The 71,782-nt window shown below is 43.5% G+C and overlaps 4 protein-coding genes across 6 annotated transcripts in view; 1 reads left to right on the top strand and 3 right to left on the bottom strand.

The window, feature by feature from the left end:
* The window catches only part of LOC139066185 (E3 SUMO-protein ligase ZBED1-like), a 23,499-nt gene extending 12,252 nt beyond the window's left edge, over window positions 1-11,247 (top strand). The window contains exons 2-3 of one of the 2 annotated variants that reach the window (XR_011519140.1): window positions 1-10,819; window positions 10,908-11,247. The exon at window positions 1-10,819 is cut by the window's left edge and continues 1,279 nt beyond it. Coding sequence is in view for 1 of the 2 variants with exons in the window: in XM_070548371.1 (XP_070404472.1) it covers window positions 6,641-7,150 (510 nt within the window). In the remaining variant the exon portion in view is untranslated. The other variant, XM_070548371.1, reaches the window with a different exon arrangement.
* Window positions 11,248-23,006: 11,759 nt separating this feature from the next.
* On the bottom strand, window positions 23,007-32,766 carry LOC139066189 (spectrin alpha chain, non-erythrocytic 1-like). 2 transcript variants are annotated; one of them, XM_070548378.1, is made up of 7 exons: window positions 31,209-32,766; window positions 30,921-31,138; window positions 30,405-30,497; window positions 30,190-30,294; window positions 30,085-30,117; window positions 29,969-30,004; window positions 23,007-29,760 (listed from the first exon to the last, which is right to left on the bottom strand). In XM_070548378.1, exons 3-7 carry the CDS (start codon window positions 30,468-30,470, stop codon window positions 29,683-29,685), a joined length of 318 nt encoding a protein of 105 aa, XP_070404479.1. In that variant the 5' UTR covers window positions 30,471-30,497; window positions 30,921-31,138; window positions 31,209-32,766; the 3' UTR covers window positions 23,007-29,682. The 2 variants fall into 2 exon arrangements, with proteins under 2 accessions (XP_070404479.1, XP_070404478.1); XM_070548377.1 differs by having other exon boundaries at window positions 29,969-30,117.
* Window positions 32,767-32,903: 137 nt separating this feature from the next.
* LOC139066150 (zinc finger protein 568-like) lies at window positions 32,904-69,742 on the bottom strand. The gene is made up of 4 exons (XM_070548202.1): window positions 69,472-69,742; window positions 69,216-69,328; window positions 55,106-55,600; window positions 32,904-35,523 (listed from the first exon to the last, which is right to left on the bottom strand). The coding sequence occupies exons 2-4, from the start codon at window positions 69,223-69,225 to the stop codon at window positions 33,836-33,838; spliced, it is 2,193 nt and encodes a 730-aa protein (XP_070404303.1). The 5' UTR covers window positions 69,226-69,328; window positions 69,472-69,742; the 3' UTR covers window positions 32,904-33,835.
* LOC139066187 (E3 SUMO-protein ligase ZBED1-like) lies at window positions 45,759-46,540 on the bottom strand. Its single transcript, XM_070548375.1, has 2 exons — window positions 46,199-46,540; window positions 45,759-45,915 (listed from the first exon to the last, which is right to left on the bottom strand). Exons 1-2 carry the CDS (start codon window positions 46,538-46,540, stop codon window positions 45,823-45,825), a joined length of 435 nt encoding a protein of 144 aa, XP_070404476.1. The 3' UTR covers window positions 45,759-45,822.
* Window positions 69,743-71,782: the final 2,040 nt, after the last annotated feature.

Genomic DNA, 71,782 nt, shown 5'->3' with positions numbered 1-71,782 from the left:
AGAATACACCTCATTAACACACAACACTATGTTGGAGCAGGTGGAGGGAGACCAGGGGGTCTTAGCACACCTCTGTTGTTGCTTGGCTGCCTGGGGCTGGAGACTAGGAGGGAGATCTGGCCGTCTGGTTGGGGTCTGGGGTGGTGGGTTGCTGTGCTCGGCGGTGGGCGGGGGAGCCTGCTCATCAGCACCCCAGCAGAAAGGGTCAAACTCTGGTAACCGGTGGTGGTTGTACCCCATGTGCAGCATTACCGGGACCAGAGTGAATAGGGTGTGTATGGGGAGCATGAATGGTTGTCCGGCGTGTATTTTTGTAAGTCTTTGGTTGTATGTGCATGTGTGAGCATGAGGGAGGGAGTGTGTGACTGTGTTTGTGTATGACTGTATATGTCAGGTGGGGCCTTTGACTCCTCCCTTCTCCTGGGACCTCCTTTGATGATATAGATCTTCCTCTCCCCTCCCCCCTGTCACACCTGGTGTGGGTGTGATGCCTTGGTCTGCCTGAGTGTTCGTGGCTCCCGGGTCAGGGAGTTTAAGATTTTTGGCATCTGCCTGATCAATCCCGGTGGCGGCCTGGGGGGGTCTGGGTCCCTGGGCTCTGCTGGGTCCCCGGCGGGGGTGGTCGCCCCTGGGTCCCGGGTCGCTGGGTCCCGGACTCGGCCGGCTAGGGGGTGGGAGGCTGCGGGCAGGCCTGAGGACTTGCCGCTGATATCTCCCGGGGCTCTGCCGGCTGCTGGTTGTGGCCCCCCGGGGCGATCCTCTGTGCCTCTCGAGGGGGGCGGGGGCCTTTCTGGTTGCGGGCTCCTTGGGGTTCCTGTGTTCTGGGGCAGCGCCTGGATCTCTGGGACTTGGAGCTCCCCCCCGTCTCCTGCGCGTCTTTGGGGGGCGGATCTGTGGTCCCTCACACTCTCTATTGGACGCTCCTATAGATAAACCTTACATAAACAAGCGCGTGTACACACACAGGTGCTCACATGGTGCTCTCATAAGTATGGGCTTGGGCACGTTCAACACATGTCTTAAGACTATGGTGGGCACTCAATGCACTGTGGTATATTATCGTGTGACTGTTTAGTTAAACAATGATTGATTATATATTTCTTCATCAAGTTGACGCAGTGATAGCTTGATTTTGTTATATTGGTGTTGTGTCCCATTTTTTGTTATGTTTTGCTTTTTTCTCGTCTCATTTTGCAGGTCTAGAAGCAGACTCTTGTTCATTATTGTTTATTTTTGTTGAATCCCCCCCCCCACCTAACCCCCTCTCTCCCCACCTTTTCTCTTTTCCTTTCTCTTTCACCTCTGTCTCCGTGTCTGGTCGAAATTACAAAGCATTCAAAAACAATAACAATAAAGTTTTAAATATCAGGTGCGACATTAAAAGCAGACTCTTTGATGCTCCACCTGAGACATTAAAAGCAGATGCTCTGATGCTCCACCTGAGAGTAAAACTGTAAGGCTTGTTACCAGCATTCAGACATCAATTCTGCTTGCTTCACAGCCAGACAGGACACGTTAATAAAAAAAGAAAAAAAAAAAAAAAAAAAAAAGATAAGAGATTTAGCCGAATGTCAACTTTAAATAATCACATGAGTGTCCACTAGGGTTGTCACGGTAACCGGTATAGCGGTAAACCCCGGTAAAAAAGTTGACAATAAAAATAACCGTCCAGTTTTTAAAAAACTAAATTATCTCGGTGGGTTTACTGTGGCCGCGGTTTCGGCGCGGTGATCCTTACCAGCCACCGTCGCTTCAGCTGAAGTTCCCGCGGCGCGCACACGTACTTTTTTAGTTTGCAACGGCACCAAAACTTTGAAGCTGAAATAATGGCCGAAGGAGGAGACGGCAGCGCCCAGGACATCCATCAGCCCTCAAAGAAGACTAAATCGGAAGTATGGGCATATTTTGGATTTCTGAAAAATGCTGAGGGACAGTTAATAGAAGACTGCTATCCCGTTTGCAGAACCTGCAGGAAAAAAATGTCTGCAAAAGGCAGCAACACTTCGAATCTAATGGCACATCTGCGTGACCATCACCCATGTCTATACAGCCAGTGCAAGGTAAGTTAACATTAGCATTTTAGCTTAAATGCATGACGTGAGAACTTTTGGTTGAGGGAGAATGCAACGAGTCACTATATACTGCAGCCGCAGCGTCCTCTGCCAGCATTTAAACCGTGTCACGGACACCCTGTTGCTGGATGAAGCATCTTATTTGTTGATGATGAAGAGAAATATACAATTAGTTCCTTGTCATTGATTTGTTTACTTATTCAATGCCATTTATACTTGAACATTTGGATTTGATTACATAGTGTAGTAGTTATTTTAGTAATTTGTTTAAAGTGGCTATTTATTTTAAATACATATTTTTAAGGTTGACTTGTACAGTGCTCAAGTCAAGTGTGGACTGGAGTTTTAGATTTTCATTTTGATAATGAAGAAAACAAGTATATGAGAAAACAAGTGGTGTTTCTTTGATTTGTTTACATATTGTTTACGTTTTGAATGTTTGGATTTGCATAATTTAAACATGCACTGACTACTGTAACATGTTCCAGAAAAAGAAGCTATTTGTTCCTTTACTTGTGAAAAGTTGCACTTTTGCTAAGGCTTTGTGTTATTTTAGGTTTAATAAACACTGTTAAACCTTTTCAAAACTATTTCAGTTTGTGTAGAACAGGACTATCAATGCTTTCTGAACATATGCAATACCGTTTAAAAAATACCGCGATAATACCGAAAACCGTGATAATTTTGGTCACAATAACCGTGAGGTTAAATTTTCATACCGTGACAACCCTAGTGTCCACACAGAAGCCTTTCACCTGTGATCTCTTTGTAAAAAGATTTAGCCAAAAGACAAATTTAAACGGTGACATAAGAGTCTACAAAGGACATAAGCCTTTTGCTTGTGAGCTCTGTAGACGAAGATTTAGCCAAAAGAAAACTTTAAACGATCATCTAAGCATCCACTAGGGCTGAACGATCTATTGCAGGTTTTATTTTTAATGTTGGTATAATAACTTTTTTGAGCACACAGGAACAGCTAACCTGTAAAGCTGATGATATTTTAATTAAAAAACAAGCTTAAGTGTGATGAAAACAAAAAATTGTAACTAGTTTGAATTGAAGTAAAAAAAATGTAAAGTCAGAAATAAGATTTGTTCCTGCTCTCCTGAGTTACTGAATAATTTTTATGGGGTATTTTTGGTCATGAAAGTTAAGTTTTGCTGCGTTTTTTGCTGACAATATTAAGGTTGGAGGTTTATCCTTTTTTTCTGCATCTTGTAGTTTTACTTTCTCCGCAGGTCTGAAGGCTGTGTGTTACACAGAGCAGAGAGACAGAGATCAAGAGACTAGAACCAAAAGAAATGATCGCATCACACCAATCTTAAAATATTAACATTGGCTTCCAGTAGCTTACAGGATTGATTTCAAAGACCTTTTACTTACCTATAAATAATTAAATGGCCAACACTAGGGTTGTCACGGTGTGAAAATTTAACCTCACGGTTATTGTGACCAAAATTATCACGGTTTTCGGTATTATCGCGGTATTTTTTTTTAAACGTGTTACATTTTCAGACAACTACATAAACCCTGTATATCAGGAAAATATTGTCCTCAGTTTGTGTCCTTCCAGTGAGCCTTTCTGATCTGGGAAAATGTCATCAGGCAGTAATCATTGTTAAATTCATAATTATTCTCGGAGAGAGACTAACTCATATCTGCCCCTGGGAGCCCCATAATGCATAGGGTCATTTCAATATGGGGGTGTCCGCGACACGGTTTATATGCAGGTACCGGCACTGTGGCTGCTTTATATAGCGACTCGTTGCATTCTCCCTCAACCCAAATCCTCGGATCACGCATTTTAGCTAAAACGCTAACGTTAACTTGCCTTGCGTTGACTGTAGATTTGTGGGTGATGGTCACGCAGATGTGTCATGAGATTTGAAGCGTTGCTGCCTTTCACAGACACTTTTTCTGCACGTGCTGCAAACAGGATAGCCGTCTTCTATCAACTGTCCCTCGGCATTCTTCAGATATCCAAAAAATGCCCGTACTTCCCACTTTGTCTTCTTTGAGGGATAATAAATGTCCTGAACGTTGCCGTCTCCTCCTTTGGCCATTATTTCAGCTTTAGCTTCAAGAAAGTTTTGGTTGTAAACAACAAAGCGCGCATGTGCCGCCGGCAACTTCAGCAGATGATACGGTGGCTGGTAAGGGTTACCGCGCCTACACTGCAGCCACGGTAATCCACCGAGATAATGTTTTTAAAAAAAACAAGACGGTTATTATTATTGTCAACTTTTTTACCGGGGTTTACCGCTACACCGGTTACCGTGACAACCTTAGTATATAGCAGAGATGTTTGAAACGTAGCGTCTCTGGAACTGTCTTCCAATAGACATAAAGACCTCTCCCACCATTTCCATTATTAAATCCAGATAAAAAACTAAACTTTTTCATGATGTCTTCCATTAACTTATCCTTGCTTCTGTGCTCTACTAGGTCTTCATCTGTACCGTGTTAAATTTATTCTATATGTATTTTGTGTGTGTACCTATTCTATGCTGTTTTATCTTTGTTCTATATTTTAAAGTAAATAATTTGGTAATGCTTCCTTTTACAGTCCCTTAATTACTAAGTACTTACATTATAATTACATAGTAAGTTAAAGTGTATTATTGTGTAATTAAAGTGAGTAATTGTATAAAAGTATAGTTATTGTGTAAAGCAGTATATAGTGGGAATGATTAAAAAAATAAAAACTAGAATTGAACCTGAGTTACATGGTAATAACCGTTTAAGAACTCAGAAACAATAATGCACTTTATGTAATTACCATATAAGTACTAAGTAATTAGAGGACTGTAAAGAAAGCGCTACCAATAATTTTACTTAATATGCTTTTATTTTTGTGTACTATGTTCTGTGTCAGTACTCTTTGATTTTATTTTACCCAATATGATGTGACATTTTAACTATTTCATTTCATTTGTGATTGTTTTAACTACGTGAAGCACATTGGGCTACTGTTTTGTGTATGAAATGGGCTATATAATAAACTTGACTTGAGAGAGGGTTCACAATCACGTTTTATTACTAAATGAGACACTCAGCTGAAACTGGGGGAAATATATGATGAATCTAAATCACAGGTGATGTCCAGAGTTTTGAAAGCCTGTGTTCATCATGTTATAGGGGGCCACAAAGAGGCCACCCTCACACCCAGTTCTTGGGACCACATTGACTTGGGACTGTTTGTATGTAAATATTGTTGACTGCTTGGCCGCTTGATCAGAACCAGAAACTTATGCGTAACAGACCATCTGGGTGTTCAAGGGGCCAAATGTGGAGGGCCACACACAGGCTACGCTCACACTCAGTTCTTTGGACTGTTTGTATGTAGATGTAGCAGGACTGGTTGGTGTCTCAACCAGTTGATCGCCCAGCCTATCACACATATTAATCAAACCAGCCCACCATAAAAACATACATTTACATATACATATATAAGTGTGTGTGTGTATGGTTGTGCTGTTATGGTGGTGGCTGTAATAACATGCTAGTCGAGAGCACCCTCTAGGGCACATATGTCAGACACAAGGCCCGCGGGCCAGATGCGGCCCGCGGAGCATTTTTATGTGGCCCGCGAGGTAAATATCAAAAATATATTAAAAGATGGCCCGCTGGCCGATTTTACCGCAAAGACTACAACTCCCATGCTGCTTTGCGACGTTAGCGCGGAGCCGACGCGCCCCCTCCTTTGTGTTTTTTCCAGCGCCTGCTGCCGGTGTCTGCAGCTCCGCTGTCTCAAACTAGTTAACAGGTGAGATGTTGTATTTTCATTTAAGATAAAATTATATTTTTATTTTGTTGTTGGCCCGTGAGAAAAGATTTAACCTACAGTAAACGGGAAGTGGAAAGGCTGCAGATAGATGAATAGAATAGAAAATCCCTTTATTGTTCCTCAGTGGGGAAAGCTAGACGTCACAGCAGCGATGACACGTATTACAGGAGAAAAGAAGGAGAATAAAAAAATAAGAAAAATGAATAAACAAGAAAACATAAATCCTGAATAGATTTTAAAAATGCTGATTATACCACAAGTAATGAATACCACTGATGTGTTTTATTTAAGACTGATTGCTTGTGTGTAATTTGGTTATTCCACATTCAGTGTTAATGCAGAAATAAGTTTGTTTCCAAATTTAAAGGTTCAAAATTGCATTTATGTTGATAAAGACAATGTGCAAATTTGCCGTCACTTTTTCAAAAAATATTAAGTTTGGCCCTCGACTCCGTCCCAGAGTTTCATTTCGGCCCCGTGTGAGTTTGAGTTTGACACCCCTGCTCTTGGGGGTTGAGAGGTTGGCGGGGAGAAAAAAATAAAATGGCTTCCAGCTAGTGCTGGGCGATATGACGATTTTAGACCGTTTTACGATCTACACATCTGATGGTCTGTCATTTTTGAGAGACGATTCACAGCTCTGCTGTTGAATTTCTGCCTCTGAATGAAAAGTGAACTTACCTTCAGGCGAATGACACGCCTTTGTTTGACCTTAACCAATCAGAGTGAGTCATGGTAATATATTAGTGCCCCGCTTGTTTTCACCTGTGTGTGAACAAACATGGCATCGGCCGCGGCTGAGAGCGACAACGAGGTTTTCGTTCCGAAGAGAAACGCCTCGTCCATTATATGGAACTGGTTTGGTTTTTCACCAGATGACAAAGAGCAGCGAAACGTCATTTGCAAAGTTTGCAAGGAGAGCGTCAAGGCAAGTGATGGCAACACCACAAACTTATTTAATCACTTGAAAAGAAGGCATCCCAAACAATACAATGAGAGCCAGCTGGCAGCTAAAGCTAAAAAGCCTGCAGCTACAGCGGCAGCGGCTAGCGCTTCTTCCAGGCAGCAAACGCTAACAGAAACACTGACAAAACTCACTCCCTACGACAGAGACAGCAGACGATGGAACAGCGTGACAGATGCAGTGACGTACCATTTGGTAAAAGATTTGTGTCCCGTGCGAACAGTAGAAGGAGTGGGATTTAAGAAAATGATTAAAACATTATCCGCGCTACGAGTTGCCCAGCCGCAAGTATTTTTCGAACACAGCCATTCCACGCATGTACGCTGAATGCAAAGAGAGAGTTGCAGAAAATATTCAGAATGTGCAGTTTTTTGCTACCACAAGCGATCTCTGGTCCAGCCGCACATCAGAGCCGTATTTGAGCTTAACTATCCACTACATGAGCAACTGGGAGCTACATAGTGCAACACTGCAAACAACCTACATTCCAGAAGACCACACAGGAGAGCACATCGCAGCGGGTCTGAGAGAGGCTCTTGAAACGTGGGGCCTTATAGAGGAAAACATGACCTGCATGACAACAGACAGTGGATCTAACATGGTGAAGGCCCTGGACCTGAATGGCTGGACACGACTGCCATGCTTTGGCCACAGATTACATCTCGCAATAGGTGGGTTTATTAGTAAATAATCAGTTTTAAATAATCATCATTATTTACAATATTTTTTTTTTACAATTTTAAAGTGTAAATGTGTAAAAATAAACTCAACATTTGTGTTATAAACTGTTTTCAAATAGTTGCCTGAACACGTTTATTTTTTTAAATTATTTGTTTCAGAAAATGGTTCCAGAGATCCCCGGATTGAAAGAGCAACCTCAGTTTGAAAGAAAGTGGTCAGCACGTTTTCCCTTAGTTGGAAAAAGAAACGAGCTCTCACGGATGCCCAAGCAAGCATGAATCTAACCCAGCAGAAGCTGAAAACAGAATCACCAACTTGATGGGGTTCCAGATTAGCAATGATTGAGAGAATACTTCAGCAGGAAAAGGCCATCTCTCATGTCCTCAAGTCCGACAAGAAAACAAAACATGTGGCTCCCACCTGGCAAGACCTTGATGTCATGGACTCAATTAAGAAAGCCCTAGGACCACTCCGAGACTTCACTGATGCACTTTCTGGGGAGGATTACGTCAGTGTTTCCTATGTGAAGCCTGTCCTGCATCTGCTACATAACAATCTTCTGAAACCAGAGGACGATGACACAGAGCTGACAGCACAGATAAAAACATCCATAGACAACTACCTCACAGAAAAGTACCAGGATCCTGTCACTGATGCTCTGTTAGACATGGCATCTCTTGTCGATCCCAGATTTAAAACCCAGTACATTAACACCACAGAGAAAGAGCAGAGGCTGAGCAGAGCTGTGGCTGAGCTGGAGTCTCTGCTGACTCCTGAATCAGAGCACCCAGTGCCCTCTACCTCCTCCACATCACAAAGCCAAAGCCCTTGGCTTTGCAATTGAAGTTATGCTATTCATGGATAAAAAAATCGTGATAAAATCGAAATCGTGATAAAATATTGGAAAAATCGTGATATTCTATTTTTGCCATATCGCCCAGCCCTACTTCCAGCACAAGTTACACGAGCAGCGTTGTCTCCTTTCTTCAGGACTATTGAGCACCCACGAGAGATAAGACATGGTGTCAGAAGTCGGACGGACTAGCGAGAGGCTTTGTTCTTGCTGACCGGAGGTACTCGCGTTGTTAGTCTTCAAGGGAAGAGCTTGGAGTGCGAAGCGAAAGGGAGCTAATAATTATTTAGTTACACAAGCTAGCTTTAGCACGTAACAATCTACATGATGGGGGAAGAAGCCGAGGATGTGCTCACATCATTAAACATGACAGTAGAGGAGGCGAACAACTATGACATGACGGTTGCCAAGCTGGAGGAACATTTTGTGGTGAGAAGAAACGTTATTTTTGAACGCGCTAAGTTTAACCAAAGACAACAAGAACTGGGAGAGACAGCAGACTGCTTTATTACATCACTGTATGCCCTAGCGGAACACTGTGGTTATGGGACGTTGCACAGTGAAATGATTAGAGACAGACTGGTAGTCGGGATATGGGACAAGCGGCTTTCTGAGTCACTACAGATGGATGCGGATCTCACGTTGGACAAGACGGTCACGAGGATCCGTCAAAGTGAACTGGTGAGGAAACGGCAGGACCTTATGAAAAATAACTTCAAACAGGAAAACCCCTGCAATGTGGATAGCATCAAAGTCGAAAAGAAACCGTTTGCAAAAACATTCCACAAACCAGTGAAGTCGATGAAACAAGGACATGAGGGACACTCAGGACGTGATACACAACGATGCAACTGATGTGGTAAAACACCCTATCATAGTAAACACACATTCCCAGCCAGAGAAGTAATCTTCAATGTATGCAAGAAAAAAGGACACTATGCTCGAGTGTGTAGGTCAGGGGCAGTCAGAGAAATCAGAGCTGCAGGCCTTGATGATAATAGTGAGGGTGAAGTCGCATTTTTAGGCTCGGTAGCTTCAGATCAGTCAGAGGATGCTTGGATCACTTCCATTAAAGTAAACGATCTAGATTGTATGCTTAAAATAGACAGAGGAGCAGATGTCACAGTCCTCCCAGAGACTGTGTTCTATGCGTTAGCACCATCAACATATATACTGGACAATTGGTTTCCATAGACTCCAATAACAAGTTTTTTTGCTAAAATGGGAGGTGGCCACCACCGCCATTTTGACCGTGTCACAGGTTCCGTCCAGCCCAGACAATTCCATAAAAGGGAAGAGAGGAGGAGCTGAGGGTGGGGCTGTAAGGCTGGGATCAACTGACGACACCCGGTCGAACTAGCTAAAAGCTAACTTGAAGCTATCCCTGGCTAACCCAAAGCTAACGCGGAGGTGGGAGCCGAGCTAACGGATGTTGCCACCTAGCTACAACTGGAGCTAACGCTGTGGAACACCCATCGACCGCATGGAGTTCAGGTGGAGGTTTGCGGCGCTTTTTCATGAGAAGTACCTTTCTGTGAATAAAAAATATTAAATCGGCAAGTTTATAAGTTGTTTCCGTAATGAAAATATATTTTGCTTTGAGCAAGTTTTCACTATTTATCACTTACCGTATTTTCAGGACTATTAAGTCGCTCCTGAGTCGCACCAGCCATTAAATGTATAATGAAGAAGAAAAAAACATATATAATTCGTATTTTGGGGGGAATTTTTATTTTTCTTACAAAATCTGAGACAAAGCGTTTCACATTGCAAGACAAGTACCGGTAACAATAACCGAATAATGCGCCGCAGTAGCCATGGTCTCCAGCAAAGGAAGGCGGTGTTTGAAACCCTCCCAGCTGGACAGGGGAACTCATTCTTGGGTAGGAGTCGGCCCGCAGCAGCGCGGTGTAGCCTACGTATTTTGTTATATAAGTTGCTCCGGAGTAGCAGGACCGGCCAGACTATGAAAAAAAGTGTGATTTATAGTCCGGAAAATACGGTAGTTATTAGTGTTTGAGATAAATTACCAGGTTAAATACATTTCATATATTTCCAAAACGTAATACTTGTTTGTATCTTGTACAGCCAAGTAGCCTTTATTCTGGACTCAGTACAATTCACCAAAAGTAAAGAGACATTATACAGACGAAGTAAGCACAAGATAACTTACTGGAAGAAACAGAATTATTATCACGAGAAACAGAACAAGACAACCTGATAACAGTCATGTGAAAATAACAGTTAAAAAGTATGTATGTGTAATAGAAATAAAAATATATTAGAATTAGTGTAACTCACTGTGATCCAAACAATAAATCAGCCATAGCTGATTAGCAATCATTAAATGAGGTCTGGGAGTTTTTAAGTTTCATTCTTTTATTACATTTTTTATCTTAGATCTTTTAAAAGGTCACCATGGCAGCCTGTGTCTCCAACATCAGCTACACAACGCAGCAAGTGTAAGTTCCAAATACCTGTCTTGACCACTTCATGTATGATTTTGTACTTTAAACAGCTAGGCCAAACCTGTTATTTTTTTCTCCATAGCCATTTGGATCATCGGTGACAGCTGAGTGAGGCGTGGTGCCCAGAGAGTTGCAGAGACCCTCAGACAACCTTGGCCTCCCTGACGTCCATGTCTCCTGGTTCGGTTGGGGCGGACTGAGGTGGAAAGACCTTCTCCCCTTCTTTTTCAACTCCATGCATGGAAGAGCAGCTACTGATCAGCAGTGTGAATCTGGTGAACATGAAGGAGGACCTGCACCGGCTTCACCTTCTACTCCCTCATATCACACTGTTGAGAACTGTTCTTCCTTCACAACCCAATGTTCCACTCACTCTGCAGCTCTCTGGGCCCCTTTTATTATTTTAAGTATTTTTTAAACGTCCCGACACTTTGTGTCCTATTATTTTATAAAATGTGACGTAAGAAATAAATGTTTTTGCTCAATTACTGGAATTTCTTTGGTTAAGACAAGAAAAGGAAGAATCATTTATGCCAAGTTGTTTCTACAACAGGCCTGTTTTAAGTCCAACAGTTTCTTAGCAGCCAATAGAAATGTGTTCTTTACTAACTTTACTTGGTTTAAAAATCTTACTAAAATAAACAGAGTGCTGTATTGCAAAACCAAATCATACTTGTTATGTAAATATTAGCTTTGTAGATATTTTTTACAGATAGATATTTGTGTGCTAAAAAAACCATAAACAAATAATTTGTCATTCTTTATTAAAAAACAATAAAATACAGGTATACAGAAAGTGTGGGGAAATTGATAATGTGAAAGTATTGCTCTTTAAATGTAATACTATTTATCTTTAAAAAGAAAAACTCTAAAAATGTCCTGTACAGCAACATGACAGAAGAAAGGTGGTCTGTCTGTCAGAATGTGCTGAACAGATTTGCTCTATCAAGAGGAGCGTTTTGTGTAAGAGTTTATGTTATTGTAATATTGGTTTGGGTTATGTATCTGTGACACGATCCAGGTGGAATGGAAGGTGCCACTAATATTAAAAGGATTAAAATAGGTTCTAAAAAAACAAGGCAAGCAGTGCGACAGCCAAAGCAAATTAAAGAGGGACATTACAAAACCCTGATGATGATGCCAAGGAAAAAAAGCATTCAATCGAGTGTGCGCAGGGCCCCAAGGGACAAGGCGGTCCAGTCTGGCCCTGCTGAGCTCTCGACCAAGGAACCTCCAAGGCCGCCGTCGTCGTCTGGGAACCACAGGATCGCCGCACGGTGGATCCAATCCGCCTCCTCCTCGGCCCGGCCCCTGTGGCACACAACAACTCCGGCAGTAAATAGGTCCCCGGCACCAGACCACTCACAGAGAGAGAGCAACTCTAACACTGCCAGGCACTGATCAATTACTTACGCGCGGGGGCAGAGTAACTCTGCCCGCCTGCCGTGTTGCGCTCTGTGCCCTGGCGTCTCCGGCTGCGGATCTCTCTCCGCTGTTGCTGCTGCTTCTCCAGCCATCTTCTTCACCATCACCTGCTGGGCACTCCTGCTCCTCCACCCCACCATCACCTGCTGGGCACGGCTGCTCCTCCACCCCGCGATCAGCTGTTGGGCACGCCTGCTCCTCCATCCCGCCTTCACCTGCTTGAGCCTGCTACTCCTCCTCCCCGCCTTCAGCTGCTGGAGACTGCTGGTCCTCCACACCGCCATCAGCTGCCTGTGACGCGCCGCTGACGACCAGCCCAGGCCCAGGTCTCACCTCTCCCTGCCCGCCCTGGATCCACCTCCACCCACCCAGGCTTAAGCTTCCCCCTGCCCTCAGCACATCCGGCCGGCCTCTGCCCTGTCCCCTCTCTCACCTGCATCACACACAGGCTCATCAGGCTCCCCCATGCCCACAGCCTTCTCCCACCCACACAGCCTCTCCAACGTCATCCACACCTCCAAGTAACCCACCCTCAGCATCCCCCCCCCCCCCCCCCCCCCCAAACACGCCCACCCTCACCCAGCTGCCACCTGGGACAGACATGTCATGAAATGAGAGATGCCCAGACCTCATCAAAACTAACCTAAACATTTTTGGCCTATACCTTAGAAATCTGGCTAAATGATGAGCCAGACTTTCTGGAAGATGAATTTCCGTCATGGTCCCTGTGTCACCTGACACACAGCAGCTGGGAGCTCTAAACTGGGTGGCTATATGAAAAAAAAAGAAGTAGCACATTTATAAATGTTCAAAAGAGCATAAAATCATGTGTAACAATAATCTGCAAAACAAATTAAAACTACAAGGTGATAATAAAATGTTTACATAGAAGATTATTAAAAATAATTCACCTTTGCTACGGGTAAGGCTTCACGTCAGCCTGAACAAGTGCATTCTTGCAGATTACTAAATCAGTCTGACAGCCAGTGTCTTGGGTAGATTTAGCCTGAAAAAAAATTAGAAGCACATTGTTGTTGGAGTTTATAAAGTCAGATAATATACAAAAGAAACTGTCAGATATAGGCGCTTTATAACATTCCTAGTGTGTGATCGTTATTATAACGTAAAAGTCAGTCACATATGATGTGGAGAGCCTGAAATGCGACCTCCTGAACAGAATTCCTTACGGACCCGGGTCAGGCTGTGCTGGATTTCACGCTCTAATGATGTCTGTCAACTAGTGCTTCGTTAGTTAGAGCAGGAGTGTCAAATATGCGGCCCGCGGGCCGGATGCGGCCCGCAAGCGGGTTAAATTCGGCCCGCGAGATGGTTGTGAAAACTTTATTTTCATACTTTACAATGTAGAGTGAAAATAAACTTATCTTTGTGAGCAAGTTTTCTCTGTAATGAGTATAAATAAAACAAAGCTGCGCTCAAGGCTCACACAAGAACTTGTATCACATCCTGAAGTTGGCCGCCACTCAGGATGTGACTTCTGATATTGATGTGCTGGTGAAAGCTAAAAGATGTAAAGTAAAATGAGTCAAATATATAAGTGCTGCATGGAACTGATCTAGCCATGTGATCTGTAAGCTCTTTGAATCACTAAGGCATTTTTTATTATTTTCAAATTTTCAAGTACACTTCAGGTGTTGTACTTGTACTACACTGTCCTCAGGCTCCAGCCTTGTTTCATATTGATTGTTTTAAAACAAAGAAAACAATCTGAAATTTTTTTATTTATTTACCGGTCCGGCCCACTTGGGACTAGATTTCCCTCAATGTGGCCCCTGAGCTAAAATGAGTTTGACACCCCTGAGTTAGAGTCACTGTTGCAGAATCGACTGACACAAAAACAACCTGAATTTTCTCCGAGCTTGACAGTAATAGTCCTGTGGACCGTTTCGTCGGCCAGGGCTTCGAGATATGTTCCGATTCGCCTCTGATTCTAAACTTACATCCCGTTCCACATTTTGTGAACTTGACAAATTAGCCCGAAGGAAGTGCAGACCTAAGTAAACCACGTCTCTCAAACTTTGCATTTAGGTAGGGAATTGAGCTGCAGTATATCTGCGGTCAGGTCTCTCTACGAGTCCGAGAGCTCCACAAGCGGTCAGCCCCGTCAGAGAGCTCCACGAGCGGTCAGCCCTGTCCAAAGATCAAAGATACTGCTTTGAAATTATTCTCTACCCATGGATATACAAAGTGCTACTACTTCTGCTTCACATTATCCCCTCCACGTGGATATATTAATGATCTGCTGACTGCTGAACTATGTGCTTTCAAAGGAAATCACGATCTGCCTGGGAAATTATACCTTGATCTGTCGACGGGGTCCTTCATTATTATTCAACACCAGGTGGTCTCTGATGGACCACCGTGCCTTTGAAAAGGGGGCATATGTAGCGTGATGAACTGTCCATTTCTGACCTAAAAGACCCTGCTCTATTTGCTCTGCCCAAGCAAAACCATAAGTTTCTGACACAGGCCTATTCCACAAGATATGGGCCAAGGCCACTCATGCTTTGCTCTTATCTAAACTGTTGCTTCTCTGAACAGCACAAGAAATTAGACAGAACTCTTTCCCTTTAAATAATAATAATCAAATAACTTTGTTAGTCCAAATAATGATGTGAAGCAATGTTCAATCAATCTGTGAAATGAAAATATTAATTACTTGATATTATAACCCTTTGATAGAATATAATAAGTAATATAACTTTAAATATTTACACTAGAGACTGATCACACATAATGTTAAGTCACATGACACATTTCCTGTTTCTCATCCAATCAGAGCTTTCGGTCTGACGAGTGGCGTGGCTTTGTGTGTGTTTATACCAAGCCCTTTTGTTGGACGTATTGTTTGTAGCAAAGGCATGTCACATGATTTGTGGAGATGACGTCACGTTATCTGTGCATGCACCTGGAGACTATTTAAGTTAATTTTGGACAATAAACGGGTGTGAGCTCTCTCACCCCAAGCAGGAGAAAGATGGCGTTCTGTGTTTTTACCTCCGGTAATTAAGGTCTACCAGGTACAGCTATCCATCTTGGCGGCAGGTTTCACGCTGGAAAGATGTCAAACGTAACAGGTTACGGGCCCAGTCATACTGGCCAACGATGGTTTAAGCTGATATTCGATGGCAACGAGAGGAACTACGAGCTCTGGGAGACACGTTTCCTTGTACACATGGAGCTACGCGGCCTGGGTGATACCATTGTGAAACCAGAAACCGGAGAAGAGGATGACGGCGCCATTGCTGCTGACGAAGCAAAGAATGGAGAAGTATATGCAGAGCTGGTGCAATGTTTGGACGATAAGAGCCTGTCTTTGATTATGAAAGACGCCAAACGAGACGGACGGAGAGCGCTGGAGATTCTTCGCGAACACTACGCAGGAAAGGACAAACCCCGTGTTGTGAGCCTATATTGTGAACTATCCTCGCTTAAAATGACTGGTGCAGAAACAGTTACTGACTATATAATTAGTGCTGAAGCTATATTCACGTCGTTAAAATGAGCTGAAGAAAATACCAGCGATGGGCTGCAGATAGCCATGGTGGTAAAGGGGCTACCGGACTTGTATAAGCCTTTTATCGTGCATATCACTCAGACAGAGGACGACATGACATTCAGCGAGTTTAAGACGAAACTCAGAAGTTTCGAAAGCACCGAAAAATACGGGAAGAATGACGCGAGGGCAGAGACTAATGTGATGAAAACAACATGGATGACCAGATCTTGGGAAATACAAAGAGGACAACGAGTGACCCTGGCATGTCCAGAAAGTTCCTGAGCAACCGGAGACGAGCGACGGTGGAACGCAACGTATCGAAGACGAGGGCGTGGTGGTCGTGGACGAGGTCGAGACTACATGAGGAAGGCGAAGGAAAGCGATGAGACACAGCCTGCATCTTGTTACTTCAAAATGAGTGTTTGCCCGACGCGGAAGGACAACAAGAAAGGTCTTTTGGTGGACTGCGGAGCTACCACTCACACGATTAACGATGCTTCTAAGTTAAAAAAGTGGACAAGAACTTCAAAGCTGAGAATCATGTGGTCGAACTTGCAGATGGCACTAAGGTGAAAGGGATGGCAAAGATGAGAGGAGACGCTGAGGTCTACTTCCTGGACAGCAAAGGACGACAGGTAAAGAAAAGACTGAAGCATGCGCTTTATATCACCTTCTTTCCCCAGAACATCTTTTCAGTTAAAGCAGCAACAGCAAACGTGGCCGCGGTACATTTTCAGGATGGAGATAACTGGTTGTTAAACAAAAACGGTACCAGATTCAGAATATCCGTATATGGAAGGCTGTATTATTTAGACACTGTAGAAAATGAAAATGGACATGATGACACTGTAGAAAATGAAGACATGTATGGTTGTCATGACATTCGGACCTGGCATAGGATACTGGGTCATTGTAACTTTGATGATGTGGTTAAATAAGAGAAAGTGGTTGACAGTGTTAGGTAATTTTATCAATCCAGGATTACCTTAGGGAAAGTTTAATACACAGGAGGTTACAGTAATAATCAATCAATACCAATACCAATTATAAACAATCAATTTAGACTTTGCAAAGTGGAGAGAAAAATCAATACACACCAAGCATGAATTCAGATCGCTCTCTCATCAGACTTACATCCTCCAACAGAATTTATTGAAGCACAGAGTTGAAAAAAAAAAACACACAAACACACATATCACAGTATTATGTAGACCATCAGGCGGGAAGCTGCTCGGCTCCAGGTACACACTAAATCAACAAAGCAGTTTCCAGACTTTTCTCATGGGAGTTTTACTGATAAAACCGACTCGCTTAGTCTGCCAGAAACAGCTTGAACGTCACGTCCTCCCTGTAAAGGCTACCCGATGTAGAGGCTACATGATGACAAGGCTACAGGATGAATCCTGCATTTATTTATTCTTAAGGAGCACCAGATGTTTTAAGAGTCAAGAAATTAAGCTATAACATCAATATTTATCTAACATTCCTCCCTGTAAATGCTAGGTTCATCCCCTATAATTGACAGTGTAATAGAAACAACAGTAACAATACCATGATTAAGATAAATATGTTTGTAATAGTAGAAATCAAACTATATATAATAATGACAAAGTAAAAAGATAAAAGATAATAAGGTCAACTGAGCTGATAACTAGAACGTCAATCAACAACGGTTACAGAATTTGTAGTTTACACTGTTGAAATCATAATGAAATCAGCTTTATTAGGCAATGTATCCTTTTCCTTCTTCCAGCTCCTCTCTTTGCTGCAGGAGCGTGTACTGTACCAGAGCATGTGTCATTAGCTTGTTTACCATACTCTTCAGGATGGTGTTGCATTCTTGTGGTTTCGAAGTGGGGAAAGATGATGCAGAAGAGTCCTTTGGGGTCGTCGTTGAGAGGGGCGCGGCTTTCGTCGTTGGAGAATGGGCGGAAGACCATAACAGGCTTAAACTCTCGTTCTTCAGCTCTGATGTCCTTGTAAGGACAGCCCCTTCCTCTGTAACCACATATGAGGAGGGGTGCAGCTGAGCCAGGCTGCAAATTCCACACCAGTTGTGTGGCAGCTACAGGTAGAGAGAGCTTCCACACTTCCAGATGTATCTTTCAGGGGTCCCCAGTCCCATGACTGAGGGGACCGCGAGAACATGTTCATTTGTGTTCCATGGGGGGTATAAAGGTCGTCCAGTCATTACAAGGCTTAACAAAGGTGTGTCCAGCATCTTCGTTGATGTTGAGGTGAGCAGCAGTGTGGGGTAGCTGTCATTGTGGGGTTTTGCATTGAATGACGGGGGATCCAGGAACAAACATAGCAGCTGTTATTAAATCCTAGTCTTTTAGCAGTTAGATTTACCATGTGGAGCCAGGTGTTTTGGTGTGCTTCGTGGATTTCTGTGGGAGTAGGTTTCATTTGTGTGATGTGCGAATTCTTCAGAGTCCAGTGGACTGTAGTAAACAGTAGGAGGATGTTGGAGAACTTCATGGTAGTGGAGATGCAAACAACTGCATTAACTGAATTAATAGCCTTCCCCTAATGAGAAGTTTGACTGCTAGGTGTCAGGGATCTTTTACCTGTGTATTCTTCACCGAGCATTGAGACGCAGAGTACTAAAAAATCACTGTCCCTTTGAAGCCGGACTTCCCCCTAACACGTGTCTATTAATTCACTTGTTTCTGCAGTTTGTAATGGGAGAGATGAATCCAGGTGGGTCGTTCAGCAATTTTCACAGCGGTGGGAGTGGCCAGCAGAACTTGGAAAGGTCCTTCCCAATTGGGACTGGTCCAGTTTTTCTTTTGATGACTTTGATGAAGACCCAGTCCCCAGACTTAATGGCAGGTATTGTGCCCTGCAAAACAGGAGAAGAAACCGGCCAGGTATTTGCAGTTTGGGATTCTTTAGACAAAGTAACCATTTTCACACAATCAGCCAAAGTTAATTTGTTAACCAAAGACAGTTTATACGGCCTGCCATAAATGATTTCAAAAAGTGTTAGTTCTAGGTTAGTTTGTGTTATTCTCATGTAGACTTTTACCAAGTCAAGCATTCTGGCCAAGGCTAGGCATTCAGTCCACTCATCACCAGGGGCGGTGTTAGGCCCGGCTACTTGGGCTGAAGCCCCGGATCTTTCATGATAAGCCCCGGATCTAAATCGCGGAAGTAACATGCAGTACCAAAGTCCAACAGAGAGGGCGCAGCTGGCAGTAGTTTGTATACAGCCTGCCTGAGCCTCCACCACTGAAGAAGAAGCCCTTCAGCAGCCGGCTTCTTCTACACTCTCTGCCTGAAACGCATGAGTGAAGATGGACATAAGGGAGTTTTTTTTAGACCAAAAGTACAACGACAGAACCCCAGCTTTGATGAGACTGGTGTTGACTCAGGTTTGTGAGTCTTATTTGAAAATTATTGTTGTGCTGCTGGTTTGCCTAAAGTTAGCTTACTATCAGGTAAAGTTGTTGGAGAAAGAAGGGAATATTTACTATCATCTCACACTAAACACTAACAGGAACAATACTCTGCCCTGAATATGCTTAATACTGTATGTAGCTTCAGATGAATAATTATGTCATTCAAAAAGATGGCTGAGGTAGTTTTTTGTTGGTTGATTGAGACCAGGATTGTATTGCGTTGTGTTATATTCCAGCACCGAAACAAAAACGTGAAAATATATAAACAATAGAATATTTACAAAAGAAATAAACTTAAATCGCAAAGGAGCAGAATGGGGATAAGGGCTCACAATGTCTGCTCACTTCTTCCAAAAGAAATAACAAAGATTAAAAGATTAAAAACAATCCATTTACTACAAGTCTACTTGGGGGAAATAAAAGGAAAACAATTAAATTTGCTACGAAACAACCGAACCATTCAGTAAGGTGAAAGAGAGCCAACAACTATTTGGTTTGAGATTTATGATAGAGCATAAATTTTCACCACCATTAAGCATTTCAGTCAGAACCTCGATACTGTGTCTTCATGAGCTGAGCTGATGTTTACATTCCGAAAGGGAACAGAGAACGACAGCAACTGAACCACGAAGAAATACTCCTGATTATGAAATGCCAGTGTTAACTCTGTCAGCAAGCAATAGTAGCTGCTAAACTAAAAACTTCCGGTAGGAAACCAGACAATTGAGTTATAACTCAGCACGTAGAATAGAACAACGGATCTATCTAAGGAAAAATAAAGTTGTAAGATAAACATTGAATTACAAAACTAATACTTGGAGAAGCCTAGAGGTCTTTGAAGGCTTTTCATGACAAAAGAAAAAGAATGACAAACAATGAATAACACATAGATAAAACCAAAAGATCAAGGTGGCCACCATAAAGAGAATACAATAGGACAACAGGAGGAAACAAAAAAAAAAATATATATATATATATATATATATCTATATATATATATATATATATAATATGAGTTACTTTGACACATCAGCTTTGATCTGCTCATTTCCAGTTATACTTCCAGACAGTTTACGAGTTCTCTCATAGAGACAGACGTCAGAGAGATTCAAGTGATGACAAACATTGATTTGGAAATGCCCAATATGCAGTTTTGAATACAAACAGGTACTGCGACACCAGTTTCATACACCCGGGTGTGTTTGACATCAAATGAACTCCCCTGTCTGGATAAGAAAGATTTGAAAATCAAGAAAACTAATATATATAATATAGAAATTAAACGTAAAAAGGATTTGGAACCAAGCATTGAAAACAAAACAACAATACAGAATTAAATGAAAAAAAAGTCATTAGGTCTGGGATCACGGTTTTAACCAAATATATATTCTTCGTTTTATTTCCAGAATATTTTAGTGCCAGAATTTAAACAATTTTATCCATTGTCATAACCATCCACTATTTTCTATAAAAGCTTCATTAAGCATGAATTACAGAAAAGGGAACGGATAGAACCAGGAGAGGCGTTCATCTCTGTAATCATAGGGGCCAATCTGGTACAAACAGAGTAACTCACGACAAAGATCTCACGCCTCGAGCCAAGAAAAATAATGATAAACCATCCACCTAGATAAGAACGATTCAGAGACAACCTGATGAAGGGAGAACACCGTATGAGGTGCTGCATACATTTGGCTATTCCAGATGGTGATCTCAATCCTTATAATTTCATCCCAAGAGTCATTCCATATGAAGTGTAAAATGAAAATCTCTATTCAAAGTCTAGATAAGGGGACATCAGTCAAATGGGTACATCAAAATCATTGGGACTGGCAGCCCTTTCATTCAATATTGTGCATAAATGAAATAAATGAATCACTATCTTTTGTAACAATTGAGAGTTCGTTAACATGAAATACAGTGGTTGGACATTGAGAAATCAACACTATGAGTCACAAATGCAATAAAGTAATCAACAGCTGTGCTTGACAGCAAAACAAATAAAACACAATTTGGAGAACCTTTTCAAATTATATTTTCATTTTATTTTGTGGCTATAACCCTCAGGCCTCGACTCATTTGATAAGATCTTATTAGCTCAGTAGTAACCGTTTGTTTGGGATAGCTCTCGTTCTGGACTGGCTGTGTCTCTTGGCTGCTGGCTGAACCGGGTGCAAGCAGGCTGGGGATTGATATGCACACGGCTAGGTCGGCATTCTGATATTTGGGAGCCTCTACCCCTATTACAACCCCCCCGGTTCACTCGTCCCGCCCCACCCACGGTCAAGTGGTCGCAAGGGACAGATATTTGAGACGTGGCCCAAACCGCCACAAATCCAACAAGTGGGAGGTTGGGAGCGGCCCCGTGATATCCACTCTGTGTGGAAGCTGTGGCTGCTTCCTCGGGGCTTAAAACTTCCCCTTGTGTAACCTGGACGGTAATACACAGTTCCTACTTATTATTTTTATTAGTTATCTTTGGTGTAACAATCGGTTCTTCTTCAGCCGGGGCTGAAGTGGTGGAGCGAGGTTCTGTGCGCCTTCACAAGGCGGGGGAGGAGATGGAGTGAGGGGTTTTGACTCCCTCTTTCGTTTAACAACTGACGCTGAGCTGCGCATTATTCTATGATGTTGTGTTCACTGGTTTAGTAAAGAAAGCTGGGAGAACACCGGTAAATACCAAAATGAAAATAATTAGAAAGAGGATCAGGCTGCTTGCGAAGGCAAAGATCAAAATGGTCTTTTCAGACAACATTTAAACAAACGGTCAACCACCGCAATAAATCAACATTCTCCTCTTTCTTTCTTTCACACACACACACGGAATCTCAGCCAAACTTCCTCACACACACACAGACTAGGCTCCCACACACACACACACACAGATGAGACAGAGTCCACAACCGGACTTAAACACAATCAACAACTTGACTACAATGAACAAAGCCACAAAACCACGAAAAACTCACAAACCATGAAACAATAAAGGATGAATTTAGAGATGATTTGGGTCTTTTGAGCCAAATGTAGCAGCGATCGTATTTCGTACCTCTGCAGCACCTTAAAATATTTAACAATCAAAGCGACAGTGTGTTTACTGGTGTTTACTGAGAACTTCTGTAAACTTTGCCAACACACGGTGGTCAGCCAGCGTTGTGCAAAGATATTGTGGCAGCTTTAACGCAGCACTTTTTTTTATAGCTATCCGCCTTGACATGGCTGCACATCACGTCTCATTACAGCGCCGTAAGATGGCAGGTTGACATCATCTATTCATGCAATGTGCATCTCGCATACATAGCCGATGAATTTAAAATGAGTTGGCGATGCGCGGGGTCAATACGTTTTGTAATAAATCTCAATGCACTTCAATGCAGACAGCGTTAAAAAGAATCCGTCCAACCCCTCATTGACAGCTGTAAAGGAGTATGTGCTTAAGCCAATCTGTGGGTGGCCGCTTTAACGCAGCACTGTTTTATTTAATCAGTCAGCTCACTCCTCGTGCAGCTTTTTATCATAGGTCTGCAATTTCAGTCTTATTACTGCCCACCTGAGACCGTTGTGGGTCGGAATGAGGATGCGGACTCAGTCCTCATTACAACCTCCCGGGTAGCAATCTACAGCCACCGTCAATCTCTTTCAACGCTATTTCAAGTAGACAGGTGCTACCGCAATCAGCCGGGTCCAGGACAAGACTCAGCCTACAATAGCTGGGCGCAAAATGTCTCGCGCCAGAAAGGCAGACACAGACGTAAACACACTGTCAATCAGCCGTTCATGAAAAAGGGTGCAAAATAAAACAGCTACTTGCCCCCCCCCCCCCCCCCCCCCCCCCGTGCGATGGATTCTCCCCGAATCCGGCGTGCGTGAGCCGTCGGCGGAAGGTCGTCGGCGGAGCTAAGCAGCCAGCCGGGGAAGCAATCCCAGCCCCCCGTGCTTTAGTAGAAAGCGGCGCCTCGTTGGCTCCCCGGAGAGGACCTCCCAGCTTCTGGCTCAGCACGACGGGTTCACGGCACCAAAATGTTAGGTAATTTTATCAATCCAGGATTACCTTAGGGAAAGTTTAATGCACAGTGGGTTATAGTAATGATCATTCAACACCAATCCCAATTATAAACAATCAATTTAGACTTTGCAAAGTGGAGAGAAAAATCAATTCACACCAAGCATGAATTCAGATTGCTCTCTCATCAGACTTACGTCCTCCGACAGAATTTATTGAAGCACAGAGTTGAAAAAAAAACCACACACACATATCACAGTATTACGTAGACCATCAGGCGGGAAGCTGCTCGGCTCCAGGTGCACACTGAATCAACAAAGCAGTTTCCAGACTTTTCTCATGGGAGTTTTACTGATAAAACCGACTCGCTTGGTCTGCCAGAAACAGCTCGAAGGTCATGTCCTCCCTGTAAAGGCTACAAGATGAAGAGGCTACAGGATGAATCCTGCATTTATTTATTCTTAAGGAGCACCAGATGATTTAACAGTCAAGAAATTAAGCTATAATATCAATATTTACCTAACAGATGGCATGACCATGAATGGAAAGCGTGACAAGTCAGATCACACATGTGAAATTTTGCATACAAGGCAAGTTCACACAAACCAGACGCTAAAGCTAACTCCGTGCTAGAAATGGTACAAACTGATTTATGTGGTCCTATTGAACCAGTAGCTAAAGATGGGTACAGATATGCCATAACATTTACAGATGATTTTAGTGGCATGATTTTTCCCTATTTTTTTAAAAGCAAAAAGTGATGCAACAAAGGCTACAGAGCGGTTCAATGCAGACAGCGCCGTATGGAAAGGTAAAATGTTTGAGATCCGATAATGGTACAGAATTTACTGGACAAACTTTTAAATCCTTGCTCGGGAGTAATGGGATAAGGCACGAGACTAGTGCACCCTACTCACCACACCAGAACGGGACTGCAGAGAGAGGTTGGAGAACCTTATTGGAGTTGTCGCGATGTATGTTGTTGGAGAGTAATCTCCCAAAATGTTTGTGGACATATGCTGTACAAACAGCTGCACAAATCCGCAACCGGTGTTATAGTAGGCAATTGCAGCAGACACCCTACTATGCGTTTACTGGAAAGACACCTAATCTGTCCAGCATGAACATTTTTGGTTCAGAATGTTATGTGTACAAACAGGATGAAAAGAAACTGGATTCTAGATGTGAGAAAGGTATTTTCATAGGCTATGATAACTACAGTCCAGCGTATAATGAATACTATCCTAAATTAGAGAAAGTCCTAAAACATAGTCTGGTGAAGTTCTTTACCAGAGACAGTGCAGAAGGTCAGACTCAAACAGATGGTGATATGAGAAATGTCATTGAGATTTTTGAATACACACCCAAGAGGGACATTCAGGAGGAAGTGCAACCTGACGAGGCTGATGAGACAGATGTTGAGGAGGTGACGGAGACAGAACCCACTATATCAGAGGACACTCAAGGAGCTGAAAAGAGGTACCCTACCAGAATAAGGAAAGCACCTGACTATTTGAAAGACTACCAGTGTAAGACTGTATGTAATGATGAATGTGAAGACGTAGATTATTTCTATAGAGTTATTTATGGTGTACCTATAACTTAAATAGAGGCCATGGACTCTAAGAACTCAAGACTATGGGAAAATGCAATGAAAGAGGAAATGACTTCTTTAAAGGAGAATGATACTTTTACTTTGACACCACTCCCAGAAGGTAAACAAGCAGTGGGAAGTTGTTGGGTGTATGCAGTAAAAGAAAACCCAGATGGATCAGAGTGTCACAAAGCAAGATATGCTGCTAAAGGATATAGACAAAAAGATGGAATTGACTTTAAAGAAACTTTCTCACCAACAGCAAGTATGACTTCTGTTCGAGCGTTGATGCAGGAGGCAGTGCAGGAGGATCTTGTGCTACACCAGATGGATGTGGCAACTGCTTACCTCCATGCTCCAATGGACTGTGAAGTATTTATGGAGCAACCAGAGGGTTTTGAGGTGAAATCAAAGTCAGGACATCATCTGGTATGTAAACTAAACAAGTCATTGTATGGTTTAAAACAATCGGGTCGTAACTGGAACATGTTACTGCATGAGTACCTGATGGAAAATGGTTTTATTCATAATGATGCTGATCATTGTGTCTATCACAGAGAATCAGAGAATGGCAAGGTTATAGCTGAAAGTCATGATATTGTACTCAACAAGCTATGTTGAAATCAAGGTTTAAGATGAAGGACATTGGTCTACTTTCTGCATTTCTTGGGCATCGACTTCACACAGGATAAGGGAGAGATTAAAATGTCTCAAAAGAAGCATATAGAAAAAGTGCTGTTGAAGTTTGGAATGTCAGATTGTAAGCCAAGAGCCACCCCATGTGAGCAGCAGTTGCAGTTGAACGATGAGGGTGAGGTTATTGATCCCTCAGGACGCAGGAAAATTATAGGTAGCCTGATCTACATTGACAAGTACTAGACCTGACTTGAGCTGAATTGTGAGTAAACTGTCAGAGTCTAGCGAAACCAAGACAACAGCATTGGACGGCAGCTAAACATCTCTTGAGGTACTTAAAGGGGACTTCTGATCAAGAACTGCATTTTACCAAAAATAACCAGAACTTAAAACTCGAAGGATACAGTGATGCCGATTGGGCAGCTGACAAAGATGACAGAAGAATGGTAAATGGTAAATGGCCTGTATTTGATATAGCGCCTTCTAGAGTCCTGGAACCCCCCAAGGTGCTTTACAACACAATCACTCATTCACCCATTCACACACACATTCACACACTGGTGGGGATGAGCTACAATGTAGCCACAGCTGCACTAAGGGTCCAGTTATATCCTGGAAGAGTAGAAAACAACCTACAGTTGCACTGTCAACATGTGAAGCCGAGTACATGGCATTAGCCGCCACAACACAAGAGAGCATGCACCTTGTACAACTACTGAAAGGGATAGACAGTGGTAACAGACACATACCTACCAGTATATATGGAGACAACCAGGGAGCAATAGCGTTATCCAAAAACCCAGTAACCAGAAACAGAAGTAAACATTTAGATATTAAATATCATTTTGTATGATCTGCACACAATCAGGGAGAGATAAACATTGAGTATTGCTCTACAGAAAACATGGTTGCAGATATATTTACAAAGCCAGTACCAAAAACAAAGTTTGAGAATTTTAAAGAGTACTTGTTTGGATATTAATGCAAACCGGGAACACTAATGTGATGTACTGAAGATACACACAAAAAGAAGAAAAAAAAAGAAAAGAAGAAAAAAGGGAAAACAAGAGAACATAGAGAAGGTTAAGCCTGTTCTTCTATTTTTGTTATTAAGGTTGTGTTGTGTGTATGAATCATTTTCGTTTGGTACAATGGGGAGTCAATGTGCATGTCTTTGAGTGGGAGTGTTGGACGTATTGTTTGTAGCAAAGGCATGTCACATGATTTGTGGAGATGACGTCACGTGATCTCTGCGTGCACCTGGAGACTATTTAAGTTAATTGTGGACAATAAACGGGTGTGAGCTCTCTCAACCCAAGCAGGAGAAAGATGGCCTTCTGTGTTTTCACCTCCAGTAATTAAGGTCTACCAGGTACAGCTATCCAGCCTGGCGTGGCGTGGCTTTGTGTGTGTTTATCAAATTCTGATTCGACCATAAATCAAAACATCTGGATTATAAAACAAACTCCCACGTTCTAGAGTTTTGAGCCAGCCACTCGTCACTTTTTAACAACAAGAACCTTGACAGGCTGGATACCTGTTGCGAGCTACATCTGAACGCGACGTCCTTCAGAATAAGAGCTGAACTCACTGACCCGGCTGGGTCCCTGTTGATGCTGTAAACCACCTGTCGCTTACCTGGAGGCATTCCAAAGACTAGTCTGTCGTACCGAATGCTGTTTCATCGGTTTCAGTACCAAAAGGGGGTCTGAGGACCTGGCATTCTGGATCTACCATGGAGGTCTCCGCAAGGGTATATAGAACGACAAGATAGCGTCTGAATGTGTTTTTGAAACTCCGAATGTAGTTTAGAGCAACCCATTCGCTCCCGCACAGAACTGACGCTTCTCCGAAAATGAGAGTTCTGAAAACAACATTCCACATCACACCACCATCTTGCTTCATTCACTCCTAGATCCATCCATCACACAGTGTTTAGAGTTAGTTAGCCTATTTTAAATTGTTTAGAAATAAATCTTTTTAAACTTTTAAAACTGGTCTCTCTCTCTCCTTTGACTCTTGGTTAATACGAAGTGTTATCTAATCCCTACAATAAAAAGTTCCGATCTTCTGGTTAAAGTAACATTCCAAGATCCATCAGATTGAGATTTCATATTTATATGGAATTTCATATTCTATGGTTCATACGTAAGATGTAACTACTGAATCATTACAGGGTTAAATCTTTGTCCACAGAGGTCACACGCAAAAAGCTTCTGCCAGGTGTGGCCTTTCATATGACGAGTTAAACTGGCTAAGTGTCTGTGATTAATTGTCCACCAGCAGTGCTTAGTTGTGTCATCAGAAATAAAGGGAATGTGGTTAATTTTCATGCTGAGCTGTTTCTTGGAGTGCTATGACTCAATCATGGCAAAGTTTGAGTTAAAGAAGTTTACTACAATCTAGTCCATGTTAATACCATAGACTGTACATACTGGACAAACGGATTCCATAGGCTCCAATAACACGTTTTTTGTCCATAATGGGAGGTGGCCACCACCGCCATTTTGACCGTGTCACAGGTTCCGTCCAGCCCAGACAATTCCATAAAAGGGAAGAGAGGAGGCGCTGAGGGTGGGGCTGTAAGGCTGGGATCGAGTGACGAACTAGTTACGAGCTAACCTGAAGCTAACCCTGGCTAACCCAAAGCTAAAGCGGAGGTGGGAGCCGAGCTAACGGATGTAGCCACCTAGCTTCAACCCAACCGGAGCTAACTGGAACACCCAACGACCTGACCCTCACACGGAGTTTAGGTGGAGGTTTTCTGCGCCTGTTCGTGAGAAGTACCTGTATTAAAAAAGTTTTAAATCGGTAAGTTTATAATTTATTTCCGTAATGAAAACATTTTGCTTTGAGCAAGTTTTCAGTACAGTTTTTTTCGGCGCTATCACTCCTGAGTCGCACCAGCCATTAAATGTATCATGAAGAAGAGAAAATATATTTAAGTCGTATTTTGGGGGGACATTTTATTATCTTTCTTACAAAATCTGAGACCAAGCGTTTCACATTGCAACACAAGCACCGGTAACCATAACAGAATGAACAGCCAGCAGAGGAGAGGATGGCGGTGTTTCAAACCCTCCCGGCCGGCGTGGAGAGCTCATTCCTGGGCTGGAGCCGGCCCTCAGCACCCCACCACAGGCTCTAACAGATGCTGGCGGTGTTTCATATATTTCCAAAACTTAATACTTGTTTGTATCTTGTACAGCCAACTAGCCTTTATTCTGGACTCAGTACAATTTACCAAAAGTAAAAAGACATTATACAGATGAAGTAAGCACAAGATAACTTACTGGAAGACATGGAATTATCATCAGAACCAGAACAAGAGAGCCTGATAACAGTCATGTGAAAATAACAGTTAAAAAGTATGTATGTATAATAGAAATAAAAATATATTAGAATTAGTGTAACTCACTGTGATCCAAACAATAAATCAGCCATAGCTGATTAGTAAATGTGACATGAGGTCTGGGAGTTTTTAAGTTTCATTCTTTTATTACATTTTTTTCTTAGATCTGTTAAAAGGTCACCATGGCAGCCTGTGTGTCTCCAACATCAGCTACACAACGCAGCAAGTATAAGTTCCTGTCTTGACCACTTCATGTATGGTTTTGTACTTTTAAATGATTATGACAAACCTGTTATTTTTTCTCCATAGCCATTTGGATCATTGGTGACAGCTACGTGAGGCGTGGTGCCCAGAGAGCTGCAGAGACAACCTTGGCCTCCCTGACGTCTGTGTCTCCTGGTTTGGTTGGGGCGGACCATCGACATACATACATGTGCCGACACTTTGCGCCCTGTTTTATAAAATGTAGTGTTAAAAATAAATGTTTTTGCTCAATTACTGGAATTTCTTTGGTTAAGACAAAAGTGAGGAATAATCATTTACACGTTATTTGTACAACAGGCCCATTTTAAATCCCAACAGTTTCTTAGCAGACAATAGAAATGTGTTCTTTACTAACTTTACTTGGTTTGAAAATCTTACTAAAATAAACTTGAGTGCCGTATTGCAAAACCCAATCATACTTGTTATGTAAACATTAGCTTTGTAGATATTTTTTACAGATATATATTTGTGTGCAACAAAAACCAAACTTTAATAATTTGTCATTCTTTATTGAAAAACAACAAAATACAGGTATACAGAAGTGTGGGAAAATGATTATGTGAAAGTATTGCACTATAAATGAAGTGAGATGAGATGAAGGTGAGATGAAGGTGGATGCCAGCGGGCTGGACGCCGGACGAGGAAACCTGGAGACGGATCGCTCAGACAGGAAGGGAAGAGCTTCCTCTTACCTTGATGGAATCAAAGTTAGCCGTCGTCTGAACGCCCAACCGTACGGTCTGAGGTCAAAGGTCACAGGAAACACACACCAGTCAGCAGTCATACAGATGCATAAAGATAACTGTAGCCATGGCAACCAGCTGACATGTCCCCACTTTCACCAGCACCTGGTGCCTGCTGGGTCACCTGAATTCCTGTGTGATGTCAGCACGGTCGGCCGTGACTGCGGCCATCAGGGGTGACCTCTGATCAGCTGAATTAACTCACCTTCCAGGGTGACGCCGTGTTAGAGTCGGCTTCATCCTGTAAACAAACAAACAAACAAATGAGTGGTAACAAAAACACCACGTCTGGTTCTGGTGGAGGCGGAGGACAACATGCACCTTTCCAGGAGCAGAACCCAGATGTTCTTGTTGCTACAAACAGAGACGAGCAGAGTTAAACCAGGAAGTGAGAGGGACCAGCTGCTGCAGACAGGTGACGCTCACCTGAGCCTGAACCATAGGAGCCTCCTCAGCCATCAGACCTTCTGACTCCAGTTCAGATGCCACCTTGTTGATGTCCCTCAGGCGGGACTCGTTGGCCTTCAGGTCCTGCAGGACAAAAGCACCTGCTGATTACCTTGTTGCTGTCGGGTTAACAGGTCTGGTGTTAGAACGTGGTGGATAAGAATGTTCTGACGGGCCGAGGGTTCTGAACTCACCCTGCAGGACTGGGCCTGCTCCTTCAGGGCCTGGATGCTGCTGCCGTAAGCCGACAGGTCCGACATCAGGGCCTCGTGCTTCTTCAGGAGAGCCTGTGGAGCAGAACATCAGAACCTTCAGCTCGTCTGACACAAGTGGAGCTTTCTCGCAGCGATGGTCCAATTGGATCCGCCACCGTAAAACAAACCCTGCTCAGTTCACCGCAGACGCAGCTCTGCGGGTGTTTAGTGGAAAAGCGTGAGCCTTCTGCCGGCTGCCACGTGTCATGGCTGCTCTGCAGCGGGAACACACATCACAGCTTGTAAACCGTTTGAAATAAGAGCGACGGGAACACGTTTGTCATCACTTCCTGTGCGAGGCCAGCACTTCTACCCCTAACCCATGAGACGCTCAAACGAGCAACGACGTCTGGTAGACAACCGAAGGAAATGACAAATACAGAAACACTAATTATGAAGGACTGGAAAGAGAGCTAAGAAAAGCGATTGGAGTTTCTCAGGAAGGGACTTCCATACCTCGGCCAAGTCCTCGTCTTTCCCTTAGTCTGGACTTCCAACAATGGGCTCCTTCTCCCTCATCCAGGACTCGGCCTCATTAGCATCCGCAAAGTACTGCTGGGCCTGCAGAGAGTCCTCCAGGTCCTGCCTCCTCTGGGACGCCTTGGCCTTCAGCGTGTCCCAACGTCCATGAAGCTCCCACAGTTTAGTCTTCACTTCCTCACCAGCGAAGTGACCTGGACCCAAAAAAAGTGAGCCAGAACCTGCAGACACCTCAGAAACATGTCAGGACCAGACCAGATCTACCTTCCTCCACCATGGTCTCTCCTTTCTGGGTGACAGCCTTGATGCGAGGTTCATGACCTGTGATCTCAGCCTACAGAGCCTGGTGCTTCTTCAGCAGGTTCTGGACACCAATCAGGTCCTTCCCTGAGGACATATGTTAGAGTTCAGCATTATGCAGTAGACAGACCAGTTTAACCCAGGGGTTTCTTTCTTCTACAATCTGCTCTTTAACTGTATTATTTCCTGCTATTTCAGCTGTTAACTTTATTTTTTCTCTAAGTGTTTTTCTCCCCAGAAGAAGCTACAATGGTGTTCTGCTGAGCTGTGGTGGCCTCATGGAGGGGGCCATCGTCTAGCACACTGCTGCTAACCACTTAAACATTCTCCCTCTCCTGATAATAACATTTTACTTTCTTTGATGTTGGATGTGCTGCTACTAGTTTATCTGTTTAATTATAGATTCACTAGGATAAATACAATAAAGATTATCTCTCGCCAAATAGAATATTTACTAAGAAATCACAATGTAATGTGTGTGTGTGTGTGTGTGTGTGTGCGTGTGCGTGTGTGTGTGTAAAAGCCATGTGTAGTGTTTATTTATAAAGCATATGTTGTTGGATTTTATCCAGAATCGAGACTTTGAAAATATATAGTTTAATTACAGTTTATTTGACATCTGTATAATGTTTATTATTTTGTTTTTTCCCCCTAAATACCTAACGTTTTAGTTAACATGAATATTAGTCATTCATCCCAAAACATAATGTTACACATTTTAAATTTTAATAGGGGAAGACTGCAGGAGGGAGCGGTAAAATACAGGGGGTCCCCTGCAAAAACTAACTTTACGAGTCTGATGAAACTTGCTGGTGTTCCCGCTGCTTCTTCGGTAAACAGCGCTAACAAAAACAAAGAAACTTGGGACCTTGTCGGCGTGGCGGTGGGATTTAAGGGAAACGCTGTATGCCCTATAGACTTCTCAACGAGCTGCAGTATTTCTCCGGTCAGATCTGTCTCCGAGTTCGAGAGCTCCACGAGCGGTCAGCCCGCAGCAGCGAGGCGCCGCATCGGTCAGCCTGCCCGGCCTGACCGCTGGGGATTACCGGATGAAAGAATGGAGCACAGGTGTCCCTCCAAGCAGCGCGTTCCATCATATTTCAACCCACTTTTATCTTAAATGCACTGGGTTTGACCCTTTTACCCATCGAAATATGCCCTATTAATTATTTTACCGTATTTTACATTTAAATTTCATGGTTAAACAGTACATGCTACATGATAAACTGATAGTTAGCTAGCTACTTCGGTAAACTCAGCTAGGCGACAGTGACATAAAATACAAATATAGATTTTAACTTACCGAAAAAAATGAAGTGGAGACTAGTTGGACGCTCTATTAGTGCAATTAATACCACAGCAAGTCATTTTGTCCAACAATTGCACCAATAATATCCAAAACAGAATTCACAAGCACAGAGACTCAAAATCCCCAAACAGTTTCCAGGAGAGACCGAGGCTGTACTGAGGCCTTTCCACGGAGCTAGCTATGTGGTCACGTGGGTCTGAGGCGGCGGTCACGTGTGTCGGATGCTCATTAATTATACAGAATTTTAGGCTTTCAATACACTTAAACAGAAGAGTGAGAAAAAAATCCACCCCCCTCAGAGTTGTCATGAGTATAAACTAGATAATTTAGACAAAAAACAATTTTTGGAACCAGGCTGTAAACATGTTTATTTCTGCTGTGAAAATGGCATTTTTAACATGGGAGTCAATGAGGATTTGCTCGCTTCTGGTACCAGCCCCCAGCGGATGAGGGTGGAACTGCAATTTCTCTTACTTCCGGGTTGGGACCATTTTTAGAGACGCATTGTGGGGGCTTGGTTAATACAAGCATCGGTACACCGGTAGAGAACCATGCAGCCCAAAAGTGGTTCTGTCTTTCCGGCATCTATCCACTGCTTATAACTCTGCAACAGCATCCCTAACAACTCTGGTACAGGCACATTCCTAAGCCTGCTTAGAATAGCAAAATGCTATAGTAGGAGAATGGTGTCTCCACAGAGCCGCCTTGTAATTTATGACTTCTTGACAACAGACCCAGCTGTCTCTCCACAGCCTTTAAGGTGGGATTTCTTCTTAGGGGCTCCAAATGAATAAAGATGGCACATTATTTTTAAGCTGCAGTTATTTCAACATTGTATGCTATTACTTATAAATTGTTTAAAGCAGACGCCACCGGTATCGAACAGCTTTAAATTGCAGTGGATTATGTACTACAACCATCATGTGTATGTTACCTTGTCTGTTTCTTAAATACAGGAGGGTGTAACAGTTATTTCTTAATATACAAGTAATATTTTTTGTATTCAGAATTCATGAATGAACATCTCAAATGTTTGGTTAAGGTCTGAGTTTAAAAAACTAAAGAGATTAGAAAAATAAAATGAAAAGAAGAGGTGGCTCAAGGGCCGAGTACGGACTTGATCAACGATAGTTGAGCAGAGGTACAAGACTAATATTAAGGTTGTAAAAAAACTAAATAGTACATTTGGAAGCACTGTTGTTAAATAAATCCCTTGAGCCTTGTGTGGATGCTCGTATGTCTCTTTAAATTTGTCTTTCGGCTAAATCTTTGTCCACAGAGCTCACAGGCAAAAGGCTTCTCCTGTGTGGACTCTCATGTGAAAGTTTAAATGCTTTTTCAAGCTATATCTTTGTCCACAGAGCTCACAGGCAAAAGGCTTATCTCCTGTGTGGACTCTCATGTGATCGTTTAAACTTGCCCTTTGGGTATATCTGTATTCACAGAGCTCACAGGCAAAAGGCTTCTCTCCTGTGTGGACTTTCATGTGATTGTTTAAATGCAACTTTTTGGTACATCTGTATCCACAGAGCTCACAGGCAAACGGCTTATCTCCTGTGTGGACTCTCATGTGTTTGTTTAAATTATTTTTCTGTCCAAATCTTTGTCCACAGAGCTCACAGGCAAAAGGCTTCTCTCCTGTGTGGACTCTCATGTGTGTGTTTAAAGTATTTTTATGGCTAAATCTTTGTCCACAGAGCTCACAGGCAAAAGGCTTCTCTCCTGTGTGGACTTTCATGTGATCATTTAAATTTTTTTTCTGGCTAAATCTTTGTCCACAGCGCTCACAGGCAAAAGGCTTCTCTCCTGTGTGGACTCTCATGTGTGTGTTTACATTATTTTTCTGTCTAAATCTTTGTCCACAGAGCTCACAGGCAAAAGGCTTCTCTCCTGTGTGGACTCTCATGTGATCGTTTAACCTTGCCTTTTGGGTACATCTGTAACCACAGAGCTCACAGGCAAACGGCTTATCTCCTGTGTGGACTCTCATGTGATTGTTTAAAGTTACCTTTTGTGTACATCTGTATCCACAGAGCTCACAGGCAAAAGGCTTCTCTCCTGTGTGGACTTTCATGTGATCGTTTAAATGCGACTTTTTGGTAAATCTGCATCCACAGAGCTCACAGGCAAATGGCTTCTCTCCTGTGTGGACTTTCATGTGTTTGTTTAAATTTTTTTTCTGTCTAAATCTTTTCCCACAGAGCTCACAGGCAAAAGGCTTCTCTCCTGTGTGGATTCTCATGTGATCGTTTAACCTTGCCTTTTGGGTACATCTGTATCCACAGAGCTCACAGGCAAATGGCTTATCTCCTGTGTGGACTTCCATGTGTGTGTTTAAATTATTTTTCCGGCTAAATTGTTGTCCACAGAGCTCACATGCAAAAGGCTTTTTTCCTGTGTGGACTTCCACGTGTGTGTTTAAACTATTTTTATGGCTAAATCTTTTCCCACAGTCATCACAACTAAATGATTTCGGTTGTTTCTGGACTTTTCTACATGAGCCTCCATGTTGCCTCTCTTTCACACATTTTGTATTAACCAAACACTCAGAAGACTTTACTGCTGAATGACTTGTCACTCTCACATGTTCCTGAAGAGACCACTTGTGGAGGAACCGTATACCACAAACAGGGCAGCTAAATGATTTGTTGACGGTCTTAATATCCGACTCTGAAGACTTGTTCTCATTACAGCCATGGTCTCCGTCTTCAGTTTCAGGCCCAGAGTCCGAAGGCTCAGAGTCTAGATTCAAATCATCTTCATCTTGTCCACCAACTTCAATCTCTGAAGAATCTGATGTCTTTTCATTAGGATCCAGATCTAGGTTCTTGATAGTTTCTGCTCCTCCACCAACTTTTGCTGTCATCTGCCCAGCCAAGCTGCTGGTTGGGACACCTCCGTCTTTCATTTGATGGTTGTGGAAATGTAAGAGCAGAGGTTTCTCATCCGTCTCTTCTCTCTTCCTTGAAACTGCAGTGAACCAAGCAGAAATATATAAAAGAAAAATATTCAGTAAAAAGAGAAGACAAAAGACCTAGGGGTGTTTTTACAATCAGTAATATACATAACCAATGTTGGTAAACACATTACTATTTATGGTATTGCATTACTTTAACAAATAACTATCAATCTAATTAGTTGCTTTTAAGTCCAGACATCACTATGTGATTGGTAGAAGGAAAAAAACGATATCTGCAAATTCTGATTTATGCCTCTCAGAGCCGGTCAAACCAGCCGTCCGTCGCTGCTACTGTGGAGCCTAGAGATACCCTGACAGCAGCATCGCGTCGGCCCCGCCCTTTCTTTCCCTAACACTGTAGGCGCGCAGGGGCAAAAATATAAACATATCTGCCGAACCTTTACTCCCTGAGAGTGCTGTAAAGTTTGTATCCTACAACGAAATCAGGGCGTGGAAGAAGCTCATTAAAATGTGTCAAAACAATAAATGTAATATGTGTTTTAAGAAGAAACTGTGGGTGTGTCCGAATCCACGGGAAGGATGCTTGTAAGAGTGCATTTTGAGGTCGATGACGTCACAGCACAGCGACGAGTACTGTCCGAATTCCAAGAATACTCATTCTCGCATCCTCAAATGCGTCCTCGCTCCGCCCACATTTCGAGGACTGGTCTGTTGTATCCTCACAGAACAAGGCTTTCCCAGCATGCTTTGCGCGCCAGCTGTGGATTTTCAACAGAAAGAGAAAATGGGGAGAGCTACGAAGTTTTAAACGTAAGTTTGTTAAAAACTAGCCGTAGAAACCTAAAAAGCTTAAAGCGGTTCAGTTTATAGACATTTTTCATTTGTATATTTGTTTTTTAAATTACATTTTAGACAGAAATCAGCCAGAATGAGTTTGTTTCGCAGGTCCCAGAATTCCCGTGTGTGTGGGTGGGTGTATGCGTGTGTGTGGCGAATTAAACTTGTCACTTGTTTTAAGGACAACGGAGCAAAGAAGCGTTTTATTAAGCTTAGAGGTGAAGAGTGAAGCTGTTTACACACACAACCACAGAAGTTCTTCTGTGAAAAGTAGTTTTACATTCAGGGATTTACACAGCTGACACGTTTTAATGAAGTAAAAAGTGTTTGTGTGAAGAATATAATTTTTATCTTCTCATGTGGATAAATGTAAAAATGTGTTTATTGCTTTTTTGTCACCTGTGGTCTGACTTTCTCTGTAGGACTGCAGGTGTCCAGGGTCAGGAGAGGCTTTACCTGTTGGTCATCCTGGGAGAGAGGCCTTCTACTGTCATCATGTTAATGTTATTTAGCTGTTTGATATTTGAACACATTTATTAAAACAAATACTAATAACTTTCTGGTCATTGATTTTATCACCAGTTTTATTATTACAAATGTTTTTGAACATGTTACATGAACAGAAAATGAAAAGATGGTAAGGAGACAAGATTGTTTATAATACGTTACACTTATTTACAGATCAAAACCAGTATTGACCAGTTTTGTACGGTTAAAGCAGGTATAACCTGAGTGACTCTTCGTGGATCATTTATTTAAACTGACTGAGCAGGAAGTCTTTAACAGTGCAGCTGGATCTGCTGCAGGAGGATCCAGACGTGGATGGAGGGCTGGAGCAGACCCGTGGCTGGACGTTTCTGGTCAGAGGAACATCATACAGGACGGTCTGCAGAGAGAGCTTTGGGACGCTTCCTCTCACTGTCCACTCCATCGTCCATCTACAGGGCCTGCTGGGCTGGCTCAGACGACGGCTATTACATTTCTCTGAATGACTTGCCTGTTAACAATAGTGGTGGTCTGCTGGTACCTCCTCCAGGACAGAGCACCGTTGACATCCTCCACACACATCTTCTTCACGCTCATCCTCCAGACCCACAACTTCACCAGCACAGAGGCAGATGTGCAGCACAGTGCATGCTGACCTGTAAAAGATTAAAAAAGAGGTTTTTTTAATTGAAAAATGTAAAAAAAAAAAAAAAAAAACCATAACCTGCAGTACACTGATTCTGTTCAGTTTAAAGAAAAGCAGCAGGGAAAACTACAGAGAATTTACATTTTTAAGAATGATCTAATCTTAAGTTTAATAAGGCTTAAGTTGAATAAACAAATATACATTGAAAACACTTCAATGCTATTTGATTAAAAAGCCTGTTTTTTTAAGCCTTTTATTCACATTTGATGCAAAATGAGTTCTATTTCGTCTAGTCTTAGCCCTTAAGCGAGCTGCTATTGGAAGGATGATCTCAGCATGAGCCAATCATGAAGAGCTTAAATGTATGCCCACCACGTGGGCACCCCTTGTGGGTATATAAGTGGAACGACCCCACTGTTCGCCTCCGTTTTCTCTTAACGCCAAGCTTAAGAGCTTCCTTTAAGAGCTATTATACAAGAAAAATCTACTCACCGACCATGTCCAGTGACGCCAGAACCTGCCCGGCCTGCCAGATGGGCTCCATCTCCAGCGGCGACCTGCACGCCAAGTGTGAGGTCTGTCTCGGGGCTCACCACGCTGGCCTGGCCTTGACCCCCAGGCCTCGTGCCTGTTTTGTACCGCTCTGCCCATGGCTGAAAAGGTCTGCCGGGTTGAGTACTTCACACCCACCACCGACGAGGAAATTCCGGTGGCTGGCACGTACTCGCTGGACAAGGCGTTACGGTTCTTCAACGTCTGCCAGGGACCGGCTGGCTCCTACCGACTGGACGATGTCATCGACAGCGAGGAGTACGACGAAGCTGGCTGCCATAGCCCTTCTTCCCTCCTGTACAGCATGGAGGTCGACCACAAGGCTGGCTGCCATAGCCCTTTTTCCCTCCTGTACAACACGGAGGTCGACCACGAGGCTGGCCGCCGCAGCCCTTTTTCCCTCCTGTAAAACACGGAGGTCGACGAACCTCGTGAGGAGTGAGACGAGGCTGGCTGCCACAGCCATTATTCCCTCCTGTACAACACGGAGGTCGACCACGAGGCTGGCTGCCGGCTGCCATAACCCTTTTTCCCTCCAGTACAACACGGAGGTCAACGACCCTCGTGAGAAGCACGACGAGGCTGGCTGCCGCAGCCATTATTCCCTCCTGTACAACACGGAGGTCGACGAGCCTCGCTCAGCGGGTCCTTCTGCCCCAGTGGCTTCTCGCTCCTCCCTGCCAGCAGTTAGAGCACTGCTCCAGGAGCTGCCCGCCATCATCTCCGCGGCTGCGGCCCGCAAGGGGCTAGCCGTTCCAGAACTGGCTCCGCCTGAGGCAGATGGATTGGCGGGTATTTTTCGGGGCAAAACAGACGCGCTGTCCAGACCCCGTCTGGCCGCGCTTCTCCGCTGCCATGAGATGCTGGTCCGCCGCCTTCTCCGAGCCTGCCAGGCTCGAGGTGCCAATTTCCACATATGCGCCCATTACCAAGGTCGAGGGCTTCTCCGATCTGGGTTGGCCATCCGTTCCTCCACTGGAGCCGGACTTGGTCACGCTGTGTGGTGTCAAGAACCACCTCACTGGACCGCGAGCAGTTCCCGCTAAGCATGACCAGCTGCTAAGGCGGCTCGCCGATCGCGCACACCAGTGCGCCTTCCAGACCGGCGCTGCAGGAAATAACATCGCCCTTCTTGCCTTTGGCGTTTCCAAAATGGTGGAAGAGCTTGATGTTCCTGACAAGTCAAAAACCATCCTTTCTAAAACTGCTGGTGCCATCCTCAATCTGTGCGCTGCTGTACTCACTGGTTCTGCTCGCATTGCTGCCTGGCAGACCCTTATCCAGCAGGCCTTGTGGCTCAAGGCCCTGCCCTCCATTCCTGAACACCTGCACAGGGAGATGCTGGAAGGCCACATCACCTCTGACGTTCTGTTTGGTCCCCATCTTACGAGCGTCATCGAGAGGGCTCAGACAGGGGCTGAACTTTCAGCCACGGTGCGAGACCTGGTCCACTCTCGGTCAGCCTCGCACTCCGGCCGTTCCCCCAGAGGATGGGACGAACGGCGTGGAAACTCCAGGCGCCCAGCTGCACGGCCCGCCCCGCGGAGCCGGCCTCCCGCTGAGGCGGGACCAGGGAGTTGGCGGCCAACGGTTCCGAATGAGCCAGCAGACACAGCCTTGGCAGTCTCAGTCACAGGAACCTCGCCGAAAACAACCACAAAAACGACTCGTTGGGGGGGAAGGTGTGTGCTTATGGCTGCAATGTTAACTCTGTGAATGATTTGGTTTTGAAATAAAACCCAAAATACGTCACATCGAGAGCACAATCCTACAGTCCTCTGCAGAACCCTCTGCCGAATCCTCACACATGATGTTCCCCGCACCAAGCACTGCAGCACATCTGCATGTTCACACAGTCGGACTCGGTCATGTTACACAGCTAGCTGTAAGGGTGCGCTCCATTTGCGCACCACCACCAGCCTACGGCCAGGCCCGACTCAACTCGCCTCCCCCACAACGTTGGGTGGGACGGGATGTCATGGCGCTGTCGCGACCACGCGCAAAGCGCGCACATTGCGCGGCTCCATCCGCTGGCACTTTGTCGTTCCCGTGCACGGGCCCAGCTCCCACTCGTCCTTCATCCTTGGACTCCACGCTCTGCGGTGCGGATCAGCCTCTTCCAGCTGTTTCACACTCGCCCTTTCGAGCACAGCCCTCCATGTCACTCCCAGTTCTCTGGTACGAGCGATGGCGGTATAAGGGCGCGAACCCAATCCTCAGACGTTGCTCACGTGACCTCGAGCACACGTCCGCTGTCGGAACGCACGCACGAATGCCTCCCTTTCTCGCTACTTACTCGCTAGCCCAGCGCACTTTCTCCAAATGTCTGGAGATCGCGCTGCAGCCACTGCGCACGGCGGGAACGAGGGTTTTATTTTACCGGGACGATCTGCTCCGATGCGCCCGGTCTGAGGACGAGGCGTCAGAGCAAACCAGGAAGTTAACAGCATCTGTCAACCCTGGGGTTTTCTATAAACTGGGGGAAGAACTCCATTCTTCCATCCCAGTCGATTGTGTTTCTCGGGGTGGAGCTGAACGCCTCCCTAATGAGAGCACGTTCGTCGCCGGTGAGAGCGGCAGATCTCACCACGGTGATCTCCCGCGTGCAACCCCGCAAGATCATGAGAGCCCTGTTAGTCATGAGACTTCTGGGCATGATGGCTGCAGCCCACTCGGTGGTGCTGCTGGGGTTGTTGCACTCGAGGCGCCTGCAAAGTTGGTTCATCCGCCTCCGGGTACACCCGATGCGCCCGTAATTACCTACATGATAATACTCTGTAGAAATGTGTTGTGTATGTTTAACAAGTTCATTCTGTAGCTGAAAACATACAATAAACCATCTAAAGTTAACATGTAAGTCCTGAAATCTTCTAGAATAAACAAAGTTAGTTTACCTGAAAATGGTTGTGAACAAACACTGCTGATGGACATGAAGCTGCTGTAGCTCCTTAATATTCCTGCTCTATTTTCGCTAGCTTTAGCATTTTTCCTTTGCGTGTAGCTGCCGCCGCGGCTGTGACGGGACCCACGGGCCACCGTAGAGGTGAAGGCTAGACTGTCCGAATTCAGAGCCGCTGGGTTCTGGTCTCAGCGGTCTGGCAAGGACCCGGCCTTGCTAGACCTGCGAGGACCCGTACTCGAAAGCATCCTGCCTGTGGATTCTGACACACCCTGTGGGTGGAAAGAGGTGAGAATGTAAGGCTCGCTGCAGAAATAAAAACACAGAGCATCAACACTCGTCTGTAACCCATAAAATAATAATGAGCATCATACTGCTAGATCAGCAGCTTGTGATGACAGTTAGTTCTGCTCACTAGGTCAGCTGACCTTAATCCACAAGATGGGACATATGGCACTAGAATTCCAGATAAAGAGCTAGGAGCAAGGCCATTTAAACATTTGTAGGCCAGAACCAAAATCTTAAATTCAACACAGAACTGAACTGGGATCCAATGCAGAGAGGCAACAACTGGAGTGATATGATCAAATCGGCCAGTGCCAGTCTAAAGACGGGTTGCAGCATTTTGAACTAGCTGCAGCCTAGCAATACACCCATGATCAACACCCAAGTAAAGACTATTGCAGTAGTCTAAACCTAATCAACTCAGTCTTATCATTAATCTGGAGAAAATTACAACCCATCCACAATTATTAACCTCACGAAGACAACTCGGAGCTAAATCCTTAGCTTTAACAGGAGCATAGACCTGACATCTGCATAAAGATGAAAGTCAAGCTCATAATTTCTAAAGATGGCCCCAAGAGGGAACAAATATAAATTGAAAAGCAGAGGACCAAGTACAGAGCCCTGTGGGACCCCATATTTCAGGGGAGCATCACTTGAGAAGAAGCTACCAATCTTCACAGTCACATACCTGTCAGCCAGGTAGGAACTCATCCAGAAGAGCGCTGAACCAGAGACCAAATAAATTCTCCAGTCAATTGAGAAGTATAACATGATCAAGAGTATCAAAAGCAGCGGTCATATCTAAGAGTAATAAAACGACTGTCACCCACATCAGTATATTGGTAAATATCATTGAACACTCTCACAAGAACAGTTTCAGTACTATGCTTTGCTCTAAAAGCTGATTGAAAAACTTCTTAAATTTGTTCTTATCTAAATGGTCTGACAATAGCTTAAAAACGACTTTCTCAAGAACCTTAGAAAGAAATAGCAGCGTAGAAATAGGTCAATGATTGGATAATATCGAGACATCAAGACCGGGTTTCTTAAGAAGGGGTTAGGGCTGCACGATTATGGCAGAAATGATAATCATGATTATTTTGAATTAAATTGATTTCTCGACTATTTAACACTTGTATTCAGTAACTTTGATTAAAGTCATTTATTGAACATAACATTGACTTTTTAACATTTATCATCTGTAGCTTTACAGACATTTAGCAAAACTGGCATTTAATTCTCCCAAACTAAAAGTGTAACTTTGTGTAAAGTGCAACAACTGAAATGTACAACAACACAATGTATTAAAATAGAATATACATATAAAGAACATTTTGACATGAACTTCCACAACCTACTGAAACTACTTTCAACAGTAAAAAAAAATGAAATGTAAAAGCTATTTATTTTCAATCATCCTTCATGAATCAAGGTAAAACATCACACGTTATTTTGAGGTATGTAAATCTTAGTGTGTGGTACCAGGAAAAAAAGCCAGTAAGACACCACTGATTGTAAACAATACTGTATACATAAAAAAGGGACTCAATTAGTAACTTTGTCTTGAAATATAAAATATAAAGTGCAACAAAAACTGAAAAGTACACAGTGTATGAAAATAGAACAAATATAAAGAACATTTAGCCATGAAACTAATTCCACGACTTAAACTACTGATCTTTAAAAACTAAAATAGAAAACAAATGTGCATGCTCAAGTCCTTTACTTTTACACTTTTTCTTTATGTAAGGTTTTTAGCCAGAAAGGAAAGCCTATTGACATGATCTGGCTTTAGAGAGGCACGCAGACAGGTGACAATATTGCCAGCTGTGCTGAAGACCCGTTCCGAAGAGGCACTTGTGGCTGGGATGCAAAGATATTTCTTCGCAAGGAGGGACAACTTTGTAAAGAGCTTCTGGGATTGCTTCCACCACTCCAGGGGGTCTTCCTCAGTGTAAAGAGTCACTGCCTGGAGGTAGGCCTGCAGCTCTAAGGCTATGGCCTCGTCTGGATGTAAAGCAGGCCCCGCACCACCTGGAGAAGTGCCCTCAGGGACCTTGAAGAAACTGGTCGAGGACCTGGGTGAAGTTGGCCCCCCCACCTTCTCCAAATCCAACAAAAGTGGTATCAAACCATTGTGCTACGTTTGTGCTGCAAACATTTTCGTTTGTGCTGCTATCATTTTAAAGATATTAATAAAAATTTCTGGAGGTCATCAGAGGTCAACCAGCCCCCCCACATTAATGGAATCAAACAAAACTGGTGTCAATCAATTGTGCTACGCTTGTGCTGGTTTGTGCTGCAAAAATTTTCGTTTGTATCGCTTTCATTTGGAAACCAAAAGTTTCTAAAGCTCAACCAGCCCCTTTCTATAATGTTTAATTTTAAAGATATTAATTAAATTCCATCCATCCATCTATTCGCTTCCACTTATCCTTCTAAGGGTCGCGTGTGGGCGCTGGAACCTATCCGAGCTGTCATAGGGCAAGAGGCAGGGTACATCCTGGACAGGTTGCCAGTCTGTCACAGGGCCAACACAAGGGACAGACATCCATTTACACTCACAGCTATGGGCAATTTGAATTAACCAAATTGTCACAGTTACAGCCTGAAAGAGCTTGTATGGATTGACACAGACCTTAGAAAATGCTCTACAGAAACTCTGGGGCACCGTTTACACAGTCCAAAAAGGTTTTTGCTTACTGAATTCCCATCCACTCTGCTACTTCAAGGAGAGAAATTCACACTGAAAGCAGTCATTACATTTCAGGAGGGCCCAACACCAGAAACACTCAGGCATTATATGACATTCTGGAACAGGACCTCGTACATCTGGGAGATGTATGATGACCTAAGAAAGTATGTAACCATAGCATCTGAAAACACCAGCGTATGTCCACACGCTGTGCTCTACAGAAAGGAATGATGGCAAGATTTCATGAAAGAAAGTCCTTTTCTAGTTTGTGAGTTAGATGATGGGAATAGCTGTTATTTTTCAGTTATTGTATTAGACTTGTGAGGCTCACACAGTTCCATGTATTTACCTTTTCTAACAGGAAACATATATACTACATTGTTCTCTTAGTTTTGTATTTTGTTACCAGCAAATAAAGTTTTTTCTCCAACAGAATGCACACATTATTTTAAATGCTATATTTAACCTAGTTTTTAAATAAGGTATAGCAGTTTGATTACTAGGTTTAAGAGTGTGATCATGAGAGAAAATATCCAATGCTAAAAGAAAGGGGCTGGTTGAGCTTTAGAAACTTTTGGTAATATCTTTAAAATGACAGCAGCACAAACGATAATTTTAGCAGCACAAGCCAGCACAAACGTAGCACAATTGATTTATACCAGTTTTGTTTGATTCCATTAATCAGGGTATCTGCAGGTCCTTAAAAAGTCTTAAAAATACTTAAATTTACTTTTCCAAATTTAAGGCCTTGAAAATCCTTAAAAATTACAAATAATCCTTAAATACAGTTTCCAAAGGTCTTAAATTACCAAAGACCCAATAAACTAGATTATTTTATTTCTATGACATTTTCGTGAATTTCAGCATTTTTTCTGTATGATGTTGGCGTAGGCAGAACCGTACACATTCAGTTGGTTGTGAAAGGGGGCTACTTTTAGATGAGCACGTTAGCTGGTTAAGCTAGTGGGAGCTTGCGCCATGGAGAAGTGCAAGTTTAATGGTAACTGGATGGCTAATCCCATGTTCGCGACGTGGTTAGCACCGGTTGCAGGCAATAGCTGTAAATTATAGCTTAAAATTCATTTAAAAAATAGCTTAAATTTGGATCTGGATCTAAAGGAGTCAGTTGAGGTGGTTTGGGCATCTGGTCAGGATGCCTCCTGGACGCCTCCCTGGGGAGGTGTTTCGGGCATGTCCTGCCGGCAGGAGGCCGCCGGGTCGACCCAGGACACGTTGGAGAGGTTACATCTCCAATCTGGTCCGGGAACGCCTTGGGGTCCTACCGGAGGAGCTGGTGGAGTTGGCTGGGGAGAGGACGGTCTGGTGCTCCCTAGTTGGGATGCTGCCCCCATGACCCGGACCCGGATAAGCAGAGGAAGACGACGACAAGCTTAAATTTGGTCAAAGTGGCCTTAAAAAAGGTCTTAAAAAGTCTTAAATTTGGCTCCCTTAAACCTGCAGATACCCTGATTAATGTGTGTGGGGGGATGGGGGGGGGGCTGGCTGACCTCTGATGACCTCTAGAAATGTTTATTAATATCTTTAAAATGATAGTAGCACAAACGATAATTTTAGCAGCACAAACCAGCACAAACGTAGCACAATGGTTTGATACCACTTTTGTTGGATTTGAAGAAGGTGGGGGGGCTGGTTGACCTTTTCACCTTTACATTTTCATTAATATCTTCAAGACAGAAGCAGCACAAACGACAATTTTAGCAGCACAAACCAGCACAAACGTAGAACAGTTGATTGACACCAGTTTTGTCTGATTCCATTAATGTGGGGGGGGCTGGTTGACCTCTGATGACCTCCAGAAATTTTTATTAATATCTTTAAAATGATAGTAGCACAAACGAAAATTTTTGCAGCACAAACCAGCACAAACGTAGCACAATGGTTTGATACCACTTTTGTTGGATTTGAAGAAGGTGGGGGGGCCAACTTCACTCAGGTCTGCCGAGGCCCTTCTTCCTCTTCTTCTTCTTTGCTTCTTCTGTGTCATCAGATTCAGCAGGCATCTGCATCACTGGAGTCTCCTTTAAGGGAAAAATTAGAGGTCAGAGTGTGAAAGAAAAAAACATGTTTTGTCTGTGTAGTACAACGATGATTTTAACATTAAAGCTTCACATTAAATTATGATTTTACTAGGGCAGTGGCAATGTCTATCAGCTCCTGGGTTGGTGGGTCATTGTATTTTTCATTTAGGTAGTCCAGAATTTTTTTCTTGATTGATTTGGAAAGATCTGTGTCATCATTTTGGTCTGCCAGGATTGACTTATTGAAGAGATGTAGTGTTGGTTTCACCAAGGACACACTCACATATTTTTCACCAGAAAGAGCATCGGTGAAATCAACCAGAGGGCCCAGGGTCTTGCTGATGGCCTCAAGGACATCAATGTCCTGCCATGTGGGGATGAAGTGCCGGGTTCCCCTGTCTTGAGAGAGGACCTGGGCAATAGCCTTCTGCTGCTCGAGGACTCTGGAAACCATTGCATGACTCGAACCCCATCTTGTTGGACACTCAGTCTTTAGTGAGTGTTCAGGCAGACTCAGGGCCTTCTGCGCCTTGGCCAGCTCCTTCTTCTTTTTCCAACTGTAGGAGAAGGTGCTGAACACCTTCTTGCAGACCCCAATTGCCCGATCAATCCTAGCATCTTTCATGGCTCTCTCTGTGATTGGGAAAAAAAGAACATTCTGTTAAGATATTAATTTTAATTTATTTGTTATAATGTATATATATAATCCAATCCACAGATAGGACTGTCATTTGTGTGTGTGAGAGAGAAAGAATATCTTTCAGATTACGTATTCATTCAAATAATTAATTCATAACGGATTCATTTTGAATAAATAAATTACTAAACAAACAGTAACTTTGTCTTGAGATACAAAGTTCAACAGAAAAGTACAAAAATACACTGTATAAAAATAAACAGAATAAATATAAAGAACACTTTGCCACCTACTTAAACTACTACTGGCCTTTAGTTAAAGAATGAATCAAATGTCAAAGCAAGTTATATCACTCATGAATCAAAATCTCAAATATCACACTTATGTGAGAAAAACCAACAAAGGTAGCTAATGACTGTAAACAATTAAACATTAAAAATGTGATGGCCTCTGCATTTTCATAAAGGTTTTTTTAGACATGCATAGCCTGAGGTTGTAAACACTGTATGGTAATTTTTGTCATTCAATTCTAATAATTACATCCGTAAATCATATCCAGCTTACCTATGGCCAACTGGAGTCTGTGTCCGAAGCACTGAAGCCTCATCCAGTCGTTGAGTTGAGCAGCCAGTGTTACGTTGCGGGCGTTGTCTGTGGTCATGCAGATGAGTTTCCCCTCATCTAGGTTCCAAGCAGCCATCGCTTGTCTCAGTCCAGCAGCGATGTTCTGCCCTGTGTGATCCTCTGGGAAATAAGACGTCTGTAGACATCTAGTTTCCATGTTGAAATCGGCATCTATAAAATGAACCGTGAGGCTCATATACGGTTCCATTGTTTGGCTTGACCACAGGTCGGTAGTGGTGGCGAAATATTTAACATTAGCAAGGTCCTTTAGAACGCCCTGGCGACACTCATCATAAAGAGCAGGGAGACACACTCGACTGAAATGATTTCGAGATGGCAAGTCGTACCTTTTATCTAAAGTCTCGACAAATTTCTTGAATCCCACATTAGCTACGGTGTTAATGGAACACTGGTCTTTGGCGAGGAAAAAAGCAATGGCGTTGGTTATTTCTTTGTGTCTTCGAGAGCTTGTGGGGTATTTTCTTGTGTTGTAGAGGGTGTCCTCAATGGATGTTTGGGAAGTGGAAGCTGTCGGGGTTGAGACGGTTTTCTTCTCTATTTGTTCTTTCATTGCCTGATCGTATATCACTTTGTGTGATGACTTTAAGTGGTTAAAAAGATTTGTTGTGTTGCTTTGTTCAATTCAATTCAAAAATACTTTATTAATCTCAGAGGGAAATGGATTGCTGTAGTAGCTCAGAATAATAATAACTAGAAAAATTGCATTTGTTGTACAAATGCTGTTTGAATGCTGGACAGCTGAAACTGTAAGCTGAAGCCGCCGAACAGCTGAGCTGAAGCTGAAACAAAGCAGAACGGTCAAAATGAGCTGAATGTATTTAAAGATTTAGAAGCAAAAATCACCAACAAGCGTAATGTAGCTCAGAATATAGGCGGAGAATGGATCAAAATGCTAAACAGCAGACAATTTTAATCTTTGAACATTTATCAAAAACTCGAAATTTGAAACGTTAAACAGCTGGCATTTGAATGAGAACAGTTTAACGGGTACATTTGTATAATTGGCTGGACTGTGGATTTAGAAATATTTGCTGATATCTGAAACTGATAGATGAACATATGTTCAGATTTGATATGGGATGGATGAAGAGTAGGACGAATGAAATAACGGATGGATTTTTGGATGGATGTTAGATGGTTTATTGGATGGATGGATGGATGGATAGATAGAAGCATGTATGAATTTATATGTAGATGGATGGATTCCTTAGGCCAAGCCGATCAATTTGATGTCTCACATGCGTGGGTGTGTAGTTCCATCTAGCCAGAAGATGATTGACCTCTCTCAACCAATCAGGGAGCTGGGAGGGAGCGGGGCACTTTCCCACCTTCTGACGGTCAATCAAATTGAACTTATTTCTAGTTTTAAGTACAAACAGTTCAAAAACAGGAGTCTGTTAATGGCTCAATATTCTGCTTTTTATATTCATTCCTATGAGACTTGGTTAAAGCGATTTGTAGTTCCTTGTGTTGCCATGGTAACAGGTGACAGAAGTCTGCATTAATAAAGCTATGTACAATAACACATGAGTCATTTAAACTTTGAATAACATTTCTATATTAAAGTATGTTGATACAGTTGTGTCTAAAATGTTGTTGCTAAGCACGTTGCCATGGTAACGCAGAGCACAATATCAAGTTAATACAAGACTCCTGGGACCACGCAGGTTGAATTGATGTACCATACATGTAGGTGCACATTTCCTTTTAGGCAGAAGATGATTGAAAACTCTCAGCCAATGAGAGAGCAATGAAGGAGGAGGGGGTGGTTCCTGCCTTCTGACTAGTGTTAAAATGTCAGCTATGCTGCTAGTTTTAAGTGTACAGAGTTTTAAGTGTATAGAGCTGGTTGGTTGGTTGGTTGGTTGGTTGGTTGGATGGATGGATGGTTGTTTGGTGTGTTGGTTGGCTGGATGGATGGATGGATTCCTTAGGCCTAGCCGATCGATTTGATGTCTCACATGTGTGGGTGTGTAATTCCATTTAGCCAGAAGATGATTGACATCTCTCAACCAATCAGGGGGCTGGGTGGGAGCAGGGCACTTTCCCACCTTCTGACGGTCAATCAAATTGAACGTGTTTCTACACACAGAACAAACCACACAATAACACAGTATGTGCAAGCGCTTCACCTTAAATTCTCTTTAATTCTCTTGTATGTTATTTTGTGTGTGTGGGTGGGTGGGTGGTGGTGGTGGTGGTGGTGGGGGGGGGGGGGGGTCATTTTGCCTTGGCCCCCAAAATGTCTTGAAACGGCCCTGGGTGTGTGACTGAGTTTTGAAGGTGATCTGAATTGTATCAAAAGTATAAATATTACATGTGTGTAGTGGAGATAAATCTACCTACATTTTACTTTTCAACACTTTGTTTTGTTTTCTTGTTTTTATTGAACTATTTTCCTCTCCTGTGTCTGTCATCTTCCTGCATCATTTATGACCACATTTGACATACATATTTAAGTTTGTAGAACAAGCGTGAGATAATTGACTTACTGCTGGAAACCGCTGGCTTTTTGATTCCCGCTTCCTGTGAGCCTGCAGGCTGCTGTGAAGCTGTGTGCGAGGCAAAGCCAGCAGCCCCGCCCGTTGGAAACAGCGCGTGTGGACCGACCGTACCAACTTGAGGAATTGGGGGGGGGGGACTATAATTTCTCAACAATTAAAAACACATTGTGCAGACTAACTTTTACGTTGTGGTTTTAGAAGACAATACAGGTTTACTGATAGCATTTATACATTTACAATAACTTTTGTGGGGGGGACAACTTTGTGTGAGGGGGGGACGCTTCCCCCCGTCCCCCCTGGGATCTCCGCCTATGCTACTGTTAAGGAGAGAACCCTTGAAATCTGTCCTTCAGAAGTGAAATTGGACCTGTCAAACTTCTCATCACCATTCGAAAAGTGCTGCACCGATTTGAAAAATTCAAAAAGCTTGAGTGGCAGAAGACTTTGATGATCATCTGTGCCGATTTGTATGTGCCTACCATGAACTGTCTAGAAGCTATGACGATAAACTTTTAGCTGTCTGAAGCCGTTTTGAGGAGAAAATCTCTGATCGTTTAACATGGGTTTCAATGAGAGAAAAGCTGGGTCTCTCCTCCTTCTGAGGCTTGTAGCGAAAGAACGGTAACACTTACAGATAAAATGAAACACATTCTGAAAAGCTGACAAAAATTCCTACTTTTTGAGGTACAATTTGTTACGGTAGTCCAAACGGTCTGGGCGTAGTGAAGAGTTGTTCACAGAAGATGTGGAGTTCAAACGGCACAGTGCGGAATTCTTAAGTGAGAGTGAGCAGAGACCTTTTTTTAAATTTGAATTTTCTCAAACAAATGACCCGTACGACCACAATGTTTGGATTACAGTCATGAATTATAGCTCAAATCAAAGGTATATTCGTTAGCTGTAAGCCAGCGTGTGTCTCATTTCAATCGGACCTACGGTTCTCTCAGGACAACGCCGTAAATGGAGCAAGGGAGGGTCACTGGTCCTATCTTTCCCCATTATAACTTTTGTGAATTTTTCTGAAAATTTCAAGTCGTACCTCAACTTCTACCTATGATTTTAGAAAAACCGTAAAAGATATCAAAAAGCCTCTTTAATATGTTAAACAGGAAAGTCTTGTGAGTTTGTTAAACTTTGAATGAAGTCTCTAAGTTAAAAGGAACCCTATAGAGTTTGAGGTCAAAAAAGTGATAGGAATTTGCTGAAAATTGACCAATCCCATTCATTTCAATGGGAAATTTTTCGCAGAAAAAGCTTAATAACTCGAAAAATGTGAAAGATATCAATGCCAAAAGTAATAGCCGGAAAGAGCTTAACGAGCTGAACATTTTGATATAAAATTGTTGAAATAGCTCAAAATTTGAAGGAGAAGAAGAGGTTCAAAAAGTGTACGGAAGCAGAATAAGAAGAAGAAGAAGAAGAAGAAGAAGCAGAAGAATAAAGAAAAACAGGAAAACAATAGTTTGAATGCTTTTCAGCATTCAAACAATAATCAAGTCATCAAAGAGTTGTTGTATATTACAAGGGCTGTTGGCAGGAAGGATCTCCAGTAGCGGTCAGTGTTACAGCGAAACTGAAGAAGCCTCTGACTGAAGACACTCTTGCGTTGTCGGACAGTCTTGTGAAGAGAATGCTCAGGGTTGTCCATCATTTTCTTGATTCTCTGGAGAATCCTTCTTTGCATCATCTCCTCCAGCGGTTCTGAAACTGCCGAAACTCTGGCTGAGTCCTTGAAAGGGCTTGGAGTTCCTCCATCTTGTTGGCCAGTGACCTCACATTGCCCATTATGATCGATGGAAGAGATGGTTTGAATTTCCTCTTTCTCTGTCTCCGTTTTGCTCCCGCTCTGCACCCACGCATTTTACGTTTCAGCTCATTTGGGATTTGTGGCTTCAAATGAGGTATTATTTCAGCCTTTCCCATGTTAATCAGCTGCTCCCGATTGTAAACCAGCTTGTTGCCATGGTTACGCATCATAACAAATGCTCAAAAAGTGAAAAAAGCTAAAAAAATAGCAGTAGAAATCCTCCAAGCTTCACAGCACCAGAAACAGAAAAGTAAAGTGTCCAAAAAATACCGTTTTTCTTGAGAAACTAGAAGAAAAAATGTCCAAGGAAAGGCGCAAGCACGACGGCACGGCAATATTTACATATTATTGTTTGCTGACACACATCTGCTTCCTCGAACCCGAAGTGTTTCCACACCACAGAAGCGATTTTTCCTTTTTTCTCCACCAGCGGTTGTCTTTCTTCAGCCATTATCTCCCCCTCATCTTTTCTGCGTGACTGCTAACACACTAGCCTTGCTTGAAACTTTAGCACCGCTGCTGAAGACGAGCACACATGGGGGTGGCTGTGGGGAGAGCAGTCTGACAGAGTCTCCCGGGCTTCCAGCGCTTTGTTATGTTGTGCCTCACACAACGTGGCTAGTGTGAGAGAGTGTCGTCACAAGCTTACATACGGTGCTGCGCTGTGCTACACACAAAGCAGCACGGGGGAAACAAATGAAAGGAACAAAAAAATCGGGATTTTTTCCTTTCATGATCGTTAAAAATCCATATCGTAATTGAGATTAAATTCAATTAATCGCCCAGCCTTAGAAGGGGTTTGATTACAGCTCCTTTCAGACTCTTTGGAACTTGCCCACACTGCAGACTAGAGTTGATTACATTATGAACCATATTTGAAATAGCTGGCCAAACATTTTTAACAATAGAGGATGGAATGATGTCGAGTGCAGAGCTGGATGGTTTCATCCTTCCAACAATTTCATCCAACATATCTGGGGATACAGAGTCAAAAGAATTTAAAGTAGTTGAGTCAAAACAGATTTCTTCATCAATAAAACTGAATTGCTGGGGAATTTGAGCTTGAATAGTTTCAGTTTTGCCTATAAATTATGTCAGAAACCTCTCAGCAGTAGTCGAGGAGACTTTAAGTCCACCTGCACACGAAGGATTTCAAATCTCATCCACGGTAGAAAATAGTACTCTTAGGTTATGCTCATTAGAGCTAATAATATCAGATAAAAAAGTGGATTTTGCCTTTTTTACAGCCATTTGATAGGAACACCATGCAGACCTCATGTCTTCAAATGAGGGCTGTGACCTAGATTTCTTCCACTTCTGCTCACATTTCCTGCATTAGGTGAAGATTCTCTGTCATCCTGGACATGATCATCCTGAGCTTTAATATAAAAACAGCTGGGCATTTCTGGTTATCTTGAAGACGTTTTTCTTCTCATCCTAGAGGCTTCTTCACATTGGTTGTGAGTAGAAGGTTGTGAGTTATGGTCAGAAATAAACACACTGATGGTCTTTCTTTAGTTTCTCTTTTGAAAACGTTTTAGTCTAAACAAAGGTGATGTTATGGTTCATAGAATTAAAATTCAAGTCCAAGTAGGACCTGTGGTTAGTTGGCTCATTTGAAAAATGTAATGTTTTTGACCTTGAAAGAATCAGGAATCGTTAGGAACTGGAATTGAAACAGGGGAATCGTTCAAATTCAAACGATGCCCAACCCAACTTTTTGTCTGAAGTGATTAACGTAACTGCAGTAAACGTTGACAGATAAAAATAGATTGTGACCGGATTTTTTTAGACCCTGCTGGGGTCACTCAGTGATGCACCCATTGACAACCCAACTCTGGTAATTGGCAGCTCCATAGTCAGAAACGTGGCAGAGACTCCAGCAACCATAGTCAAATGTTTACCTGGGGCCAGAGCGGGCGACATTAAATCCTACCTGAAACTGCTGGCTAAGGATAGGCGTAAATACAGTAAGACTGCTAATTACGCTGGTGGTAACATACCTGCAAACTCGGGCTGTGGAAAAAGGTGACAACTACAATGCCCCCCCCCCCCCCCCCCCCCCGTCTGTGGGGTTTGTAGTGACCTGCTCTGGCATTTACATACTTCTTGTTGGAATAATTAAAATAAACTCATCAACATGATTTTTTACAAAATGCAAACTATTTTCTACCATGACGTTTAGACAGTCTCTGCTCAGAGAAACGAAAAAATATGCCTGACAAAAATGATTAAGGACCATCATATATTTTTAAAAATTTTATGAGACTATTTCACACTCATGTGACAGCCCCCTGTATTTGGGCTGATGAGTTTATCTCCCTCTGTTCATCCTGTGAGGTGAACCCCATGATCCAGCTAAATTACCCCACCAGAGGGCGCCATTATCTGGAGCCCTTTGGCCTGCTGCTGCTCCCCACAGGGCAGCTGGTGCACATCAGCTGATTAAGAGGTCTGCACAAACAGTTGAAAAGCCAGACTGAGAGGAGCTGGAGAGAGAAGCGCAGTGAATCGAGAGGTTTTGAAGGTTTTGATGACTTTATTTGTTCTTGTTTTCTTTTTGTTTGGTTATCCTATTCGGATAAACAGGAGGGATTATGTTATGTTTATTATTAACTGAATGTATTATTCTATGCCGGAAAACACACACACACACACACACACACACACACACACACCTTTGTTATAAATAAACTCTGAGAGCAGAAACTCGGGGCAGTTGACTTGAGCTTCTGCCCCTGATTGCAGTTTGGTGACTTGTCTGCTTGTTGTCTCTCCTCTCTCGCCAGCTGCAGGTATTGGGTTATTGATAAAATCCCTAACAGTCATGTAATCATTAGTTTAGAAATATAGAATTAAACTAATTTTTATAAACTATATTCTTGACTCTGTCTGAATTAATATGAAGTGTGTGTTCCTAAGGTCGTATTAAATCAAATATTCAAAGACCAATAAGATTGATCATTTATAATTAGATGGAATATCACATCTTATTGATCATTCAGTAAAAGTAACCACTTCCATCACGTTACATCATCAGCATGGCTCTACACTTCATCCTGCAGCATCTGGACTCCTGGGTACCTACACCAGGATCCTGCCAGAAGCAGAAACAGCTGGAGTTAGCAGGTCAGATCCACGGTGTGTAAAGTCCACTCATGGAGGGAACAGGAAGGGAAACCACTGAAGAACCAGGATAAACAGACCCGAGGACACATGGACAGAGACACAGCGCTGCCCCGTGGCCAGGCGGGAATGTGGAAACGGACCTGTGGCTATTCCAAACACAGGCGCCATCTTGTTAGCGGCCAGAAGCAGAGTATGGGTGGGATGAGGCTGGCCCATACTCTGGAACAGCAGCTGCTATGTGTGGACTCTCATGTGATTTGTTTATTTACATTTGTAGTAAACCTTTCTCCACACTCATGACTAAATGATTTAGGTTTCTTCTGGACTTTCCTGCACGAGTCTACATGTTGCTTCACTCTAACACATTTCTTATGAACCAAACAGCCTGAAGACCTTATTGCTGGATGACTTGTCTCCCTCACGTGTCTCTGGAGAGACCACTTGTGAAGAACTTGTTGACAGACTTACCATCTGACTCAGAAGACCTGCTCTCATTCCAGTCATCATCTTCATCTCCAGTTTCAGACCCAGAGTCTGACAGCTCAGAGTCCAGATTCACACCATCATCATCATCATCTCCACTAACTTCAGTCTCTGAAGAATCAGATGTTTGTTCATGAGGGGTCAGATCTGGGTTCCTGCTAGTTCCTGCTCCTCCACCAGTTTCTGCTGCCATCTGGTCAGCTGAGCTGCTGGTTGGAACATCTCTGTCTTCTATTTGCTGCTGATGAAGCTGTGAGACCAGAGGTTTCTCTTCATCATCCTCACTCTTTATAGAAACAGCAGTAGCAGGAAACCCGACAGCTTCAGTCTCCTCCTTCAAACAGAGATGCTCTCCCTCCAGACTGGTCCAGAGCTCCTCCTGTTCCTCCTTTATGTGGAGGTGTTCTGGGTCCTGCTGGTCCACACCAGCACTCTGTTCTTCAGGAGCTTCTTCTTTAACCAGCTCCAGCTGTGGAACATCTGTAGGAAACACAGACACATGATGTTACAGACCACCATACCTTTATATTTACACCATGAGTGATACTGGCTACATGATGTGGGAAAAAGGAACAAGAACATGAACTTCATTTAGATAAAAACAGATTTCTACTTTAGGAACAATAAAAACTTCCATCACAATCAGCGTGTTTGTTTCTGACCAGAACTTCTAAGCCTCCTACTCACAACCCAAGCTTTAGATCTGAAGCTTATGTGAGGAGAAACGTCTCCAAGATAAAATCAGCAACTATTCAGTCAAAAGGAAAATGAATAAACACTTAGATGTAGCTGCTGTCAGTAACAATCTTTCACTTTTAAGCTCTCAGCAGGCTAGAGCACTACAAAGCAAAGGAATCTTACTAATTAGCATTTTGGGAGATTTATTGTTGTTATTATTAATATGTTATACATGTATATATATATATATATATATATATATATAGGAGACATATATAGGAGACTCCTATATATATATATAGGAGACTCCTATATATATATATATATACTCCTATATATATATATATAGGAGACAAGTGAAGATTCACACCTCTAATTCACACCTCTAATACACGTGTATATATATATATATATATATATATATATATATATATATATATATATATACACGTGTATTAGAGGTGTGAATCTTCACTTGTCTCCTGATTCGATTCGATTCGATATCCCGATGCATCCTCCTTGAACCGTCACCTTATCGTGGTGGAGGAGTTTGAGTGCACTAATGATCCTAGGAGCTATGTTGTCTGGGGCACTTAGTGCCCCTGGTAGGGTCTCCCATGACAAATTGGTCTTAGGTGAAGGGTGAGACAAAGAACGGTTCGAAGGATCTTTCATGGCGGTTAAAACGAAGAGTCGGAGTACCCGGCCCGGAGGGTTACCGGGGTCCCACCCTGGAGCCAGGCCTGGGGTTGGGGCCCGTGAGCGAGCGCCTGGTGGCCGGGCTTTCGCCCATGGGGCCCGGCCGGGCCCAGCCCGAACCGGATACATGGGCTCGTCCAACTGTGGACCCACCACCCGCAGGAGGAACATGAAGGGTCCGGTGCAATGCGAATCGGGTGGCAGACCAAGGCAGGAGCCTTGGCGGTCCAATCCCCGGACAAGAAAACTAGTTTTTGGGACATGGAACGTCACCTCGCTGGCGGGGAAGGAGCCGGAGCTTGTGGCAGAGGTTGAGCGGTACCGGCTAGATATAGTCGGACTCACCTCGACACATTGCATTGGCTCTGGAACCCGAGACCTGGAGAGGGGTTGGACACTCTACTTTGCTGGAGTTGCTCCGGGTGAGAGGCGGAGGGCTGGGGTTGGCTTTTTGTTAGCCCCGAGACTCTCTGCCTGTGTGTTGGGGTTTACCCCGGGGGACAAGAGGGTAGCTTCCTTGCGCCTTCGGGTCGGGGAACAGGTCCTGACTGTTGTTTGTGCTTATGGGCCAAATATCAGTTCAGAGTACCCACCCTTTTTGGAGTCCCTGGGACGAGTGCTAGATAGTGCTCCATCAGGGGACTCCATTGTCCTGCTGGGGGACTTCAATGCTCACATGGGCAATGACAGCTTGACCTGGAGGGGTGTGATTGGGAGGAACGGCCCACCTAATCTGGACTCAAGCGGTGTTTTGTTATTGGACTTCTGTGCAAGCCGCAGTTTGGCCATAACGAACACCATGTTCGAACATAAGGATGCCCACCGGTACACTTGGTACCAGGGCAGCCTAGGTCACAGGTCGATGATAGATTTTGTAGTCGTATCATCTGACCTGCGGCCGTATGTTTTGGACACCCGAGTGAAGAGAGGGGCGGAGCTGTCAACTGCTCACCACCTGGTGGTGAGTTGGATCAGATGGCAAGGGAACATGCCGCGTAGACCTGGCAGACCCAAACGCATAGTGAGGGTCTGCTGGGAACGCCTGGCAGAAGAACCTGTCAAGACGGTCTTCAACTCCCACCTCCGGCAGAGCTTTGACCACGTCCCGAGAGCAGTGGGGGACATTGAGTCCGAGTGGGCCTTGTTCCACTCTGCGATTGTCGAGGCGGCTGTTGCTAGCTGTGGTCGTAAGGTGGCCGGTGCCAGTCGTGGTGGCAACCCCCGTACCCGCTGGTGGACACCAGAGGTTCGGGGAGCCGTCAGGCTGAAGAAGGAGGCCTACAGGGCGTGGCTGGTCTGTGGGTCTCCGGAGGCAGCAGACAGGTACCGGACAGCCAAGCGGGGTGCAGCAGTGACAGTTGCCGAGGCAAAATCTCGGGCGTGGGAGGAGTTTGGTGAGGCCATGGAGAAAGACTATCGATCGGCTCCAAAGAGGTTCTGGCAAACTGTCCGGCGCCTCAGGAGAGGAAGGCAGCAACTCGCTCACACTGTTTACAGTGGGGATGGGGAGCTGCTGACGTCAACTGAGGCTATAGTCGGACGGTGGAAGGAATACTTTGAGGAGCTCCTCAATCCCACCAATGCGCATTCCGAGGAGGAACCAGAGCTGGGAGGCCTGGGGATGGACTGTCCGATCTCGGGGGCAGAAGTTGCTGAGGTAGTCAAACAACTACACAGCGGCGGAGCCCCGGGGGCGGATGAGGTTCGTCCTGGGTATCTCAAGGCTATGGATGTTGTAGGGCTGTCATGGTTGACACGTCTCTACAACATTGCGTGGTCATCGGGGGCAGTTCCTAGGGAGTGGCAGACCGGGGTGGTGGTCCCCATCTTTAAGAAGGGTGACCTGAGGGTGTGTTCCAACTATAGGGGGATCACACTCCTCAGCCTCCCTGGAAAGGTCTACTCCAAGGTACTGGAGAGGAGGGTCCGATCGATAGTTGAATCTCAGATAGAGGAGGAGCAATGTGGTTTTCGTCCTGGCCGTGGAACTGTGGACCAGCTCTATACCCTTGCAAGGGTGATGGAGGGGGCATGGGAGTTTGCCCAACCAATCCACATGTGCTTTGTGGATTTGGAGAAGGCTTATGACCGTGTCCCCAGGGGCACCCTGTGGGGGACGCTCCAGGAGTATGGGGTGGGTGGCTTTCTGTTAAGGGCCATTCAGTCCCTTTACCAGAGGAGCGTGAGTTTGGTCCGCATAGCCGGTAGTAAGTCGGACCTGTTCCCAGTGAGGGTTGGACTCCGCCAGGGCTGCCCTTTTGTCACTGGTTCTGTTCATCACTTTTATGGACAGAATTTCTAGACGCAGCCGTGGTGTGGAGTGTGTCGAGTTTGGTGGCAGGAGAATCTCGTCTCTGCTTTTTGCGGATGATGTGGTCCTCCTAGCTTCATCCAGCTCTGACCTTCAGCTCTTGCTGGGTAGGTTCGCGGCCGAATGTGAAGCGGCTGGGATGAGGATCAGCACCTCCAAATCTGAGACCATGATTCTCGACCGGAAAAGGGTGGCTTGCCACCTCCGGGTCGGGGGAGAGGTCCTACCTCAAGTGGAGGAGTTTAAGTATCTCGGGGTCTTGTTCACGAGTGAGGGTAGGAGGGATCGGGAGATCGCCAGGCGGATTGGTTCGGCGTCTGCAGTGATGCGGACGCTGAGCCGATCTGTCGTGGGGAAGAGGGAGCTGAGCCAGAAAGCCAGGCTCTCGATTTACCGGTCGATCTACGTCCCAATCCTCACCTATGGTCATGAGCTTTGGGTAATGACCGAAAGAACGAGATCGCGGATACAAGCGGCCGAAATGAGTTTCCTCCGTAGGGTGGCCGGGCTCAGCCTTAGAGATAGGGTGAGGAGCTCGGACATTCGGGAGGGACTCGGAGTAGAACCGCTGCTCCTCCGGATCGAAAGGAGCCAGTTGAGGTGGTTTGGGCATCTGGTCAGGATGCCTCCTGGACGCCTCCCCGGGGAGGTGTTTCGGGCATGCCCTGCCGGCAGAAGGCCCCCGGGTCGACCCAGGACACGTTGGAGAGGTTACATCTCCAATCTGGTCCGGGAACGCCTTGGGGTCCTGCCGGAGGAGCTGGTGGACAAGGCCGGGGAGAGGACGGCCTGGAGCTCCCTAATTGGGATGCTGCCCCCGCGACCCGGACCCAGATAAGCGGAGGAAGACGATCCCGATGCATCACGATTATTTCATTTTGATTTGTTTTCATCGATAAATAGAATTTATTTTTATTAAAAACGTAATTGATGCAACCTGCCATCCCTCAAAAGCTCTCCATTAACAGGTTAGAACAAAACATTTTAAACGTTTAAGAAGATTTAACAAAGTAAAACAATCTGTTTCCTCGTTCAACACCACGCCTCAGGCTGAGAAAAACACGCTTTGCAAAAACTCACAAAATCTAAAAAAGTACTGAAAACCTGCAGGACACATAATGTAATAATAAAATACATAATGGGTTCATATATGAGTGTTTAATGTCTCTGAGCAGCTCTAGAGTCAGATATTTATGCCACAGTTGAAGGGTGTCAGAAATAACACCAAATGAAATGTTAGACTTAGTTTATTTTATTTGAACCCAGCGGTTCATTTCTGAAATGTTGGAGAATGAATCAAGTTCTGTTTGATGCAGAAAATAATAAAACATAAAACAAATTCTACACTTCCAGTAATATTTAAGATGTGTGTTTTATTCTTTCTGATAATAACACCAGCAGAAGGCTGTGGGCTGGATTAGGATTAAATTACCCACCTGATGGATCTCCTTCACTAACCAGCTAACTACAAACCTTTCCACTAACCTGTCCTGTGTGACCCTCATGTCCATGTGACCCTCATGTCCATGTAACCCTCATGTCCATGCTGTCTCTGGAGGAGCAGATAGGAGACAAGATCTCCTGTAACTTAAAATGAACCAAAGCTTCCTCCCAGTTTCTGTTTCAGCTAAATTTAACATCAGTTTATCATCATGAAACAAAAGAATAACGTGGAACAAGAACTTCTATTTCTCTCTCCTTTTAACTTCTCCGTGTCCCTAAATAAAAGAGACGACGATCACGCTGCAGCCGCCATCACTCACCCCGCCCCCTCCCCAACACCGGATCTCCCAGCAAGGCCGGATTAACCATATGGGCAAGTGGGCAATTGCCCAGGGCCCACGATCTCTAAAGGGCCCAGGGCAGCAAGGGCACGAGCAAAATACTGTAGGCCTATCTGTAATCTCCCGCTTTATATTAAACTAGGGTGACCGTACGTCCGGTTTTCCCCGGACATGTCCACTTTTCACTCTGTCCGGACGTCCGGACTGGAGGTTCTTGTATTGATGAAAATGTCTGGCTTTTCATCCAGGAGCAGGGATCGAATTATGGGGGAGATGGATATCCTACACATCCAGGGGAGCCGGAAAAAAGTTTTCTACTGACATTACATCATTTATGGACTCTTGAGCAGAGAGCGGCACAGCGCATTGTTGCACAGCGCTCCAGCGCACGGTCCATTCTCAAAGTGGCGCAACCACAAAAACTATAATTAGCACACGATCGTTCATGTCTGCAGTGCACATGTTCTCTATTTTCTGTCTTATTTGCGCCTGAAGCGCGCTACTGCGGAGCTCATCACCTGTGCTGTGGTGGTTTCACCTCACTGACGCAGCATCGAAACGCGCTCTGCGCTTTGTGGTCAGGAGATCCCTTTGATCTGCTCAAAAGTAACTAATGAGGTGAAAAAGTAAGAATCCAGGCAACAGATTTTCTGTAGAGTTTAGAGGAGATGCAGGAAGATGAGAGACAGACAGGACAGGAAATAGTTAAATAAAAAAAGAAAACAAAACAAAGTGTTGAAAAGTAAAATGTAGGTAGATTTATCTCCACTACACGTTTTTACCAGTAAAAAACAATAAGTTATACACATGTCATATTTACACGTCTGATACAATTCAGATCACCTTCAAAACTCAGTCACACACCCAGGGCCGTTTCAAGACATTTTGGGGGCCAAGGCAAAATGACCCCACCCACCCCCCATAACTGGGCTCCCCAGAAGCCTCTGTGTAATTCATACCCTCTCCAGGAGTATTAGTTATACAGTGTTTATAAAAGCCCCTCAGACATTACTGACATGTTCTAATATTATCAGATGAAAAACTAAATTATCAGACATGCTGTCTCATCTGCTGCTTTTCTAAACTTGCAAAAAGTAACAAAACAATTTGAAAGCCACTATTTGTGGATTCTCTGAAAGTTTCCATGGAGTGTGGGACAACTTATTTTTTCATTGATCCTATCGTCTAATCTCACAGCTGAAACAAGCATCCTTGATAATCTGTGCACAGGAAGCGTACCGATGCTGTAGTAAAACAAAAGTTATAATTTATTATTAATAAAACCTTGTTGCAGCACTAAAGCAGAAAAATGAGATTTTGCATTAAATATGCTAAATATTTACATATGAATTGTTTTAGAGCCCTTTTATTGGCAGAATCTGATATTAATTTAGTTCTTACAAAAAAATGGGTCCCAACGTGGTTTGTGTGGCGTTGCCATAGTGTGACGTCATAGGCACAGATCCCCTGTCCTCTATTTTGGAAATGGAAATATGATCACCCTATATTAAACAAACTGTCCACCCGGGCTTTTGCGCTGCACAGAGACGCTTCGCTGCCTATGACTTTGAACATCAGTTGAGAGTCAGTCTCATGTAGGCTGACCAATGAAGAGAGGGCCTCAAGTTAAGACCCTCTCCTCATTGGTCAGTCCACACAAGGTGGGTCAAAGGCTACCCTGAGCGGGTTACGTGATGTCAGGCATTCAAGTATTGAGTATATTTACTGCATATTACAGTAAAATATTCTGCATGTGACCATATTATGGTGATCCTTGGGTCGTGATGATGGAGCTCTTGAATATTGTTGCCCAGGGCACAACAAAGTGTTAATCTGGCCCAGTCTCCCAGCATCACAACACTCTGTCTGACTAAGCGCTTCCAGGAGAAATAATAATTAAATTGTGAAAATAATAATGTGTGTTTGGAGGAGCGTCCTCCGATCCTCTCTCTTGTGTGAGCTGACAGTGTCTCTCTCTCAGTCGCAGATCAAGTGAGCGGAGCGCGCCGCATGACAACCCGCTCAATTAACATACCTTCACGGCCCAAATCCAACAGAACCAGTCGGCTGATTCGGTTCCGGTTAGGTCTCAGGTTACAACTCAAGCGCTCAGCCCTGCAGTACCACATTAAGGCGGAACCACTTGGTAAATATGGAGGACGCTCACTCTGACAGATTTGGATGCTGCGCTGGTGCCGCCGTTAAAAAACAAAACTACATTCCACTATAATCGATTATGGCGTACTCTTCTACGATGCAGAATCGTTTATGTCCGCATCCGATGCATCGATTATTTGATTATTTTCCTCAGCTCTAACGTGTATATACATATATATATATATATATATATATATATATATATATATATATGTATATACATATATATACATATACATACATATACATATATTAACATACATATATATATATATATATACATATATACAAATATATATACATTTATACATATATGTAATATATACATACATACATACATACATACATATACATTTATACAAATATAAATATACATACATATATACATAAATATGTAAGTATATATATGTATGTATATACATATAAATACATATATATACATATATATACATATACATATATATATACATATACATATATATATATATATATATATATATATATATATATATATATACACACATATATATATATATATATATACACACATATATATATATATATATATATATGTGTATATATATATATATACACACACACACACACACACACACACACACACACACACACACACACACACATATATATATATATATATATATATATATATATACACACACACATATATGTATACATATATATACAAGGGGTTGCATTACTTGATGTTTTTTAAAGTCGACAGTCAAGTAATGAAAATCGAGTCGACTTTGACTAGTCGTTGATGACGTCATACACCTGAAAGGGGGGGGGCAGGCAGTCGGTAGGTTCGCTGGAGTTTTTGACAATTAAAATTGCGCCCAAATCGAAAGAAAGAAAGAATTTTCTAAGTTAACACATCTCTTTTAACAACGGTAGTTTCTGCATCCTACTTCAGCCCTCTCCCCCTGCGCAGCAGCAGCAAACTGATGCGCCTGCAGCCTCTCGGAGTTCCTGCTGCTCTAAACATTAAAATAATTATTTCATTTTCTGTTCCTCACTTCTGATTACTTTCAATGGTGTCTGTTTGTTGCAACCAGCAGGTACAAAAACTAACTTGTTTTTATTTGACTATTTTTCTGTCCTGTCTGTTTATTATCTTCCTGCATCTCTTCTCAATCCTAAAGAAAAACTGCTACCTGGGATCATATATATTCACCTCATGAGTTACCTTTGAACTGCAGTTCTAAAAGATCTACCGACTGCAAAAACAGCGGAGTGCCGCTGCTCGCCGGCTGACTACAACGGGACCGTTTTTGCTGCGGAGTTCGTGCCGGAGCGGAGCGGAGATAGTGGAATCTTGGGGGTGCGTCACCGGAGAACAAAAAAGGTGAAGAGCCTCACTCCGCAGCAGAAAAACGCATCAGGCACAAATAAAAGACAGAAAACATGAAAGGAAATGAGCCGACATGAACGATCGAGTGTTTAATTTGTTTTTGAGGTGGTGACACCTGATGTGGCGGTGCTCAGGACACAGATGTCTGGAGACAATGATCAGAGCTTTGCATGCGCAAACTGGTTAAGATTAGGATGGGGGTGAGGGGAAGGTAAAATTGCAAGAGGGAAAAGGTCACAGTGTGGTTAAATGTCCGTTTTACCGCCGGTGTCAGTACCGACGCTCTGGCACAGCGCGTCGCCTCTGCCTCCCGACGCAGGGGCTCATCACCTGCTGGACGACTGCATCTTGTCAGTCATTATCACGTGACAGCGACTAGTCGATGACAGGCATAAAAAGTCACTACAGAGCCGTGAAGTCGACTAGTTCATACAACCCCTAGTTCATACAACCCCTAATATATACAGTGGGGCAAAAAAGTATTTAGTCAGCCACCGATTGTGCAAGTTCTCCCACTTAAAATGATGACAGAGGTCAGTAATTTTCATCATAGGTGCACTTCAACTGAGAGACAGAATGTGAAAAAAAAAATCCATGAATTCACATGGCAGGATTTTTAAAGAATTTATTTGTAAATCAGGGTGGAAAATAAGTATTTGTTCAATAACAAAAAATCAACTCAATACTTTGTAACATAACCTTTGTTAGCAATAACAGAGGTCAAACGATTACTATAGGTCTTTACCAGGTTTGCACACACAGTAGCTGGTATTTTGGCCCATTCCTCCATGTAGATCTTCTCGAAAGCAGTGATGTTTTGGGGCTGTCGCCGAGCAACACGGACTTTCAACTCCCTCCACAGATTTTCTATGGGGTTGAGGTCTGGAGACTGGCTAGGCCACTCCAGGACTTTCAAATGCTTCTTACGGAGCCACTCCTTTGTTGCCCGGGCGGTGTGTTTGGGATCATTGTCGTGTTGGAAGACCCAGCCACGTTTCATCTTCAAAGCTCTCACTGATGGAAGGAGGTTTTGGCTCAGAATCTCACGATACATGGCCCCATTCATTCTGTCCTTAACACGGATCAGTCGTCCTGTCCCCTTAGCAGAAAAACAGCCCCAAAGCATGATGTTCCCACCCCCATGCTTCACAGTAGGTATGGTGTTCTTGGGATGCAACTCAGTATTCTTCCTCCAAACACGACGAGTTGAGTTTATACCAAAAAGTTCTACTTTGGTTTCATCTGACCACATGACATTCTCCCAATCCTCTGCTGTATCATCCATGTGCTCTCTGGCAAACTTCAGACGGGCCTGGACATGCACTGGCTTCAGCAGCGGAAAACGTCTGGCACTGCAGAATTTGATTCCCTGCCGTTGTAGTGTGTTACTGATGGTGACCTTTGTTACTGTGGTCCCAGCTCTCTGCAGGTCATTCACCAGGTCCCCCCGTGTGGTTCTGGGATTCTTGCTCACCGTTCTCATGATCATTTTGACCCCACGGGATGAGATCTTGCGTGGAGCCCCAGATCGAGGGATATTATCAGTGGTCTTGTATGTCTTCCATTTTCTGATAATTGCTCCCACAGTTGATTTTTTTCACACCAAGCTGCTTGCCTATTGTAGATTCACTCTTCCCAGTCTGGTGCAGGTCTACAATTATTTTCCTGGTGTCCTTCGAAAGCTCTTTGGTCTTGGCCATAGTGGAGTTTGGAGTCTGACTGTTTGAGGCTGTGGACAGGTGTCTTTTATACAGAAAATGAGTTCAAACAGGTGCCATTAATACAGGTAACGAGTGGAGGACAGAAAAGCTTCTTAAAGAAGACGTTACAGGTCTGTGAGAGCCAGAGATTTTCCTTGTTTGAAGTGACCAAATACTTATTTTCCACCCTGATTTACAAATAAATTCTTTAAAAATCCTGCCATGTGAATTCATGGATTTTTTTTTTCACATTCTGTCTCTCACAGTTGAAGTGTACCTATGATGTAAATTACTGACCTCTGTCATCATTTTAAGTGGGAGAACTTGCACAATCGGTGGCTGACTAAATACTTTTTTGCCCCACTGTATACATATATATATATATATATTAGGGCCCGACCGATATGCTTTTTTTGGGACTGATACCGATACAGATATAAAATTTTTAACAAAGGCCGATAGCCGATATAATGGCCAATAAATCTACCTCACAAAAAAAGAAATAAATAAAAATGTTAAGATTAAACCCTTCATTCTCTGCCTTTTTGATGCTAACTTATATCTATATTACACAGTCTCAATAACTCACTAGGGTTTCCAAGTAATGCAACTAAGATTTATTTTGCAATCTCAAAAACAACAGAACACACAAACTCAGTCAGTATAAATCTAACATTCAAGTTTTTTGTTTTCTGAGTCTGTGGAGTTTTACACTTTTGTGTTTTGATCCTTTCCAAAGCCGACAGTATTAGGAAAATAACAATAAGATACGTTAAATGACTAGTATGTGGCAATGTGGCCTTATGTAAAATATAAGGCTGAAAAAATACAATAGATTTATTCTACTGTACAAAGGAATGTTTATTTTCTTGTATTACCCCCCCCCCCCCCCCCCTCCCAGCTAGGGACACTCAAAAGCCTGCCATCCATGGATTCTGTCAGTGTTTTGATCTGTTCACCATCAACATTGCGTGCAGCAGCAACCACAGCCTCCCAGACACTGTTCAGAGAGGTGTACTGTTTTCCCTCCTTGTAAATCTCACATTTGATGATGGACCACAGGTTCTCAATGGGGTTCAGATCAGGTGAACAAGGAGGCCATGTCATTAGTTTTTCTTCTTTTATACCCTGTCTTGCCAGCCACGCTGTGGAGTATTTGGACGCGTGTGATGGAGCATTGTCCTGCATGAAAATCATGTTTTTCTTGAAGGATGCAGACTTCTTCCTGTACCACTGCTTGAAGAAGGCGTCTTCCAGAAACTGGCAGTAGGACTGGGAGTTGAGCTTGACTCCATCCTCAACCCGAAAAGGCCCCACAAGCTCATCTTTGATGGTACCAGCCCAAACCAGTACTCCACCTCCACCTTGCTGGCGTCTGAGTCGGACTGGAGCTCTCTGCCCTTTACCAGTCCAGCCACGGGCCCATCCATCTGGCCCATCAAGACTCACTCTCATTTCATCAGTCCATAAAACCTTAGAAAAATCAGTCTTGAGATATTTCTTGGCCCAGTCTTGACGTTTCAGCTTGTGTGTTTTGTTCAGTGGTGGTCGTCTTTCAGCCTTTCTTACCTTGGCCATGTCTCTGAGTATTGCACACCTTGTGCTTTTGGGCACTCCAGTTATGTTGCAGCTCTGAAATATGGCCAAACTGGTGGCCAGTGGCATCTTGGCAGCTGCACGCTTGACTTTTCTCAGTTCATGGGCAGTTATTTTGTTGTATTTTCTTACGACCCTTTTGACTATTTTGAATGAAACGCTTGATTGTTCGATGATCAGGCTTCAGAAGCTTTGCTATTTTAAGACTGCTGCATCCCTCTGCAAGATATCTCACTATTTTTGACTTTTATGAGCCTGTCAAGTCCTTCTTTTGACCCATTTTGCCAAAGGAAAGGAAGCTGCCTAATAATTATGCACACCTGATATAGGGTGTTGATGTCATTAGACCACACCCCTTCTCATTACAGAGATGCACATCACCTAATATGCTTAACTGGTAGTAGGCTTTCGAGCCTATACAGCTTGGAGTAAGACAACAAGCAGGATGATGTGGACAAAATACTCATTTGCCTAATAATTCTGCACTTCCGGTAAAATGAATCGAGGAACTTAATGAATTGAAAAGTCGTCATTTGCATTCTTTTACTGTGTGGGCGTCAGAACGAGCCCCCGCACCGTGAGAACAAACATCCCAGCTCTAAAGCCGATCTTCATCCGCATACATCACATGTCACATGATCAGGAAGCAGAACATCCATGTGTTAGCAGGTTGTTTTGGGAGGCTGCTGTAAAAAAAGTGAGGCGAGTACCGGAAAAGCTTCTACCGATCACAATTCGACAACGGATTATGAAAGAACAGATAACACTCAAAACACGTGGATTCTTCCTGATGTGAGAGGTGAGTCTCCACTTTGTTTTGGTAGTGTTGGCGTTGACATCATCATAGAGCAACGTTCTGTGACTCTTAAAAAACAGTAAAAACGCTGAAAAACGCTGGCAGTGAAGAGCTTTTCTGATCAGGAAACGGCTGGCAGTGAATGAGTTAAACAAAAAGAAAATTCTAATTTGTGCTGCGCATCCGTAAAATAATCCATGTTTAGACTTCTTCTGTGTTCACAAATCAGTCAGTGAATCATGCCTTAATCAGTCACATGCACAAACCACGGCCCATCATCATTTATTGGACTAATGGTGGGCGAATGGAAAAACAGCCCAACCCTAGTGTGGGCTACCGGAGCTGCAATACTTACTCTGAACTGTGTGGTGCTAAAGAGTCGAATGTTTTTACACACTGGGCCTTTAAGCTCTAAACCACAGCGACATGCTGAAGCAACAGCAGTCATACGTGCTGTCAGCGCCGCTGCCGTCGTGTCTGCAGCATGCTGTCTCCCCAACTGTGATTGGTCAAATGATGATGCGTGACTGATGCTACAACAAAGGTAGGCTGTGAACAAGATGAAAACCTCTCCTGTCTCTGACTGATTCTCGTAGTGACTGAAACCCGACAGAAGACCAAATAGTTCCCACAGCTTCATCTCACCGCTCCCCATGGGGACGGGTCAAATGCAGGACGTAACTTCACCAGTGTGTGACGATGACTTTGGGACTTTAACTCCCCTCAAAACAAAAAATTCTTTGGATCAAAACGAGTCACATGACCACTATACTTGGCTTCAAAAATCATTCATTGGAGAGATCTCTTCACTCTAAAACTTCAAGGTTCTACAACAGTGTGTGAATGAGTGAATGACTGTGATGTAAAACGCTTTGGGGGGTTTAGAACCCCAGTAGTGCTAAACATATACAGATCATTATTTTAAAGATTGAACCTCATTCTCATAATTTCACTGTAATGTCCCACCATATACTGACAATATATTCATTCATTCACCAGTACCTGTGTCCATGCTGTCCAGGTCCAGGTGGTGAAGAACACACGATGAATCAGTCCCAGCTGATGGATGATCCTGAAGTGGTAGCAGGGTTTCTTTAGCCGTGTTTAGCTAACAGCTGCAATAGAAACAAAGCAGGAGAGCTGATTAAGATGCTGCTTCAGAACAAAGCAGGAGATTAAAGATCCAACGCTTTGGTTCTGGCCAAAGGAACAGCAGCAGATCCAGAGGGCAGGAAGTCTAGAGAAAAGCTTTTCTCACCCACAACCTGATTCTGGAGCTCCGATTGTCACGAAGACCGCAGAATATCTTCTCTGGTTCTGGAAAGAACTCCACCAAGTTGTTGAGGAGGAGAAGAAAGTTTCCACAGCCTGGTGAGAAGATTTCTGCAGCAGCAGCAGTTAGTCGCTTTAGCTGATCAACTCTCCCAGAGACTGAAGTGAAGACATTTTTACTGCAGAACCTCAAATATTCTCCTCACACACCAGAACAACAACAAGCTAGCTCTGTTAGCAGCTTCCGGTTTCTGCTTCTTCTGGTGGTCGGTGACCAGCGTAAAGGTACACTACCGCCACCTGCTGGAGCAGAAAACACACCTGTGTGTTCAGAATGGGACTAATAAAACACATATTTTTATTATTTTTAGCGGTTTCTTCAAAAGCCCTGACAAACGTAAGAGTAAATAAATGTTGCATTTGAGATGTCCTATCAATTCATTGTGACCAATTTTATTTTTCTCTTGATTTCATGACCTATAAACAAACTGACAAATATTTTCTGACAAATATTTTCTGTAAAGAATGTGGGAGAAACCTTTGATGTTTTGTTTTTCTTTGAAGCAGCTTCGAGAAGCAAACAAAAATTGTTGTGAAGGTGCTCATTTAGAAATGGTCTGATGTAATGCTTGGTGCGCGTCTACTCCCAGCAAGGCCGGATTAACCATATGGACAACTGGGTAATTGCCCAGGGCACACAAACTCTAAAGGGCCCAGGGCAGCAAGGGCATGAGCAAATTACTGTAACTGTAATCTCCCGCTTTATATGAAACTAATGTGACCGTACGTCCTGTTTTCCCCGGACATGTCCGCTTTTCACTCTTTCCGGGATGTCCGGACTGGGGGTTCTTGATGAAAATGTCCGGCTTTTCATCCAGGAGCAGGGATGGGGGAGCTGTATATCCTACACATCCAGGAAAAAAGTTCATGTCCGCACATGTTCTCTACTTTCTGTCTTATTTGTGCCTGAAGCGCTCTGCGGAGCTCATCACCTGTGCTGCAGTGATTTCACCTCACTGACGCAGCATCGAAACGCGCTCTCCACTTTGTGGTCAGGAGATCCCTTTGATCTGCTCAGAAGTAACTGATAAAAAGTAAGAATCCAGGCAGAAGTTTTTTCTGGAGAGTTTAGAGGAGATGCAGGAAGATGAGAGACAGACAGGACAGGAAAATAGTTAAATAAAAACAAGAAAACAAAACTAAGTGTCGAAAAGTAAAATGTAGGTAGATTTATCTCCACTACACGTTTTTACCTGCAAAACTATAAGTTACACACATGTAATATTTATACATCTGATACAATTCAGATCACCTTCAAAACTCAGTCACACACCCAGGGCCGTTTCAAGACATTTTGGGGGCCAAGGCAAAATGACCCCCCCCCCCACCACCACCCCCATAGCTGGGCTCCCCAGAAGCCTCTGTGTAATTCATACCCTCTCCAGGAGTATTAGTTATACAGTGTTTATAAAAGCCCCTCAGACATTACTGACATGTTCTAATATTATCAGATGAAAAACTAAATTATCAGACATGCTGTCTCATCTGCTGCTTTTCTAAACTTGCAAAAAGTAACAAAACTATTTGAAAGCCACTATTTGTGGATTCTCTGAAAGTTTCCATGGAGCGTGTGACAAATTATTTTTTCATTGATCCTATCGTCTAATCTCACAGCTGAAACAAGCATCCTTGATAATCTGTGCACAGGAAGCTTACCGATGCTGTAGTAAAACAAAAGTTATAATTTATTATTAATAAAACCTTGTTGCAACACTAAAGCAGAAAAATGAGATTTTGCTGTAAATATGCTAAATATTTATTGTTTTAGAGCCCTTTTATTGGCAGAATCTGATATTAATTTAGTTCTTACAAAAAAATGGGTCCCAGCGTTGTTTGTGTGGCGTTGCCATAGTGTGACATCATAGGCACAGACCCCCTGTCCTCTTGTTTGGAAATGGAAATATGATCACCCTATATTAAACAAACTGTCCACCCGGGCTTTTGCGCTGCACAGAGACGCTTCGCTGCCTATGACTGAACGTCAGTTGAGAGTCAGTCTCATGCAGACTGACCAATGAAGAGAGGGCCTCAAGTTAAGACTCTCTCCTCATTGGTCAGTCCACACAAGGTGGGTCAAAGGTTACTCTGGGCGGGTTACGTGATGTCAGGCATTCAAGTATTGAGTATATTTACTGCATATTACAGTAATATATTCTGTATGTGACCATATTATGGTGATCCTTGGGTCGTGATGATGGAGCTCTTGAATATTGTTGCCCAGGGTACAACAAAGTGTT

The sequence above is a fragment of the Nothobranchius furzeri genome, chromosome 2 (genome assembly GCF_043380555.1).
Source record: "Nothobranchius furzeri strain GRZ-AD chromosome 2, NfurGRZ-RIMD1, whole genome shotgun sequence".
Lineage (NCBI taxonomy): Eukaryota > Metazoa > Chordata > Actinopteri > Cyprinodontiformes > Nothobranchiidae > Nothobranchius > Nothobranchius furzeri.
The sequence above is the reverse complement of the archived record's forward strand: the minus strand, read 5'-3'. Positions and strand labels throughout refer to the sequence as shown.

What these genes read in the sequence shown, in the direction of transcription:
- LOC139066189 (XM_070548377.1), bottom strand. Translation starts at nt 30,470, where the DNA reads ATGTCGGACCTGTCGGCTTACGGCAGCAGCATCCAGGCCCTGAAGGAG. An exon ending in AGCAGGCCCAGTCCTGCAGG is followed by an intron (nt 30,295 to 30,404) that starts GTGAGTTCAGAA and finishes TTTGTCCTGCAG; the next exon opens with GACCTGAAGGCCAACGAGTC. An exon ending in CTCCTATGGTTCAGGCTCAG is followed by an intron (nt 30,118 to 30,189) that starts GTGAGCGTCACC and finishes CTCTGTTTGTAG; the next exon opens with CAACAAGAACATCTGGGTTC.
- LOC139066187 (XM_070548375.1), bottom strand. Translation starts at nt 46,540, where the DNA reads ATGAAAGATGCTAGGATTGATCGGGCAATTGGGGTCTGCAAGAAGGTG. An exon ending in CTCTTTCTGGTGAAAAATAT is followed by an intron (nt 45,916 to 46,198) that starts GTGAGTGTGTCC and finishes TTTCCCTTAAAG; the next exon opens with GAGACTCCAGTGATGCAGAT.
- LOC139066150 (XM_070548202.1), bottom strand. An exon ending in CAGGTCTTCTGAGTCAGATG is followed by an intron (nt 35,524 to 55,105) that starts GTAAGTCTGTCA and finishes GGTTCACTGCAG; the next exon opens with TTTCAAGGAAGAGAGAAGAG.